This window comes from Cydia splendana, chromosome 27, assembly GCF_910591565.1.
Source record: "Cydia splendana chromosome 27, ilCydSple1.2, whole genome shotgun sequence".
NCBI lineage: Eukaryota > Metazoa > Arthropoda > Insecta > Lepidoptera > Tortricidae > Cydia > Cydia splendana.
Window position 1 is genome coordinate 4,598,163 of NC_085986.1, and position 72,089 is coordinate 4,670,251.

General features: G+C 35.8%; 1 protein-coding gene across 1 annotated transcript; it reads left to right on the top strand.

Moving 5' to 3' along the window:
- Nucleotides 1-15,000: 15,000 nt before the first annotated feature.
- LOC134803727 (extracellular serine/threonine protein kinase four-jointed) lies at nucleotides 15,001-52,254 on the top strand. Its single transcript, XM_063776541.1, has 2 exons — nucleotides 15,001-15,244; nucleotides 50,537-52,254. The coding sequence occupies exon 2, from the start codon at nucleotides 50,572-50,574 to the stop codon at nucleotides 52,183-52,185; it is 1,614 nt and encodes a 537-aa protein (XP_063632611.1). The 5' UTR covers nucleotides 15,001-15,244; nucleotides 50,537-50,571; the 3' UTR covers nucleotides 52,186-52,254.
- Nucleotides 52,255-72,089: the final 19,835 nt, after the last annotated feature.

Consider the following 72,089-nt stretch of genomic DNA (forward strand, 5'->3'; position numbering starts at 1 on the left):
CTGAAGTAGTGATTGCTTTGAGAAAGTAAAAATGCGTATAAATAAAATACATCCCGGTTCCCATTCATCTCTGTCAATATTAGAATATACAAAATTAACCACTCTCAAAAAATATACAAAAAAGTATAAAAAAAATATATAGGTAATATACTTGGTCAAGCAGATCTTGTCAGTAGAAAACGGCGGCAAATTTGAAAAATGTAGGCGCGAAGGGATATCGTCCCATAGAAAATTTGAATTTCGCGCCTTTTTTACTGACAAGATTAGCTTGACCGTCTATAAACAAAAACTATATATATATATTTTAAGGCTGGTTATACAATATAGGGTCATAAAGCTAGTTATACATCACAACTATTCTGTAACACAAAGTATATAACAGAACTATAATCTGGCACCCGCACACCTACTTTTTCAGTTGAAAAAGGCGCTGAATATTTTTTTCTATGGGAGGATTGGGAGGTCAATCTTTCACGCCTACATTTTTTTTATTTGCAGACGTTTTCTTTAGATTTAGACATAGTGCTCAGTACCTACTTATACATTATAATACTAAAATGTCCTTAAATTCATTATCATCATTGTCATCATGTTTAGTCTATTTAAGAGCTAAATACCAAAGTATCATAATAACGTCACTAAGTACACCTTATAAAACAAAGTCCTCCGCCGCGTGCCTGTAGTGTATGTATGTTCGCGATAAACTCAAAAACTACTGAACGGATTTTCATGTGGTTTTCACCTATCAATAGAGTGATTCTTGAGGATTCTTGCATAATTTGTTAAGGTTTTTTGTAACCCGTGCGAAGCCGGTGCGGGTCGCTAGTATACAATATAGTAAAATACCATATTGTTTTGAATAACAACCCTTATCTGTCATATGCGATGTCACTTCAATGGCGGCAACTCAAAGTAACTCATAAACCATCCACCATTTAAGGCTTAAACTCAAAATTCCTACTTATATTGTATTAGAATGTTATTCTAAAAACAACCTTAACACGTTCGATATAAGACTTGAATTATTATACCGTCAAATATATTTACGAGGTTTTGAAAGTAATCTTAACTATAATGTTTTTGTAAAAGCAACTTTAATATATACATGTAAGGTGTAATTTCAATTGGCATGGGATGCTTAGAAGCTAAAACGATAAAAAAGACTTTTTTGTTTACGGTGCGTCATTTTGACAATAGATTGAGTCATGAAATGGGTGCGTTTGGGTTGTTTTCATACAATTTTTTTGTAGAAATTACTTAATTTTGACGGGTCGGTATGCTTGTTGGTACTGCTTAGGAAGCCTTAGGGTCCGGTTTCAGATAAGGGCAAATATTTAAAGAGTGTTATCTAAGGATATTTATGACCATTTGAACAATAGGGTATTTGACTACTAGTCAAATCAGTTTCTATTTCGAACTGTCAAAACGATTTCGGTACTATGGAATTTATATGAAACACTAGCATGTGACGTCACAATCAAATTACCTACTCCTTATAGTTTTATACGGGTTTTAAAAGAAATTGTGTCTAAATAAAACTAACTGCTGTACACGTTTCTCTATTAATCTTCTGGTGCTTTATTTCATGCATGGTGTAAAATAATTTATTTTAAATAGTCAAATACCCTATAGGGAGTATTTAAGGTGTAGAGTCCTTAAGAGATACCTTTGTAGAGTTAGACCAAGATAAGTCTGCACTCTGCATCGATTTTGATAGCACATGCAGTGCAAGTGTTATTTTAAACGACAAACTTCTATGAAATTGCGACATGCGTGTGCTATCAAAATCGTTCATCATCATCATCAGGCTAATAGTAGTCCACTGCTGGACATAGCCCTCCCCTAAAGAGCGCCATAGCGCCCTGTCCTCAGCTTGCCGCATCCAGCATCTGCCTGCAGTCTTTCGCAGATCGTCATCCCACCTGGTCGGAGGGCGTCCTACACTACGTTTGCCGAGTCGCGGTCTCCACTCAAGAACACGTTTACCCCAGCGGTAGTCGGTTCTTCGTGCGATATGGCCAGCCCATTGCCACTTCAGCTTGCTAATTCTTTGAGCTATGTCGATAACTTTGGTTCTCTGTCGGATGTATTCGTTACGAATCCTATCCTTCAGAGAAACTCCGAGCATAGCTCTCTCCATAGCTCGCTGAGCGACTTTGAACTGGTGGACCAACCCTACCGTGAGTGTCCATGTCTCGGCTCCGTAGGTCATGACGGGTAGGACGCACTGATTGAAAACTTTTGTTTTCCAACATTGCGGTATGGATGACGAGAAGACTCGGCGAAGTTTCCCGAACGCTGCCCAGCCCAGCTGGATCCTCCTCTTGGCCTTCTTCTCGAAATTGTTTCTACCTAACTACAGAATCTGCCCAAGGTAATAAGTGTATTCGGAAACGATTTCGAGAAGGTGACCATGTACGACTATCGGTATTGGATCAATGTGGCCATTGATAATGACTTTGGTTTTATCCAAATTCATGCCAAGACCGATGCGTCGTGAGGCTGAAGCTAGGTCGTCCAGCAACCGGTTCAGCTCCTCCAGCGACTCCGCCATTAAGACTATGTCATCTGCAAATCGTAGGTGTGAGATGTAGTCGCCGTTTATGTTGATGCCCTTACCTTTCCAGTCCAGCGTCTTAAACACATCTTCCAACGCGCTTGTGAACAGTTTCGGGGATATAACATCCCCCTGCCTCACTCCTCTGCGCAATTGGATGGGTTTAGACTGCTGGCCCTGTACTTGGACACTCAAAGTGGCGGCTTCGTATAGACATCTCAGCACCTCGATATAACGATAGTCTATTTGGCATGACTGTAGGGATTCCAGAACAGCCCAGGTCTCGACAGAGTCAAAGGCATTCTCATAGTCCACAAAAGCTAGACACAGGGGCTGATTATATTCTTCGGACTTCTGTATAATCTGCCTCACTGTGTGAATGTGTTCTATGGTGCCATATCCTCCGCGAAACCCTGCCTGCTCTAGCGGCTGAAACTCGTCGAGTCTCCTGGCCAGACGATTCGTGACCACTCGTGAGAACAGCTTATAGACGTGGCTCAGGAGCGAGATGGGTCTGTAATTTATAAGGAGAGTTTTTAGAGGACAGACAGTAACAGTATAATTGATTACCCATAATATATAGAAGATCATAGTAGAAAAATGTTAGTTTAATTTGCTTTCTTTACTTTCCAAAAGGGCCCCAGATTCTTATGTGCCCAAGGGCCCCGGAATAGCTTAAGACGGCCCTGAGTTAAACTAGCACCATTTTTAGTGCCCGTAAGGCCGGTCCTGAGATATATACGTCAATGAGTCCAACTCTAAAAAGTTCAGAGGAGGAGCAAAGGCTTGGATGATTCTACTACTTATTGAAAAACAAAAAAAAACATTTAAAAATAACATAAAATAATAAAACTTTTTATAAACAGAAACTATCATAAACCAACAAGTATATTATTTGGACTTTAATTTCGCTGCCCCAATATTACAGGGTTCTATGTTACATTTTAAAGATAGTTAAAATTCGACTTAATGTCACTATGACAATGTCCAAATTTCAGTTCGATAAAAGTGAAACATAGAACCCTGTAATATTGGGGCAGCGATTTACTTGCACCTAATATTGACGTACCTACATTAGACATGAACGTGTCCCTCATTTTGCACTGCAATACGAGTACATAATTAAAAGTATGTATTGTGACCTTGCATACAAAATATATGAAAAAGTCACAAATCGTATAGCCACGTCAAATTAAGCCGAATATGGGCAATCAGCGAAAATAATTCGTGTAGTTTTGAAAATTGTTCTAGTTATACATTCTGGTGCCCAGATAAACATACTAAAAGTCCTAGTCCATAGTAAAAGTTGAGGGTAGGGGGTGTGCTAAGGGTGTGTGTGGGGGCGGGTTGAAGGTAACGGACGGGTAACTACAGAACCCTACACTGAGCATGGCCCGACATTTAATAAACTATAAAATTTTAAGGAGGTCCTTTCATTTAATTGTTTTTAAACACACTTATGACTCACGATACTTAGAACATATAACTATGTCCAAAATGTAAGTAATGTATATTTTTTTGTGTTTTTGACCGAACTGCGTCAGAGGTTGTTTTTTTGGCGGCTCCCGGGGTGGCGGCGGGCGGACGATAAATCAGGCCCACCGACACCAGATACGGGTTAAGGGGGAGACGGGGTTATATTTAAATTAAGGATAAATAAAAAAAAAACACCGAACATATTTTTTTGCAATATATAATCTTTTTATTGGATAGTTAATAGAACATTATCCAAAAAAAAAATCTAGTATGTAATTGTGAAGGTATAACGTATGTGTGAATATTATCAATACTTTAGCAATATTTTGTATTATTTACACTATTATACACTGCACATCTTTTCAATATATGTATAAAAAAAATTTGGGCATAATTGTACAGATGCATTGTTGCATTTAGTCCATGTATATACAGAATATCGTGAATCTATCCTGAAATCGTTAATAAAAAATAACGAAGGGGTTAAATATTCTTTTTTTTTGTATGTTTTTTTCTTTGCTTGTTTATTATTATTTGACATAAATATATCATATTTTTTAATTGTTTGCGCGTTGATGTCTTTTGTACTCCAGTTGAATTAATAAAATACTGGACTTTAAAAAACCGGGGTGAATGTGGATGGCGGGGTGAATAGGAATACAAACTGGGAAGTAAATTTATCTGATAATTTCTTAAAAACTACCCTCATTGTAGTATGTGATTGAAAATTATAATAGATTTGCATGATACAAAAATATAGTGTTATCTTCAGTAAATACCTAATTTATACTATTTTGATTAGGTATTCCATCTTGTGAGTATTGTGACTTTGTAAAAAACAAGTACCATAATAAAAAAATTGATATTACCATAACTTTCTTATTGATAAGCAGGAAAATACAATATTTCCAAGAGTATACAACATGTTTATCGACAACTTTTTGATATTGAGAAATATTTAAGATTTTTTTTAACGCATAAAATATATGCTATAAAAAATAAGAAAGAGAGAGCTGCGCCTTAAGGGTGGGATGTAGACATTCCGGGCGCGGAATGCGCGCACGGTAATGACCGCTTGTTCAACCCTATTGTTACATGTGTTTGCTTAGACGCGACAGCCCTAGCTTGTATTCATATAATATATACAAAATATACCTTATTGTGAACTAATAAGGTATACCAGTAGCCTGTTAATATTCCTGTTAGGATTTTTTTACGTGTTATTTTTTTTAATTTAAAACATTAGATGATTGTAAATTGATAATAACATCTATTAAAAGAAGAAAACTCATTTATTGTATAATAAGTGTTATAAAACTAAAATGAACTACAATTAAGATAACTAAAGCTAAAAAATTAAAAATACCTATCAAAATTTTGCGCCCGTGGTAGGGTGCCCATCATGGATTGCTATGGCGAATCTTTGCGTGAGAAAGCTGCCTGCGCGAGGGTCACCTGTGGCCTCCCTTAGGCGTTTGCTAAACGCCTTGTGGAGTCCCTGAGCCCCCCTACCCCACGGACCTAGTGTCACGACGATATGCCTATTTATAAATATAAAAAAAAAATACACAGCATTACAGTAAGTTTGTGTGATTACACTGTGAAATTCATAAAAAGTACAGGCACAGACCAAAATAATAACAGAGAACCACTAGTATAAAATACAAAATAATAACAAACTAAGGACCAGTTGCACCAAACCGTCTGTCACCGTTAAAGATTTCGCTAAATTTTATTGTATGGGAAGTTTCATAGACCTCTGCTGCGTAACGTTGATCAGTCTGCTAACTGTGGTTGGTGCAACTGGCCCTTAATAGATAACATTGATATGTATGGAAAATGTGGAACAAAGATAATGGGAACGGTAATGACCGCGTGTTCAACCCTATTGTTACATGTGTTTGCTTAGAAGTGACAGCCCTAGCTTGTAGGCAGCGGGTATTGTGACTAAGCGCCAGTTGCACCATTCCACTAACCCGGTGTTAACCGGTTAAATCTGGAGTTACCATGGTTACCAGTACAATTTGACACTGGGTTAGCGGTTAAACCGCATAACTCCGGGTTAGTAGGATGGTGCAAGTGCGCCTTAATATAATAGAGTCAGACCAAGCTAACGCGGCAGCGATTTTGATAGCACTGACTGTGCAAGTATTATTTTAAACGTCATAATTTCATTAAAAAAACCTTTATATGTCATACTGATCTAGAGTCGCACCAAGAAAAGTCTGCGGCGGATTTGATAGCCCACGCAGTGTAAGTGTTATTTATACGTCATAATTTCATAGAGGTTTGACGTTTAAAATGACACTTGCACTGCGTGGGCTATCAAAATCGCTGCAGACTTTTCACTGTCTGACCTTATCGATATTCGATAAAATTTAATTTCTCTCTCACTTTTTTTATGGCTTTCCCCTCTTGTGTGTATTGGCAGGAGGGATTTTGCCAATGACGACGTTTTAAGACCTCTCTCACTTTGACATTTGAATTTTCAATGTGACATTGACATGACAATTCCGCCCTTTGTAAGTAAGTATAGCTTTTTTTCACAATCCATAACTCCTGCGGGATTCGCGGGAACAATATAAGTTTTTTATCCTTTAGTATACCTGCATGTAATAAAATCTTTTTAGAGCAAGTGTGATGAAAATACCATTATTGTTAAGAGGTACGTTTTTTCGTTAAAAATACTATAGATGTTTCCATTTCACAGTCGATCATTTTTGTAAATACCTACTACGTTTGTCAGTATATATATGAGTGATAAAACTGATAATACAGTATTTTATCTTGTCGTTTTCTCGATCGAGTAGCATAGAGCTTTATTTTCGTATCGTTGTTTTTTTTATCGTCGACTGTCCAAGTACTGATGACGGAGTGTTATTCTACGTGCTGGTACAGTCAGGGACATTAGTTTTTAGTTTATTTATTTGATTTCATTGATATCTGATATTTAGTAGATTGTGTAACAAATTTATTAAACATAAAAAATATAAACTAAAATAAACCTAAGAATGAGTAAAACTAACTTAACAAATAAAATATTACCCCCCACTCTGATTGTCTCCTGGATCAAATGTGCCAAAAATGCCAATGAAATATAAATTTGATTTAAGTGTCACTTATAGTAAAAAATTAAAAATTTGCCCAATAATATGTTGGCAAAGGTGTTTACAACGGCATATTGTTGATTATTTTAATAAACGATTGTGTTTGTGTATTAAAAATTAAAGGAGAATATTTTGAAGGTAATACTTTTTATTTTAGTGAAATGATTATGGTTAATATTTTATCGCATTTTGCAAAATGTGTATTTTTTGCCATCGTATTTTTAGGCCACTCTGTAATTAATATTCTTACTCATTATTAATATTATTACTTATTAATGCTCTATAATTAATAAATTCATTCAATATTAAATCATATAAAAAATAAAAGTTTTGATATTTAGCAGAAATATTATTAGGTAATTGCAAACAATAAAAATGTACCTAATGTATTTTCATTATTATATTTACAATACATTACATTCGCTTTTTAGCCATAAGTCCTTCCGTTACCTATTCTGTTCTGTCATTGTTTTTATTGCCAACTTTACCTTTATATTACACAATGAAATATTTTATTATTTTTAAAAGATTACAAGTACCTTGCTGTTGTAATTTTTTTTCAACCACTAATGAACTCCATTCCTTATAACTGCAAGCCATACAAATTCATTCCTCAATTCCAAAAAGACCTAAATGTTCTTTTTAAACCAAATATATAAGCCCGTTTTACTAATTTAAAAAACAGCGGTATTTCTCAATTACCATCCTTTATATTTATAAAATCTTTTGTTAATATATTATTAATGGAAACGTCACGTCAGCCGCCATCTTGAATTTACGTTACAAAATGGCGGAAGTCCTTTGAATAATTATGACACTTACGCCATTTTGAAGCGGCCATTTTGTTGTAATTATGGCCGCATGATCGCGAATTTGAAGTAATGATTGATCGATGGAGAGTACAATGTTGATGAGGTTGAAATTTTTGAATTTTGGGTTCGCGTACTGAAATAGGGTATTTGACTGTATTTAAAATAAATTATTTTACACCATGCAAGAAATAAAGCACCAGAAGATTAATAGAGAAACGTAGACACTAGACAGCAGTTCTTTTTAGACACAATTTCTATTTTAAAACCCGCATAGAACTATAAAGAGTAGGTAATTTTATTGTGACGTCACATGCTAGTGTTTTATATAAATTCCATAGTAGAAAGTAGAAATATCGTTTTGGCAGTTCGAAAAAAGAAACTGATTTGACTAGTAGTCAAATACTCTATTATTTGGGAGATATTTATCATTATTAGTCTTTTAAAGCTTATGCCAAGCAATAGGTACTTACCTATTTATTGTATCAATGTAGCCTAATTATGTGGACGTATTGTGATCGCCTTCTTTCAACTAGATATTTAGAATTTCGTCAACATCCTTTTCCGCAAATTTGTGCTTTTATATTGAATTCATGTTTTTAAAGAAAATAAAATAAAGTACAGAGATATATTACGTTATAAAATACAGATCTAAAAAAAGTAACAAAGCGCAATAATTTAGATACTTTTTAATGACTTTTAGTTTATTTAATTAATTTTTTGTCAGAGAATACAAAATGAGAAAAGATAAGTTACTAAAACGGTGTACATAGATGTATTGTAAACTACACTTAAATAAATAAAAATTAAGTGGGCAGCATTTGCATTCGTTCGCCTTATAAAAAAAATTTAAAACAGATTAGGTATATCTACGTATATTTTTTTTTAATAAAATTAATTGCCGAACATTTTCTAACCTGACTGTACTTTATAGCTTGGGGTTGGGTACTTCAAAATCAAAGACGAGTGTACTAGTCACTTCACGTCGACTGACGACAGGCAACTTGTACTACGGTGGTGGCAAATAAGCGCCATGTCGCCTGATTGCAAGCGGACACCATAGCGTATGCGCTTTATCTTCCTCGTCGAAACCTCATGACTGACGGCTCGGCCACGACATCGAGCGACTTGCGACGGCGGGAGCGATAACCATAGGTTGGAGCGTGACACAGCGATCGGACCTTTCGCTCCAACCTATGGTTATCGCTCCCGCCGTCGCAAGTCGCTCGATGTCGTGGCCGAGCCGTGAGGGTCGTGACCGCCGTAAGTAGCTTTAACTTGGATTGCTCTCCCACCTGGCCGATCTTCTGCCTTCCGCATAGAGCCCTGGAACTTGACGCGTGTGACTGCCTCAATGGCATCAAACCAGCGTGTGGGTATTCTGCACCTGCCTCTTCTGCCCTCAACCTGGCCTTTCATCATCATCAACTTAAGAGTTATTCTCTTGTCGGTGGAGTATCTTCCAGCTTTCCCTATCCTGCGCCAGCTCTTTGACTTTTTGATACGACACGACCCCCACTTTTTCTTTCACTTGCTCCAAAAAGCTGCGTCTGGGTTTTCCTCTTCCCCGCTTGTGTCCTATCCGCCCCTCCAGGATAGTTTTAAAGAAGTGGTCGTGTCGTATTAAGTGTCCAATCATTTTTCCGCGTCTATTTGCGATGGTGTTCAGGATAGCTCTCCTTTCATTCACTCTTCTTAGCACCTCCTCATTCGTTATCTTGTCTTTCCAACTAATGCCTTCCATACGCCTCCAGCACCACATTTCAAATGCTTCCATTCTCTTTCTATCTCTTAGGTTCATTGTCCACGTTTCACTTCCATATAGGGCTATACTCCAGATGTACACCTTAATCAGTAGCTTCACCTGGCCTTTATAGGTACTTTATAAGAACGCTATATAGGTACTCTTGTATCAAATGCAAGTTCTTGACTAAGCATTATTCGTACACAACTGGATTGATGGCGATTTTTTATTGCGTTTTGGGTTAGCCGAATAATAAATGTTGTTCAGTATACACTACGATACAAGTGTGAAAAGTAGGAAATTCGCAACGAGTGGCGATACATTGAAATACGACCGAAGGGAGTGTTTTAAATCGACACGAGTTGCGTATTACCTTTTCGCACGTGTACTGCACAACGTTTTATAATAGATACATATGGCCCATTAAATTTTTGACATAGGCACGTATTGTCCTTTATCCCGCCCTAGGGCGGTAAAGTAGCACCATATGTACTGTAAATGAGCGTTTAAAAAAAATTTACATTTCATACAGTACAGTCTGCAGCAGATAAACCTGAGCGGGCAAGGTGTCCAAGAAAACATATACACTTCAATCGTCACAAAAATATGGACATCTAAGTTGTACTGTAAATTTATTTTAATGTTAGTATGTATGTATGTCTCACGCGACGGTTTAAATTCGATTTCATACCTATTCACCCCTCAGAGTGTGGCCAGACATAACGAAAATACTATACAGTGTGTATTTTTAATATTACCTCAAACCGTAACCAAACGTAGGTTTTAGTACTATAAACCGATATTGCAAGGTGATTTTACGTTAGTCTTAACCACTAAAGCGTAATGAAATTTTGAACACATAAAGCTTTAGTAGTCCCAAAATGTAAATTAGAAGTGAGTAAGAAAAATTGCTACTACATGGCTGTTCGTATTTATAATGCACTTCCTATGTCATGGACAGAGTTGCCAAACAACAAATTTTTCTCCAAGTTAAGATCCTTTCTCCTAACTGAATGTTTTTACAATATCAATGATTTTTTTCTCAAGATAGAACAATTCTAACGCTTGACATGTGAATGATACCTATCTTATGAATATTGACCTTAATAACAATGTAAATTATAATAATATTTAATTGACATAGTAATTAATAATATAGCTAGTAGGTAATGAATGCCTAATGAAACTGACTCTGCAGTTGACAAGTTAAATTCAGATTTAGGACGCATTGTAAAGTGGTGTATGTCAAATAATCTTGTTTTGAACGCAAATAAGTCAAAACTAATGATGTTTGGTTCAAGTAAGCGACTAAGTGACCTTGAGACTTACGTGCCACAGGTAGTTATCATGGGTGATATTTTAGAGCGCGTTTACGTCGCTCGTAACTTAGGCCTTATTATGGATGGTAAGCTGCGTTTTGAAGAGCACGTCACGGAACTATTGCGAAATTGTTTTTACAGACTCAGTGTTCTATATCGTTTCCGTGACTTTATCAGCGTTGACTTGCGAATAAATCTCTGTGATTCACTAATTTTATCGAAGTTGGGTTATGCCGACGTTGTCTACGGTGGTTGCTTGCTGGCGCGTACTTCTACTTTGGTACAGCGTATACAAAATGCTTGCGCTCGATATTGTTTTAATGTACCATGCCGTTCCCACATCACGCCATTTTTAAACAACAATAAACTATTAAATATGTCGGCCAGGCGAACGTTGCACTTTTCTTCGTTAATTTTTGGGGTTATGCATATCAAACAACCATCATATTTATTTAAGAAGTTACAATGCTCCAAGCGTGAAGTGCGGGGCGCTCAACGGCTTGTTGCCCCAAAACACAGTACGTCTGCTTTCCGTGGCAGCTTCCGTTACGCCGCCACGAAGTGTTGGAATAATGTACCACCACCTATTAGAAATTCTACGTCGATAGCAACTTTTAAAAGTAAAATTAAGAAGTATTTACTCGTTCTTTAAACTTCCAACACATGAGCTGATGTACTGTGCTAGATGTTATTATCATTAATTAATGCTTGTATTTCAGTAGTTATTAAGTTTGCTTTATGTTTACAGACACGTATTTTTACTGTCTAATTGTGCAAAGCACATACTATGTACGTATTTACTGTTTTTTGTCTGGCTAATATCATGCTATAGTTTAAACTCACCTTCTCCCACGTGTTAGCTTAGTTTTGTTTTTTAATTTTATTTTATTGTGTTTTTCCATTTTATTGTGTTTTTCTCTCTGGTTGCCCTGAAAACCAGCGCCATGGCTAAGTATATTAGCCATCGGCAAATGCTGAGTGGCATCCATTTTGGTGTTAGTATGTATTAGAATAAGATGTATTTTTAGGTTAAGTTTTATTTTGCACCAAATAAACTTTTTCTATTCTATTCTATTCTATTCTATTCTAATAAACAATAATGTTGCTTTATAATATTATGATTGTAGGGTTGAATAGTTTTTTTTTTATATTATATGTATTTTGTACCTTAGACATTTTTTAGTTTAATCTTAAGATTATTTGAACTGTACTATATGTATTTTAGGAATAAGGACATTGTATACCGTAAACCGGTTGATTGTGACACTCTCTAATCAAATAATATTGTAACATCTGTATACTGACATTGCACAATCTGACAATAAATGATAAATGAAATGAAATGAAAATTTATGGAGCAGCAATGTATTGCGTACACTTATTTGACACATGGAAGATAAGGGTCTAGTATTGTTTAGTTATTAATTATTATCGTTAAGTATTTCCTACATGAGACTGCTTGGCAGCCAAAACCGAATCCTTATTGCGTTTAAAAAAAAAATTATGTTAATAATATTAACTAGCCAAATTAAAGGCAAAGAATTCTTATCGGAAAACAATCATGACAATACTTACCATTTTATTACAACTTTGTCTTGCAACGAACAAATCACACAAAGTTTCATCTCATACTACAATTTTTTTTGAATTCTTGTGAATTTGCCATGAAACCAATGACTCTACTATTAAATTAGCATTACTTATTTTAAATTACTAAGCACTGTAAGGAAGATAGTAAATAATCAACAATCGGTCGACAAGTCAACGTCAATGCCAATCTTCAACCCGATACCTACCACGAAAATAGCTACTTGAATAAAAAGTTTGTTCAAGGAGTATTCACTTCATTCAAAATTAAAGTAAAGTATTAATACAAATGTCTCGTAAATCGGTGTCGATAACTTCCGCACACAATTGCAAGACCATTAATTCTCAGGAACTAGCCGAAATGATTTTAATTTATGGCGAACTGGACGAAGTGGGCGGCGAGCCATAGCTTTACAGGCAGCGATTTCCAGATCGTAGGGTACGTTTACAAACTTATACCAAACTCAGTGTCGGATATTATTGACAGCAGTTAAAAGTTCTGTTATCCGTTGTGACATCACGCCAGTAAGGCCAAGTAGCGATACATTGCTTGCTGAATTATTTTGTATGGAAAAAAAATAGTTCACGAGTTTTTTCTTGCAATATCGGTCCATAGCACTAACGCCTACGTCTGGTTAAAATTTGAGGTAATATTAAAAATACACGCTGTATAGAAATAATCCAAGTACCTATAACTTGACTTTTCAAATGTAGCCTTTAGACAACAAAGCAGGTTTTAAGTTGCAAAAGCTTTCACACCTCTCAGGGTTAGATAAAAAGCCGGATAGAGCTTAAGAGCACACAGGAGCTTATATTATAGGTACCTACCTACATTTAATTTTAATTTACATAATTTCAAATCTATAATACTTGAGAATTATTATCATATTTTGCTATAAGTGTTCAAAATTAACCTGCATTCGAAGTTACCCAAATGCACCATATTATAGAATTCTCTTCTTTTTCAGAAGTCGGTTAAAAATGCAGTCTGTCACCTGGTTTTAGCATATAACTTGATATAACCATAAAACGAATCGATTGACACCCCATTCATCTAGATCGTACGTAATAAAATAAGTACATAGGTAGGTACATATAAATATACGTACATACTTACAGCAATGCCATATTAACTAGAGATGCCACGAATATTCGGCAACTATTCGGTATTCGGCCTATTCGGCCACTTTCCCGAATATTCGAATAGTAGGCAACAATCGGCCGAATACCGAATATCTGTTGTACCTACCGAAAAAGAAAATTTACAAAAAAAAATAACCAAAAACCTAGGTAGGTATATTTAATATTTAATATTTAAAATGTATTCTTGGAAAGTAGCTATACGAAGACACGTTTTTGAGCATTTGTTTATTACAAAATATTTTATTTTTATCATGGGTCTGATTTGATTGACTCTAACTACATTAATTAATTCTGCTCAACATAAAAATATAAATCTTAGCAAACGTTGTGCTTTGTTAGCGAACTATTTTCATAATAATTGTGACATGCGGCATGTCATGCCGAATATTCGGTCGCCGAATATTCGGTATTCGGCCGAGCGAGGGGCCGAATATTCGGTATTCAGTATTCGGCCAAATTCACTATTCGGGGCATCTCTAATAATAACCATACGTCGGAGTTCACCGTAGTCCACTCCATATTTATCTAGGTATTTTTATTAGTACTGAACAAAAACAAAATTTTGGTGCTAATCACTGAGAAAAATACCTCAGTTGTATGGAAATAACCGAAAAAAATGTACCTACTCACAACTAAAGGATGACTCACGCTAGACCGAGCCGGGCCCTGGCCGAGTCGTCCGACTTGTCATTTTCTATGACGGCTGACCGGTGATCACGTGGTGCTTTCCATAGAAAACGAAGCGCGGGTAGCTCCAGCCCGGCCCTGGCCCGGTCCAGCGTGAGTCATCCTTAAGACTAATCTAAGATCTATCCAGCCGAGGCTGCAAAATACCAAAAACTTAAATATAAGTAAAAGTTCTCAGGAAGAAATCGCTTTTCAGCGATAAAACCGCCTGTTGTTTGTGGTGTTGTTGTTTTTTTTCATTCTATATTATTTTCTTCTACAGTAGGTACGCTACACCGATAAAAAACATGCTTATAAATCATGTCGCATATTGCACTACACCGGTTTGCCTATTCAATTATTCAATCAATTAAAAAGCATGATTAATCAATCAATTAATCGGAACATCTCAATTAATTAAATACGAGTAGATTCAGTTGAACAAACCACCCACAACCGTGGACCATATCCAAACACTATAATTTCATAGACTCGGTATCAATGAGCGCCGGGCCATAACTCACGGCCATAAAGATCTATACATCATATAGATCCTCGATCTTTCAAAGAAATCATTGGAAAAAAGTCCAACGAGACTTCCAATGCATGCCATTATACCTGTCCCGTTTTAACGGGAAAGAATCCGAGGGGGAGATAAGGAGGGATATATTTCTTATTCGAGTGGTTGTTCTGAGAAAAGTCAGTCTCGGACTGAGAGTCGAAGGCGACGGTCGTTAAAGTTGAACCAATTTTGTGGGTTTATTTTTCGATTGTTTTTTTTGTGAATATTTGTGACTTGAAGTGTCTGTGTTGTGTGTTCAGGAATTCCTTTTAAGGTTGGTACTTTATATTGATTGGTAGAAATATTGACGACATGTAATTTTTTGTATTTAAGAGGATTCTTTAGGTAATTTGTCATTTTGTCGTGATTATGTGTGTAATGGTATATTTCCGTTAGAAAAGGTAGGTAATGGAAAACAAGTTTTGAAACAATATCATAAGTTGATAACTAGGTTTTGTTGAACAAGGGATACTAACGCTTTTGGGGTTGCTAACCTTTGAGTAGAGAAAAACAAAAATGATGGAAAAAAAAAAAGTTAAAAAACTGCAGTCAAAATAGGTAAATAAATAAAGGTAATTTAAAAAAATGTTCATAATAATATATTTATGTTAATATTCAATTAATTAATTATGAATATGTTCATGGAATGCCGACAAGTATCTAGAGTTAAAAGATGAATAAAAGGTGAATATTTTTCTTACTTTACACGTTTTAACATAATGTCATTAAACATTAGAATAATTTAACTAAAATAAAACTTATTGTCTACTAAATATTCTCCTTTAGGTTAAAATGGTTTAATACACAAACCCAAAACAGTGTTAAAATTATCACCAATATAGCGCAGTAAAAAAAAATTACAACTTATTTTTTGGCCAACCAGTTAATACAAAAGTTAATAGTAACATCATGTAGCGACATATAAAATACATACACAGTAACATCTACATACATGTATAAACTCAACAGCTAATACCTGGGTAGGTGAACAATTACATGATTACATTAGGTACATTAAATGATTACTACAATACAAGTATGTATATGAAATGAAATGAAAAATATTTATTTCGAGCAACTATGGACTCATACCTAGATTTGTTAGTAGACTTACGTTCCTAATGTTAGTACCTAATTAACTATTACAATATATATACACTGCTGGAAACATGCATTTCGCAGCAGTGTCTCATATACGGGCAGTCAAGTCTGTCCGCTATCACACACAGGATAGGGTTGGGGCTGGCCCGCACCCGGCGCACCAGGGATGTGCATCGTTTGCGCATAGTCGCATAAAAGCAGTCCACGCGTGCTTCTGCGAACATCCCTGATGCGCTGCAGAAACGAGGCAGCCCCATCAATACCCGGAACGCGTTGTTGTATTGGATCCGGAGGGCCCCGTAGGCCCGCTGCGTATAGAACCTCCATAGGCTGCACGTATACAGGGAAGTACAGTACGTTTTAAATAAGGTAAGTTTTACCTAGTATAGTCTTTAGATTTAATATTACATTAGGTATACATATTCAAAGAATATTTTTTTTTGTATGAAAAAATCAGGTGACAAAACAAAATCTGAATTTATTCCTTTTATAAATTCCGGCGCTGAATTTCTGATAATTCCAGCCCATATGTCCGCCACCGCCATAGAAGGTTAAAGGATTTCAAAATCAGAATCAGAACTTTACTTTGGTATACCAAAGTAAAGTTCTGATTCTGATGGGATAAAGGGTACATGTACCTACATGCAAAATGGTAAAGGTAGGTACATAAAAATACATATTAAACAAAACAAGTCACAAACAGCAATCAAGCAAAAGTCGTCATGCACATTTACGTAATATTACCATGTCAAAATAAAACAATAACTAGAGTCCAACAAAGTGTGGCAATTTCATGATTAATATCATATTTCTATGACGTTTATAATGCCACTCCCTCTGTTCTATTCATGTCACTGCAAAGTTAGGTTAGACGGACCCTAACAAGCATTTAGTTGAAATAGTAAAAATAAAATAATATATTAGTCTAATGTCCTTTGCGTTTGGGCACAGGAATAGCATTCCACGCATACCGGAATATTACCTGAGGCCTGAGGGCCCACATGCCAGACGGGCTTATCGCTTCAATCAACGATGTCTTCCAGATAACCTTTTGGTAGCAAAAAATAAAGGAATTAGGGGGGTAATGTATTAACGACGCGTGTTATTTGTATGTATTCTAGTTTTAGCCGACTGGAGAAAGGAAAGGAATGTTTTAGGACCGATTGTTATTTTGTTGTTGCATTTTTTGATAAATTTGGTGATTAGATAAAGTTCCCTATTCTCTACAATATGAGCGTAATTTTATCGTATGTCCTGAATATCTTATATTTATATCTTCCGCTGAGTTACCAAAACTTATTACCGAAAAGGTTTTTACGTAACTCAACGGAAATTAATATGAATTTCGTATTGATTCCACCCAGAGCTCTTCAAACTAGCCAAATTTTATCCAAATCTAACGGGAAAAAAGTCGTACAACGGGAGTTAATCGCGTATTTAAATTTTAATACTTACCTCCGACGTTTCGAGGATGGCGTTGTCCCCGTGGTGTTGGAGAAGAAAAAAATTGTAAGTAAAAATCGTGAAAATTTAAAGCAGTGGAAAAAGAATCGGCAGCAAAATGTGTTAAAGTTTTAGCCGACTGGAAAGAGGGAGAGGAATATAATGTTTTAGGGAGTATGTATAGAGTTAGACCAAGAAAACTCTGCAGCGATTTTGATAGCCCACGCAGTGCAAGTGTTATTTATACGTCATTAAACTTCATGGAAGTTTGACGTTTAAAATAACACTTACACTGCGTGGGCTATCAACATCGCTGATGCAGACTTTTCTTGGTCTAAATTTATGTGTCTCTAGATTATTTTGACACGCTCCGAATTCCGTTTACAGTATTCTAGTTGTCACCAAATATTAACGTTTTAATCGTAAAAAAATCGTAGTAGTTTTCGATTCGACTAAAACGAAGTAAATACTTACATAATAGGTAGACAAGAAGACAGAAAAAACGGGGTAGGTAGCTATATAAATATTCTACATATTTCTGCTCATAGTCTAATAAAACATGGTCTTCCATTCCCAGAGTGACACGGGCCTACGTCACAACAACATGGCCGCTATATATAGCGCTATCGCATATTATCATATAGCGCTGTCGCATGATGACGTAGGCCCGTGTCAGTTAGGTGACCTAGAAAAGACGGGAATGGAGTACCAGGCGGAGTATATTATTATACCATGTTTCTGCTGTTGTCCGAAAAATAATGGAACAAACTTATGGAACACTCCTGGTAGGTACATAATAACTAATAACAAAAAAATAACGGGGTTACTAAATAATCATTCTGACTATTTTCATTCAGGTGAAAAAATCATTGAGGTGGCTTAAGTTTGTGCAGTGTAAAGTTTGTAAGACTGTACAGTCCAGACCGAAACTGCATTCCTTGTACAGTCATCTAGTTGAGCCGTTGCTCACATTCGCAGACGTTTCGTAACTGTAACTCGTACAATAATGCAATGATTCTAAATCGGCAAAGCACATTGATTTATATTTTACGATTGACATAATATTTTGTACTGGCATTGATATCTATTGCTTTGTTGCGTGTCAGTGGCGCCGCCCTGGCGGGTATGGGACAAATAAAGTAGCTATACTTGGCTATACCAAAGACATATGTAACTTCGTATAAGACGAATAAAGTCTAAGGAAAAAACGTGCCTCGGAATTCAAGTAAAAGTCATTCTCGAATAGATGGCGCACACACCTTTAGCCTATCCTCGGCTAGATGGCGTGACGACACCGTTTCATATTTAACAATTTTAACACATAGATATCAGTGAATGACCATGCATCAAAATGATATAAAAATAATAAAATCATTTATCCATATATATACATTTTTTGATAACTTTATACGTTTTCATTTTGAGTTTTAGTCGTGTGTCGATAGATGGCAGTAAATTTACAGTGACTACAAAATTTACAATGACAGGACCCCTCTATACTATCTATTCTTTTTGGCTATACCTAGTCTGTATCTTTAAACTGGAAATCGTAATTAAATTCCAAAAAAAGTAAGACAATGTTGCCACTGCAATAATTTGTTTGTAAAATAGTAAATTCCTTTTTATAAATGAACACGCTAAGATAATTTATTTATAGGTAATTTTACTCCTACGATTTACAACAGTACTTTTATTTACTTATTTTTACATAAATACAAGACGCGCTAGTAAAAAGTGGCAACATTGTCTTACTTTTTTTGGACTTTAATTACGATTTTCAGTTTAGGTACCTATTTAAATAAAAGTAAACAAACAATTTGTAAATTTTCGGGTAGTTATAACATTTACTGGTTAACCTACCAAATACAAAACCGTCTGACTCAGTTTTTGGTAAGAGTTTCTGGTATGAAACTACCACCTACACCTTTTGAAGGACACTTTTTGATACATGGAGATTGTATTCCTTACCTACCTCCATTATCCATAAGTAACGCAGTTGACATCCGAATGTCACCTTTATGTCACAGAATCGGATTCATGTTGTTACCACGCTCTGAATAAAGCCCCTGGGTGCATAGCCAACGTGCCGATCGTTAACGGTCGGTAGTTGGTCGGTAGCGTACGAAACGCAACTGTCACTGTCGCAATAATATTAAAGATTGATAGAGAGACACAGAACGTTTCGTTATCGTAACGTAAGCGATTGACATCTTGGCTAGGCACCCTGACTTATAGTTAAATATCAACGAGCTAAAAAAACAAGTACATAACTCGACTAATCGATAATCACGATTTCGGCGCGGTCAAAAGGCAAAGGTACGTAACGCAGAAAAAACGGAAATCGTGTCTTTCTTTTCGTGTCAGAGTGTCTTTTGTGTCACAAATGGTTTCGTGACCCGGTGACGCTTCGGCTCACGATATGACGCGATGTGACGCCTGGTCGGTGAGAAAATCAGATGACCTTTTGGTTTTTGGTGGGTGGCGAATAGACACGATTTTGGTGGTGACCGGAACTGATTATTTGTATTTTTACATGAATAGTGAAAAAATGTTTCTTCGAAAATGGGACAAATTAGTAAAACATCCATAAATAAATAAAATACATGAATAACATTGTAGTATAAAATATATAAAATGAATACTAGCATAAGTACATAAATATAATTTTTATGCCAATTCGTATTTAACCTAACTAGTCATATTGACAATAATATGTGAATTTTAGCAGCTTTTAACAAACGGTTTTTATATAGGATGTCCCAAACCGCGTTGACAAAAAAAAGTTTTTTTTTTCTTACACATCTTTTACAAAAAATTATAAAAATTAAAACTACAATCATTTATCTGAAAAAATCATATTATCATAAAATATTCACCCTTAGCTTTGATACACAAACGCTAACGTTTGCTAAAATTATCATCAATACGCCGCAGAAACAGTTGTTATAGTATCTACCTGTATTCATTGCCATCAAGGTGCGAAAATGCACAAAAATAAAATCCTAAAACTATAGATACCTTCTACAGCTCTGTCAAATTAAAAAAAAATCCTCAGTCACCCCGTTGACCACGAACGCTGTAAAGGGATCGGGATATATTTTAAATTCATAATACGCGATATAATCCGTCTAAATAGTTTTATTTCATGAATACTGAGGGAAGTAGTGTCATAAGGTGCAAATTTTGGTATCGGATTAATTCACTTAGCACAGATGTCATATACGTAAAGCTAAGCTATTTGAGCCCGGTAGACATCCGCCACCCCCTGGCAGGTAGGCAGGGGGGCAGTCAAAGTAATTTGTAATGGATCAACTCCTTTTTAACCACGTTAGAGGATGAATTTTTAAAAACGCTGAAATTACTTTTCTTGTATTCTAGTAATATGCACATATAAAAAGTTTCAAGCCCCACACTCGAAAAATTTTTTGATCTCCATACAAATTTTCAACCCCTATTTCGCCACCTTAGGGGATGAATTTTCAAAAACGCTGAAATTAGTTTTCTTGTATTTTAATACTTCATTCATTCAATTTCAAACTTATACATACATCTTTACACTTTTAACATCTTTTAACTTAGCTTATAATAAAACATGAACCCAATACAAACTTTCATCCCCTTTTTAACCCCCTTAGGGGTTGGATTTTTAAAATCTCTTCTTATCTCTTGTACACATTATAAATGTAACCTGGTGTGCAAATTTCAACTTTCTAGCATTTCTAGTTTCGGCTGATAATAGCAATAGTTGAATATAGCACACCGGTTTTGATTTATTCGTCAATATTTTTATTTTTTTCTATTAAACTGTACATCAAAGGTCTCAAAAATGAATTCCTCATGCCCGCTTTATCTGGAATTGATACCAAACTCGAGGTGGTAGGTAAATAGAAGCCGATATGCGGCGTGTAACTTTGGATGCCCCCCTGCCTACCCACCAGGGTGTGGCGGATGGCTACCGGGCTGGATTGGTTTAGCTTTACGTATACTACATCTGTGCCAAGTGAATTCATCCGATACCAAAATTTGCACGTCCCATACATTTGGTGACACTACTTCCGTCACTATGAATAAGACAATCTATCTATCTAAAAATTTCCCCTCCCATAGAAAATAGACCAGACAAAATGTATGAAACAGTCAAATTTTTTTTTTTCTGGATTTCGTGGTTGGTCTCATAGTAAAAGTTGCTCAGTGTAATCCAAAAACCTCCCTAGCAACGGGAATGCACTTATTTTTTGGCCACCCTGTATACATATATAAAAATATTGCCCTTGGTCACGGCATCACGCGTGAACGGGTGGAACATTTTCGCTATTTCTTTGTTTGTTGTTTTGTTTTGTCAGGAGAAGCTTCTTATGAAAGAAAAAATTAAAAAAGTGCAAATAAAGTTGCCGGGTCATCTAGTATTATATAGATTCCTTTTTCACACAAAACATTATAATCTTCATCATTCTGCAAAAATCACTCTAACCTTAACACTAAATTATCACGAGGCAAAGTGGTCGGGCCGGTTCATGCATTATTTAACTAAGATTTATATGTTTTAGACAAACTATTGATCGCAGATTTATGTTAAAACACTTTTTTTATATGAAATAACTAATGTAAGTAGGTAGGTATTAGTTTTAATTATACAGTCAAAATTAAAAGCGTAAAATCACTACACCATATAAAACAAAGTCATCCGCCGCGTCTGTCTGTTTATGTGTTTGTATGTTTGCGATAAACTCAAAAACTACTGAACGGATTTTCATGCGGTTTTCACCTATCAATAGCTATATAGACGTGATAACGACATACATTGATGAACACCGGTAGCATGCACGAAAAAGTGTCACGTTGTGGAAAGATCTCCATGGTAACGTTATGGACAGATCTCCATGGTAAGGTTACGTAATGTAATGGTAATGTTTTCTTATGACGTTATCACGCAAAATTATCGTCCGTAAACCGACTTTACAACCGACAACCATTTTTTTTTAGGAAGTTTTAGGTGCATACTTTGTTAGACCGTGCGAAGCCGGGACAGGTCGCTAGTACATAATAAAACTAATAAATTAGCAATACTCAGAGAAAATTCAACTTAAAGTAACTACAACTTTCTGTAAAAAAATTAAACTGTAGGCTGTACTCCCCATACTGACCAACATTTGTTCAGCTACTTTTAAAAATAACTTGTGGTTTGATTTTTATTACACTTTAAAGTTTATTCTAAGACGCAATGTATTGCGAATTTTGTTATGTTTAAGGCGTGACAAGCAACGTCAATCACAATAATATGGCGTGGCAATGGCGTCCATTGAAGATAATATTTATTTTGTATGAAAAATAGGGAGTCTAAATACTGCATAATTTTTAAAAGTTGTTGAACAAAAGTGTCACCGTTTGAGGAGTACAATCTATGTTTTAATTCTTTGCTCGTGTTACAGGCCACACCGTGTATAAAAAATCATGGGCATAAATGTCTTCATAAGTATCAAAACATATTACTTACCCATTGTGTAAAGTCTTAACTTAACAAACGGTTTTCTAACGACTCATACAAAATGTATGTATGTAAACAGAATATATGGCGCGGAAACAGACGCAGATAAATCTGACAGACGGACAAATTCAAACGTCTTGTATTTATTGCCTTAACCAGTTCCTATCTGTTAGAGACATATAATAAATAAAGACTGTTACGGCTCGGCCACGACATCGAGCGACTTGCGACGGCGGGAGGGATAACCATAGGTTGGAGCGAAAGGTCCGATCGCTGTGTCACGCTCCAACTTATGGTTATCGCTCCCGCCGTCGCAAGTCGCTCGATGTCGTGGCCGAGCCGTTAGGGCTCATTTAAATTAAACGGTGCGAGAACTCGCATGCGAGTTTCATTACATTGCGTATTTTGATCGGTCGGTTGAATTGGACGTAACCAACAGTCCGCAATGTAACTAATAGCATGCGAGTTCGCGCGCCGTCTAAATAAGCTCTTAGGATGACTTACGTTAACAGGGTCCGGACCTAGGCTTCTGGCATTTCGTTTACTATGACGGATCATCGGTGATCACGTGATGATTTATATATAAAAGTAAAGTGTCGAACGCTTGAACCCGTTCTAGTCATTTCAAACCGTCCCATGAAAAAAGAACTAGTGGCTCTGTGAGCTGTAGACCGCGTGAATCTCCATGGCTCCCCCATTATAAAAAATTATAATACATATCTAATTTACTCACAAAATTTCACGATAATCGGTTAAGAAATTAAACCTGTAGAGCAGAACAGTCGGACAGACAGAAATTTGAAAGTACTTTTGCATTTGTCCAAGCTGAAACGGAGACACTTCGCCCACTCAGTCATAATTAATCATAAAACAAATTTGGATACGCCACAAAAGCGTTTTGACACGTAATCTTTGCAAGTATATTGCACTCCTTTCTTATGCCATATTAAGGAAAAAAAACCGGGCAAGTGCGAGTCGGACTCGCGCACGAAGGGTTCCGTACCATAATGAAAAAAAAACGGAAAAAAAATGCAAAAAAAAAACGGTCACCCATCCAAGTACTGACCACGCCCGACGTTGCTTAACTTTGGTCAAAAATCACGTTTGTTGTATGGGAGCCCCATTTAAATCTTTATTTTATTCTGTTTTTAGTATTTGTTGTTATAGCGGCAACAGAAATACATCATCTGTGAAAATTTCAACTGTCTAGCTATCACGGTTCGTGAGATACAGCCTGGTGACAGACGGACGGACGGACGGACGGACGGACGGACAGCGAAGTCTTAGTAATAGGGTCCCGTTTTACCTTTTGGGTACGGAACCCTAAAAATGCTACACGAATGTTTGTTGAAATTCGAAAACACACCTCAAAATAATTAGGAAGCTTAGCACATGTATACTGATAATTATTAACGCTGTGATGTCTGTAAATTGTTAGTCTTTCTTTTTTACATGTCTGTGCTATCTACTAATAATATGATACGTTGGTATGAAACATGTCTGTTTTGAGCATAGCTCATTTTAGTGATTTATTCCTTAAATGAAGTAAGGTATGGCTCACTTAGCGCTTAGATATATTAAATATTTGCCTTTTTCTTTGTCAGGGATCATCTTACACAAATATTATCTGAACAACTCCGTATCGGATCTGATTATACTCTGTATCTTTAGGTACTTAAATAAAAGTAAACAAATAATTTGTACATTTTCGGGTAGTTATAACATTTATTGGTTAACCAACCAAATACAAAACCACCTGGATCTGTCACTGAACGACCTGACTGTAACCTACATTATTTGATTATGTAATGTTTTCATCTACCCTCAACTGGCTTAACGAGCCATTTGAGGGTAGATTTTGTTTACTTTTATTTAAATACCTAAAGATACAGAGTATAGGGTTAATATCAAATGCCAACTCATGGTAGCCGTGCTTACCTGTGTAATATGAGTCATCTTAATCTCTATAATCATACATAAAACAAGCCTGCATAATAACTTTTACACCAAAGACGCAACACGCCGGCGACAGAATTAAAACGGCCGTAAATGCAAATCGGTATTAATTTTACTGCGTGCTTATTAATTTTACCTCTTCATTTACCGACTGGAAAAAGACGATTGCCATCTTAATGTGTTTACTTTAATTTGTAAAACGGAATCGGACATTAAAACCTTGATGATATGAAATGCCGTTATATCATTCCGTTTTTAAGCCACGTGATCTTTATTTATTTAAAATTTGCGTTTAATTTAATTAAAACATTTAAATATGTATTAAATACAAGTATTATATTGAATATTGTAAGCAAATATTATCTATTGTTTTTTTATTACATTTTCACAACTTAAAATTAAAATACTTTTTTTTATTAAATAAATTAATATGTACCTAAATATACAGTACAAAAATTAAATTAACCTATAAATTAAGAAACCAATCATAAGAAATTATTATTTGTGTAATATACAGGTTGTTTTTAGCTAGCTTTTAGGCATACAATTGAAATTAAGCTCTCATTTTAAAACAACATGTTTTAATAACATGAAACTTGGCATAAATATTAATGTAACAAATATCTGTCTGGTACTAGTTTTCGTTGCAATAAATTGTTATATACAAAAAGAATAAAGGATTTTGGGAGGCTTTTTGGCGGCTGGTACGAGTAAATCTTAAATGAATTGGTATGGATTGAATTGGCATTGCTTATGTTTACCGCTAACTTATCAGGAAATTTATACATTTGTTTCCCAACTTGTAGTTTTTTTTTCAAAAATTCGACCACCTCACAAGTTTAATCTAAACATCCAGCAACGCAAAACTATTCTAACCTACCAAAACTATGCATTAAAAACCGAAACACATCCAAACAAGAAGGAATTAAAATTCCAAAACCGACTAAAACTGCCATCAATTAAAAAATAATAAAAGGCGTCTTCTCAGAAGGAATACTCCATGTAATACAAAGGGATTCCTGAGTCATTAGTTACTTTGTGTAGGTTTTTGCGAAAAGGAATTCGGAGTTTGAGATACGCAGTCTATGCGTCTTTTAGGAAGGACAGTCACCCGCAATAATATGTTACTCTTCGAAGGCTGAATATGTGACACGCTCATATGGCTCTACAAATAAGATCAAGTGAGATATTCTTGCGGCCTTCGTTGTGTAATATATTATGGCTACAAATATAATGACCACCAAAAAATACTTTGGTACCCTAAATAAAAAAATCATGCTTACCAAAAAAAATTACTGAACACCAAAAAAATAAGGCCTAAAAATACAAAAGTACCACCACTTTAATTACGACTGCACTTCAAATTGTATTCAAATACCAAATATATTGAATGATCACCAAAAATCATTAATGATCACCAAATCTTGAAGACCAAATTAATGCGATATTTTCACCTAAATAAACCACTATGATTACCAAAAAATGTATACATATTACCAAATAAAGTAAACTGATGCCAAAATTACTAGCCCCTCCCGCTCAACCCCCCGTAGCCCGCACCGCATACCTACCTAACCTAATCTACTTTTCTAGTAGCATTTCGTTATGCTACTAGAATAGTAAGTTAAACTGCTATCAGTTAAGTGGGTTAGGTTAGGTTAGCACTGCGACCCTTACAGAAACGAAATGGTACTAGAAAAGTAGGTTAGGTTAAGTTTCAACTGCTACCCATACAGATACGAAACGCTACTAGAAAAGTGGGTTAGGTTAGGTTTGAACTGCGACCCTCACAGAAAAGAAATGCTACTAGAAAAGTGGGTTAGGTTAGGTTTGAACTGCGACCCATACAGAAACGAAATGCTACTAGAAAAGTGGGTTAGGTTAGGTTTGAACTGCGACCCTTGCAGAAAAGAAATGCTACTAGAAAAGTGGGTTGGGTTAGGTTTGAACTGCGACCCTTACAGAAACAAAATGCTACTAGAAAAGTGGGTTAGGTTAGGTTAGAACTGCGACTGTTACAGAAATAAAATGCTACTAGAAAAAGGTGACGAAGTGGATTAATTAATTTAATAGGATAACGATATATTAAATGATTGCACATTTTTAATTAAAATGTGGTTACAATTTTGTGATCATTTACTATTTTTGCGTTTACAATGATTATTTTGGAGCCATTTGCTTTAATAGGATAGCAAGATTTAAAAATTTGGTTATCATTTTACATTAAAATGGAGTTCTAATTTTGGTTGTCATTTACTATTTTTGGGTTTACAATGATTATTTTGGTGTCATTTTCTTTAATAGGATAGCAAGATGTAAAAATTTGGTTATCATTTCACATTAAAATGGGGATTGAAATTTGGTAATCATTGACTATTTTTGGGTTAATAATGATTATTTTGGTGTCATTTCCTTTAAAAGGATAGTAAAATGTAATAAAATTGGTAATCATTTCACATTAAAATGGTGTTATAATTTTGGTGATCATTCATGATTTTAGGGTGGTAAAATAGATTTTTTTGGTATTAAATTTTACTAAATCTGGTGATCAGTTAAATAGCAGCCATATATTATTGCAGGTGACAGGAACCGTTTAAGTGCATATTCGGTATTGTGTTCTGATTCGGAAAAAGTAGAAGAAATATTCTTGTGACGCGAAATAATATTTTTTAAACAATACCTACACAGAACAATATTTTTTTACGTCAGAAATGTTTTTTTCAATTTTTTCCTAATCAGAACACGATACCGAATATGCCCTTAACGGTTCCCCACTATTTTTGTTACACCTTGTATGTACTTATTTATATTATATGTTTCGGTACTTTCGGTATACTACCTACGGCTGATAGAGATGTAATGCATAATTGTTTTCCTTTGTATTTTCTCGGAAACGTACGAACGTGTCTTCCTATTTCTGTCAGTCTCGGTACAAAAAGTATACTGATGTTGACTGAAGTAGCATGAAAAATACGATAGTTTCCGATAAAATACGATGGAAAACATTTATTATGCACCTGTAAGTTAACCATTAGTAAAGTTACAGGCAAGTTAATATAGTTACGCATGTCTCGATAGAGCCTCGACCGGTCCCGATAGGATCTGGGCCCGAAATTCCATGTTCGTACACTTGCTGAGGAGTCGAACGCTTGTTAGAACCAGTGTAAGAACGAATGAATGAACGAATGGTAAGTTAATATAGTCACAAGAATGAACGAATGATTGAACGAATGGTAAGTTAATATAGTTACGCATGTCGGTTCGATAGAGTAGGCTGGACCGGTCCCGATAGCATCTGGGCCCGAAATTCCACGTTCATACACTTGCTGAGAAGTCGAATGCTAGTTAGAACCAAGTGTAAGAATAAGAATGAATGATTGAACGAATGCTTAGTTAATATAGTTACGCATGTTGTCGGTCCGATAGAGGCTGGACCGGTCCCGATAGGATCTGGACCCGAAATTTCATGTTGCTACACTTGTACACAGAGATGAACGGTTGTTAGAACCAGTGTAAGAATGAATGATTGAATGAATGGCAAGTTAATATAGTTACGCATGTCGGGCGACTCAATTGTTCTGTAGGTTTTGGGAATCATAGCCAGGGAGGGATAGCAGACGCCGTATATTAATAAATATTATAGGACAAAACAAAAACCGATCTACAGGTCAATTCGAGTTCTAATTGCATAATCCATTTATTTCCGATGTCACTGACAGATCAATCATATCGGCAATTGATCGAATAACTAAAACTCGAATTGTCCTGCTAGTCCCACAGTAAGCTCTATAGGGCTTTATTTAACTCAAAAAACATTAATATTTCTGATAAACACACATATATGATATAACCCAAGCTGCATAGATCCATTGTTAGAGTACCTCGGTATTATTTATAGGGCTAGAGTGTCTTATTTGAAATTTTTGTAATATTTATTATTTTATTTTATTTAATAACATTATTTGATCATGTAATGTTTTCATCTACCCTCAATTTGCTTAAGGAGCCATTTGAGGGTAGATTTTGTTTACTTTTATTTAAATACCTAAAGATACAGACTATAGGATAGGAGGCCATTAAATAATATAGGATTGAGGATGAAAAATAGGACAAAGTGTAAAGGGAAAGTAGCACGCTGGCCTAATAAACAAAAATAAGGTTGACCTACTAAATGTTTTAGGAACTAATTAACCTTTTTTGGTAGCGCATAGGTCACATTCATCCATATATCATTTTGGCATTTCTAGGGAATAAATCAAATGTAACAGAGTCGATGTATATGCAGTATAATTATCTATGTGGCACCGACTTCAAACATATCATTTGCTAACGCAACGCAAATAAGAAAAAATATTATGTATTTATTTTATAATTTTAAGTAGGTTTTTCTTTTTATAAAGGTAGGTATACAATATTTTTTTTATTTTTCTGAAATCCACCTTCTTTAATTTTGGGTTTGATATCTAATGTTGGGTCACCGGTATAAAAATTCTTTCATTCAATTTGATAAGCAAATCAATAAAAAAAGCAAAGTTAAAGTGATTTATCGAAGGTCGACATTGTTCAGATGTTTTACAATGTATTTCAACTACTTACAATTTCCACGAATTATTAAAAAGAACATGGCTTGGATAAGGTTTTTTTAGTTTTTATGTGCATATACCAAGTAATTTTATTTGTAACCTTTACTTGACTTTAACGTTTTTTGGTGCAAATGACTTTGACATTTACGAAGTTTATGTTTAATATGCTATAAAAAATGCTCATTCAAAATGCGAAACGGTTGTTTTGGTTTTTGTAATATATAAGTGCAATTGCAATAAAAATAAAACACAAAACAAAACAAACAAAAACAAATAAAGTAAAACGAGAGATTATATTATAATGATTAATACAACATGTAGTTTTTTTTTTAATACATGTAGGTAGGTACTTAATTTTTTAAATCTTTATTTATTTATTTGACAATATTTTACGCTCAAATTTGCTCTCGCAAAAATAAAAAACTTAAGTACCTACTTTGCTAAGTTTGAAACAGTTAAAATTTTTAATATCTTTAGTTATTTATCATCAAGCAACGAATCTATATATAATTAAAATAAATTAGTTGATAATCAAATTAAAAACTAAACTAATCTAAATTAAAATATATTTCAATAAGGCCCCCGCGGCATGGTGCCAAAGATGCTGGCAGCATTCCCTCGCTGATTGGCAATACAAATGCGCTGCGAGAGAAAGCATAATATCGATGAGCTTTTGCATAGTTAATATCTTTAGCTAGTTTGAAAAAATGCATTTGTATAAGTTTACTTTTTTCTTTAATTCCATTGCGTAACAAAACAGTCATATATTTTTACAACCAAATAAAAATTGTAAATCATTTAAATCAATCTAAACCTAATTTCTAAATTCAGACATAAAATTTTATGACAGTATCTTTATTTATTATTTAAATGAGCATGCGGACGGTACCGGCGCGAGTATCACTGAAGTGCGCTGCGCTGCTGTCGGTACTCGCTTTTTGAAGGCTACTAATGTGTGTATATTTTTGTGTTTCACGCCCGGGCTACACTGAGTGATTTTAAGTTTGTTTAATTATTAATGGGAGTTGATTTATTTCTTAATACAATGATAAAATGTAGCCCATGGCATACATTCGTATAGATTAGTGTAATAGTAGTTTATGTGACTGCTACATAATGCCTAATTATGTACAGTTACATACACTACTTTATCTAAACACATACTTAAAACTAACTAAAAGATAAACTGTACGTCAAATGGCGGTGAATGAAAACTTTTTTCACGCATGTCACACATCCGTAGTTTTTTTTAATTCCTAGACAAAAGAATGAAGTCCCTATTCTCATGTCACTCGAGATCAAATATCGTGCTTTATATTTAAAAAACATACTAAATTGACGTTTCGTATCGATAACTGTTTTAATATCTATGGATACTAGAATAGAGACCTACTTGAGTTTTGACTGCTGTTCCAAATTTAAACTGTAGATGGTCAAGCAAATCTTGTCAGTAGAAAAAGGCGCGAAATTCAAATTTTCTATGAGACGCTATCCCTTCGCGCCTACATTTTTCAAATTTGCCGCCTTTTTCTACTGACAAGATCTGCTTGACCAAGTATAATAACCTACAAAAATCTATAACGTTATGTACATTAAAGTACAAATTTTCCTACTACCACAGATAAGAAAGTTCTCATAGTAAAATTGGTTGTAATAAAGCTTGTAATTTCCTACGGTTTCTGAACGCATTATAGAGCACTAATGACATGTGTGTAGATAAAATAATTTATATTGTAATTTCATATTATGAAAGAAAAACAAAGAAATAAATAAATAAATCTAAATCTACCTTATATGTGGTCCGCTAGTTTTTGAATTGAGCACGAAATATTTTTGTTATTACCACGTTGGTGAACATGCGTACGGCTCACCTGATACGAAGCGGCCTCCGCAGCCAATGGCCACATGAAACCATGAGTTCAAGTTCAACAAATAAATATACAGTTGTTTTAATAACAAAACTTCCGTGAGACACCGACATATTAAATATATTAAAAACGGGTCACTCGCGTATTTTAAGTCGAAAAACGCTTGACATTGTTCACTCCGTACCGAGGAGTGTCATCAGGAGGAAATATACAGTTGAACATTCTTCTGAAATTCTACGTGTTGACGTTGTCGAGTAAGTTTGCGGTGTTCCACTTACGAAAAATTTGCGTCAATCCTTGCAAATAACATAGTCTAATAAAACATGGTTTTCTCTTCCCAGAGTGACACAAGCCTACGTCACAATAACAGTGCCACTTTATATAGCGCTATAGCATATTATCATATAGCGCTGTCGCATGATGATGTAGGCTTGTGTCAGTCATGTAACCACGAAGACGGGAAGAGAGTACCAGGCGGAGTATATTATTATACCATGCAACGAACTAATCTCCGCCTTCTCTACAGACAACCAAGTAGGAATAGTAGGATGTATTTAGGATTCCTTATACTAGTGCAAATGTGCTACTGCTACTGTTCCATTGTAGACTATTGTGGTTATTCAGCCAACCGATCAAATAGGTATCGCAAAGTTAATAGAACTTTCATGTGAGATCTTGCACCAGGGTGGATTTCAAAATCCTGCGAAAACTTATGGTTCGGTCTTTATAAAAAAAACTAGTAGGTTGTGCGAGTTGCAACTTTTTTATATGTTTTTAAGAACTATTATCTTCATGTTCCTTCAATTACCATCTCCAATAACTTAATAGTTTTTTTTATATAAAATGTTTTATGTGTCTAAAATCATCACCGTCTACCGGAAAAATCTGAACCTTATTGTTTGCAGTGAAAATTATAGCATACCTATCGTACGATTGCGATTTTTCTTTTACTTATATCTTTTCCATGTTGTTGTTTAACACATGGGAAAATATGCAATAATTCCTTCACCGAGAAAGTACATTTAAAAATATTTAAAATTTTGTCACGAATATTCGTCAACACCGTCATGGTAATGTCAATGTGAGCTTATCTCCGTGTATGAACAACGAAATACCGCTAAAGGTCCTTGCCCTATTTTTCACTTTAATATAGAATGCCAAAAATGATTTCACTATAAAGTCACATCATTGAATCGTGAGAAATATTACGAACAAATTTGTAAAACGTAGTTTGTCACAACAGAGCATCATCACCGTTATGCTTTGGTTTAAAAAAGTTACAAATGATATATTAGAAATAATTATTGAAATGAATGGCAAACTACATGAAGTTTATTGTGTAGCATAGACATTAACTACTATTATTCGTATTCTAGAAATAAAAACAAGAAACTCTCAAATCGTCAATACCATACCCATCATCACCGGGAAAAAATGACGACCGGTGATGATTTCATGTGTATGGTGATGACGGTTCTCAGAAACTTTTCTAGTTATTTTGCTATAATTCATTATGAAATTAAGCTGTATGTTTGAAAAACGTTCTCTATGTCTTCTAACACTATATAATGTCTACCTTATAAATGTAGAAGAAGATATGACTATTTTTTTCACACTAGAGGATGGTTAGTTTTAAATAACATTTTGACTGAAGTAGGCAAAATTTAGGTCACTTAGAACTTAGAACATACAAATGTTTATTTTTTATTATCTAATAATGTAAATCGTGCAACTTAGAGTCTGTAATTGCATGTTAGTCGTGTTAAAACAAAGTATTTAAACAAGCAACATATATTAAGTTTTAAGCGACCATAGGCTACGGTACTGGCTCACTATCGTAATGGCCTTATGTTTTTTGATAATATTATATTAATTGATGTATATAATTACAGCAATTAATAATTATACCATTGGGTAGTCACCGGACCCAATACCTAACATTTTGTAACTTATGACATGCATTACAAGTAGGGGTCTTGCAACTTATAAAACACTGATTATATATTAATGTTTAGCTATTAAACAATATATATATGGATTTAAATCATTATAGCTATTTTTAAAGTTAATTTATAAAACAACAAAAATACAAACTTATGCAATGAATCAAATTATCAAAAAAAAAGTAATATATCATAAAAATTAAGCTCACTGGTAAGCCAGCAATTTTATAATATGATATAAATACCAAGTTATGCAGTAGATAAAAGAAGATGCGGGTTTAAACTGATAATAAGAGTACAATATTGTTAATATGATTTAACATTGAAAAAACCCAAAAAAATAAATGAATACATAAATTGCCTATTTCGGAATATAAATTATTTAAAATTATACAATAAAAATACTTATTCTATATTTATTTATATGAATAAAATGTATTTTTTATAATTTTCTAAAAATAATTTATGTAGCTAGTCTTATGTTCAAAAACATGTTATTTGTAATGTTTATTAAAGCTCTAAAGCCTTACAATTAAAAAAAGTTTTTGTTTTTTTAATACGTTTTGAATACATATATAAATTAGTTCCCAAATCGTCATTACCGTACATGCAGTGTCATTACCGTCTATAAAAGAGTCATTACCATACCATGATTGTCATCACCATCTTGCGTTTTTATTTTCCGAAAGCGATAACTTCAAATATAAGCCACAAATGATTGTATAAATACCATAAATATCCTCAATATACAGCCCCCTATTACTTTACCCAGCTAGAATCGTGTTAAATTAAACATTTAAAAAAAATATTTTTTTGTATGGTGAAATTGTTGGTGATGAAATCCACCCACCATCTACATGAGTGCTTAATGTCACATCTCCCACTGTGTCCCGACCATGTGCCCGCGCCACACTTATCTCCTCTGGGATCGCCCTTTTTTACAACACCGCCGCCCAAAATTTCCGAAACTGTTATATTTTCGCGAGAGCCCTTATTTAATCATATTTCAAGTTTAACTTTTCGGTATCGCACGGGAATCTGGTAATTTTATTACGCATTTCAACTGGAGCTCAAGCCGTTATTATATGTAATAAATAAATTAAATTACTTTCAAGTTTAAAATACTAAACGGATATTATAACAACGCGCACTCATTGATATAACTAAATAATCAAACAAAATTAGGTAAGTAACTCAGTAGATAAAATAATAGCATAAAAGATATCAACGCACTTTTTATTCATTAATAGTAGCGCGTGATTGGTCGAATTCATTACACTTCACTAAAGCGTTTCGTATGAAGTCATTATAGTTGAGTCCATTGTGAAAAATCTGCGATTACAGTTTGGTATACGAAGTAATTCAACCATTAAAGTCGACGAGTAGGATGTAGTGATAACCCAAGTAGCATTGCAAGCTGTATATAAGCTGTATTAAAGTTTATTTGTATACTATAAGCTGTACAGTTAGGCTGTACAAAGGCTGTATAAGCGCTTATACAGCCCTTATAAGTAAAAAAAGGGCCCAAATTATACAGCCTTTGGCGTTATTAGAGCTGTAGAGTAGCTGTATAAGCAATACATAAGCTGCATAATAGCTGCATTACAGCTATATTTCGGTGTAACAGGAAACCTTAACACTACAGATAATCTCTTATAAGTACGATATAAGAATATAAGTTTTAAATGATTTATAAGAAAGAATTACAAGAGAATAATAATCATTTCAGAAACTAAAATGTCTTAATCTTGTTCATTCGTAATATAGTAATGGCGACAATAAAGTGTTATAGTGGATGGTAAAAGTAAAAGTAAATATTATACAGGACTTGAATGGAATTTTACATTATTAGTAAGTGCGGATTATTATTTATTGTGAACCTGTGTATCTTTTCTGGCAAAATATTTACGCGCCTGCAAAATAACAAAGAGAAACCAAAAGGAAAATATCAAAAATCGGTAAAGTTACTGTTTGTTTTTAAGGTTAGAGTATCAAAAATATTTATAAATATTAATTCTAAGGCTAAACAATTTATTTTAGCTGGTAATCATAACACGGCGTTAGTCTGCTAAATATTTGCAAGTATTTCTTTAATTATATTTACAAATACGTTCTTTTTTTATTGTAAAATGGCGACAATTTTTAAACAGCCTACAGGATAGTTGGAGAGCATTATAATCTTAGTAGCTGTGCTGTGTAATAAATGGAGTGTCTTTTACAGCTTTTGTAATTAAAACAGCTTTATAATAGAATATTTGTATTCGTTTGGCTGTATTTCGGTTCTCCGTACATAAGTTATAATTCTCTTTAGAGATCCGTATAACAAATAAAAAACCTGTACTGTAAATGTCATTCATTAAAAACATTCGTAAAAACTAAAAAACTAAAACTAGTGCCTACGTCAAATCATGGGATTAGTTGTCAAGCGGACCCCAGGCTCTCATGAGCCGTGGCGAAATGCCGGGATAACGCGAGGAAGAAGAAGACTGTAACTGTCATATATTCCTTTAGTTTTATAATACACTTATTTTCAGAAATCATTACACTACTATACTTATACGAGTGTAAAATTACGCCAAAAGATTGTTATAAGCGACTCTATCAGTAATACAGAAAAAAGCTGTACTATAGCTGCCATTTATTCATTTGGTTTTATAATACTCTTACAGACAGAAGTTATACAACTACTATTCTTATAGGAGAGTAAGATTACGCTTTAAGAAATAGCTTTAAAACGGGGTTGACAGATACATTTGTACAGCTACAAGTGCCAAGTGATACTACAATACAGCCTGTATACAGCTTTTACGATAAAATTAGCTTGTAGTGTTTCACAACACTTAATGTTTTCAAACGGAGTTGACAGATACTTTTGTACAGCTAAAAGTGCCAAGTGTTACTACAATACAGCCTGTATACAGCTTTTACGATAGAATTAGCTTGTAGTCTCTCACAACACTTTTAGTTTTATAGTAGATTTTTTATATTCTGATAAAGCACCCCATGCTTCCGCAGAATCCTTTATAATGATTTTATACAGCTTGAGCTGTATAATGTCTGTAAAGTACCTTTTATACAGCTTAAATCTTTTCTGACACTCTTATACGTCCCTTAAATCACTCTAAGTTCTTAATTGGCTGCTATATTGATGTTGCCGACACTTCCATGCTACTTGGGAAAGGACGCGAGTGAGTGCAAGTTATCCGAGGACGATGTCGTGGACAGGGCGAAGTGGAGAAAGTTAAGCGGGATAGATAGCTAGGAAGAGCGAGAGATTAAAGTCGATAAATAGAAAAACATATTGCACAACGAGTTTTTATTACTTTTCTCACTGCCTAAATCAAAACTTACTTACTAACTTGGTTGGCGCGATGACCCAAAATGAGTCCTGACCTTCAACACAAGAGCACGCCACTTTGATCGGTCCAGAGCGGTATCACGCCAGCTTTCGCCGACGCCGAGCTCACGGAGATCTGCCTCCACTCTATCTGCCCAACGGTATTTAGGACGACCAACAGGACGGCGTCCAATTGTTCGACCCAAGTAGGCCCTTTTGGCTGCCCGATCTTCACCCATCCTTTCGAGATGGCCAAGCCAGCGGAGACGATGCCCTTTGATCTCACCTATTATATTCCGCTCGGCTATCAGATGTTCTATTTCGGCATTCCTTCGGATCTTCCAACTGCCATCGTCTCTCGAATCGGGTCCCAGAATCTTCCTTAACACCTTAAATCAAAACTATAACATTAAAAATGAAAGTGTCATAAACGCAACTGTAATCTGAATGTATACTCACTCTAACTGTATATCTGTCACCTTATGGTTATTTTAACATGTTTTTAGAGATAAATATGTAAATGGCTATATATGCCGAATCAAGCGAAATCGACTATGTTCTTTATAGGTACTTGCCAATATAATTTGAATCTTATCCTAAAGAGAATAACTTTGCTTTTTACGTACCTAATACCTACTTATGTAACTTGAACTAAATTTACTGCCAATGGTAGATTTGGAACGTAATATATTATAGTTTCTCTCTTAAAGTAGTTTTGCTATTTTGGCTTACTATAAAAACATTTTTAGTGTTCGTTTAAACTACAATGGCAAATGTGGAAGTGCCGTCATAAAATCATAATAAATGACGTTTACGGTGACATTCTATATTCTGTCGCTTGCCTGAAGCATAGATTTAAAAATAATTTAAATGTGCAAGAGGGAAACTATACCATAACGTTTATGAACATTTTATGAGTGCGAAAAAGGCAGACAACAAATAAAAAAACGTGACCGCTTTTGCTTTTTCATAGCGACCGCTAACGGCCGCTTGAATGCACCAAAACGTAACTCTAGCGGACTGGAAAATACGGAAAGCTATATTCAGAAGATACGGTGGGTGGTTAGGTTATATCTTGGAGTATATGTACAGTCGACGTCAAAGATATGTTTACACTTTTGCACCTCACCCCTTTGTAATAAGGCAAAAAGTGTAAACATATCTTTGACGTTGACTGTACAACAGCAAATAATTTACTCAATCATTATTTCAATTTCAGATTTCAAATTTTCAATACTCTCAATGACTCGTTGGACGTCATTCCGATTTTCATCCAACTTTTCTGTTTGACAGGCAATCTTTTACAGTGTAGATCGTATAGTGTAAGTTTCATTCGATAGCGAGACGTGACGTGCCGTAAAATGGGGTGAGTAGGGTCAAAACTGAAATTCAAACCTCGATAACATTTTATTTTTACATATGAAAACTGAATGGTGTATATAATAAGTGTTCCGGACGTTTGTATTTTAGTTTTTATTTTATTTTGGGTAGTTCCATTTCATAACTTTGACGATAAAGAGGAAAACCCACCTCACCCCGTAGTGCCTCGTATTTGGGGTGAGAGGGGTTTTCATACAAAGGTGATTTTGGAAGATTGTTGGATCTATTTTTTTTAATTATGCGTATATAGCTCCATTTTAAATTGGAATACATTATTTTCGTAGCAGTAGCCTTAAAATCCCTTCTCACCCCCCTCTCAAACCTTCTCTCCCCATTCATAACCCACCTCTCCCCGCGAAACCTACTCACCCCGTTTTACGGTACGCGTTTGCGTTAACTGTCATTTTGATGACATAAAACGCAAACGCGAACGCACGCCACGCTATCGTATGAAAACACTAGGGGTTCTGTGCAGGAACTACATTTTGTCATACTAACGGCCGTTGCCTCACACTAATGTAGGATTATTTAACCTCCTAAGTCCCGCTTGTCATTATTGTAGTTTTGAAATTTAAACCTTCTTGTATTCCATTTTAATTCAAAATTCGATTTGGATTAAATCCTTTATAAAGGCCCCAGGGACTCAGGATGATATTGAAAGTATTCATCCTATAAAAGCAACATGACCAGTATTAAGCCCTTATCTTACCGGCTAATCTTCAGTAGCGATATCTGCGCAATTTTGACAGGCACTGTCATTAATGTGGTCTTACAACCTGTCACGGCAACCTGTCAAACTTCTACCAACCTCTAAAAAGTTTGGTCGCGAGAAAATCAACTTTAAATTCAGTGTCTTAAGAGCTTAGATGACTGAAATAAAAGCTTAGTATTTAAATATTCGTGCTGCTTTGCAAAATGGGCTTTATTATTAGGGAATAAAGTTGATAATTGTTTATTTTTAGTGAAGCCTTTTGAATGTAATGAACAAAGTAAAAATTGTTTTAAAGTAAGCGAAAATGAACTCTAATTGAATGGATTTAGGACGCGTTATAGTGTGTTTTGTGATTTAAGTAAATCTGTCCAATATGATCGATTGATTTTAAGTTTTTTTTATTCTGTGCCATAATGTGTTATATGATTCATGGCCGGTTTTAATATTGCAGTATTCGGCAAATTAAATAAAAAATATCTCAACAGTAGAGTTAGATCAAGAAAAGTCTGCAGCGACTTTGAGTCACAGACAGCGAAACCAAGTGTTATTTATACGTCATAATTTCATAGAAGTTTGATGTTTAAAATAACACTTGCACTGCGTGGGCTATCAAAATCTCTGTAGCGTTTTTTTGGTCTAACTCTAGCAAACCTACAAATGTAGTGCATTTTCCATCGTATTTTCACGGAAACGTACGAACGTGTCTTGCTATTTCAGTCAGTCTCGCCACAAAAACTACTGAGGTTGACTGAATTAACATGACAAATACGAACGTTTCCGAGAAAATACGATGAAAAACAATTATGCACTACATCTATACGTGATAGCGAATTGTCATCTCGGCTATTTAATTGGCCCATGTGAAAAATACCTAACTAATTTGTGATTTGTTTTTGACGACCGGTCTGGCCTAGTGGGTAGTGAGTAGTGACGTAGTGACTCTGCCTGCGAAGCCGATGGTCCTGGGTTCGAATCCCAGTAAGCCCCATTTATTTGTGTGATAACACAGATATTTGTTCCTGAGTCATGGGTGTAATCTATGTATATAAGTATGTATTTATCTATACAAGTATGTATATCGTCGCCTAGCACCCATAGTACAAGCTTTGCTTAGTTTGGGGCTAGGTTGATTTGTGTAAGATAAGATGTTCCCTAATTTTAATATTTAATAGACCGGTTTTCAAATTGGTTTTAATATTAGTTTAGTTTTGATTAAACTCCGGCCACTCTAACTTTGCACAAACTTGGCAGTATGAATTCATACATAACCCTATAAGCTCCATACTTGACACAGAATGCCCTTGGCATGAAAACTTAGCGTAGTGTAGTGTGACTCTAATCACCACTTGCACCATTCCACTAGCCCGGGGACCCCGGGGTTAACCGGTTAAACCTGGAGTTACCATGGATACCAGTACAACACTAGATTGACGGCACATACTGGGTTAACGGTTTAACCGCTTAACCCCGGGTTAGTGGGATGGTTCTAGTGGGCCAAAATGTATCGTCATATTTAGGTTGGATCGTTGAGTGTTTACTTTTTTGACTGCCTCTTATAGGTTTATTATGAATACGTACAGTTAAGAGCGCTGGCGCGGTGCTATTGTTAGAATAACAATATGGACATAGAGCATCTTATTGGTCGTAGACGTTAAAATAGGTACAGTACCTATTAGAGCTACTGGGCATTCATTTCTTAATCTATTTGGGCAGTTTTTACCTGTGAAAACTTGTAATTGGCTAACTTATTACCCTAGCTGTAAGTTTTCCAAACAAATAAAATAAAATGAATAAATAAATAAAATTTGAACCAATTATTAATCGAGGCACATTTTTTATAGGAATTTATTTTTCACTACACCATCTCGCAAAGGCTCTCTTTATTCTTCAAAAACTGATGAGAAGTTGCGTTTTATCTATAAAAAAATAGCACAGTAATTTTATGCGAATTTTGAGTTTTTTCGTCTTATTGACTGGTGGAATTGATCATTACACGTAGACGAAGTCACGGGTAGAAGCTAGTCTATAGAATAAAGCTGTAGTGAACTTAACCCTTTAACGGTTAGAATAAAAAATATACTATTCAAGCTCTATGGTTTCCTTAAAGTCCTAAAAACTCGCACAAGAAAAAAATACAAAATGATGATGTTATGGGTTATGGGTGGTCATTTTTAACCCCCGGCGCAAAAAGGGGGGTGTTATCTTTGACGCCAATGTCTGGCATCGTAGCTCTCCAACGGATGGACCAATTTCGATGCGGTTTCTTTTACGTGAAAGAGAGATTCCTTGCGGTAGTTCTTAGCTATGTTTGATGGAAATCGAACCAGCAGTTTGAAGAGTATCAGTTAATTTCCAAAATTATGTAAGGCATTTTTAGCATAAAACTGATTTATTTGGCATATAGCGTACCGTGGGGAATTTTTTAAAATTTAAATTTGAATAGTTATTGCTGTACAAATATCTAATCGCCACTTGCAACATCACACTAACCCGGGGTTAACCGGTTAAACCGTTAACCCAGTGTCAAATTGTACTGGTAACCATGGTAACTCCAGGTTTAACCGGTTAACCCCGGATTAGTGAATGGTGCAATGAATGTGGCCCTATTGTTCCTTCCCACTAACCCGGGGTTAACCGGTTAAACCGTTAACCTAGCCTCAAATTGTACTGGTAACCACGGTAACTCCAGGTTGAACCGGTTAACCCCGGCTTAGTCGAATGGCGCAAGTGGCCCTAACTGTGTATAATAAGGCCCACTTGCACCGTCCCATTAACCCGGGGTTAAGCGGTTAAACCTAATAACCTAATGTCAAATTGTACTGGTAACCATGGTAACTCCGTTTAACCGGTGAAGGTGGTTTGTTTTCCATACAAAAAACAATTGAGTTGTATAAGTAATTACACACTATTATATTACTACATAAATATGTGCGCATCTGTCTACTTTCAAATGTTTATTTGCGCTAAATTGATAGTAAAACTTTGTTTTATACAGAAATCACGCAAAAAACGTTATTTTGGTAATGCATTGATAAAAAATAAAACGTTTTTTTTGTGAATAGTGCAATACAAGTGACCCTAAGTGTGTATTAAAGGGTTAAAAAGGTAACCGACAGCAGGTGTTATCTACATCCTACTCTATGCCCAACGATTTTATCATTAATCAAGCTGAATTAGGGGCCCGCGTCACGATGACTCGGATATTCTTGATTCGATCTTTTGTTGATTTTGCTCGACTCGAATCGACTCGAACCGATTGTGGCTAACTAGGTATCGGTTAGCTGGCAATATTTATGTGAAGTTACGAGTAATATATGTTGTAGGAAATCGGTTATTTACCTACGTAAATGTTGGTTGTCTACGTAAACGTAAAAGTGGTTAAACCGTTAACCCAGTGTCAAATTGTAGTGGTAAACATGGTAACGTCAGGTTTAACCGGTTAACCCCGGGTTAGTGGGATTAGCTATGGACCCTATTCGGATTTTGAAATAGACATCTAGACATCAATTAGATATCTTTTAGACATCACCAAGATATGATAACGATATGTTTAAGATCTAACCTGTCAAATTTGACATTTGCGCGATTCTGGAGATACCTACTCTTGAACGATTTCCACAGGATATGACTTAGAGATCCAATTCACATTTAATAGATATCTTACTCTATCTAACGTAAAAGTGTCATTGGGTGCCCGAATTGCGCTGCAAAAGAGAACTAGTTGATATCTAAACTATAAAGTATCTAGAGTGGATCTAGTACCTACGTGTCCTCTCTTGTGAATATCTTGAAGTTCGAAAACGGCAGTATGTCATTCGTCCATGTATTTTCGTAAGCATATGTGCACTAGCTGAACCCGTCTGAACATGTCCTAAAATGTCCTCTCCGGATCGATATACAATTTTGGGTCATTATTGTCTTTGGGTGATTTGGAATTCTTCTTTTTAGGGTTCCGTACCCAAAGGCTAAAAACGGGACCCTATTACTAAGACTCCGCTGTCCGTCAGTCTGTCTGTCCATCTATCCGTCTGTATGCCTGTCTGTCACCGGGCTGTAACTCATGAACCGTGATAGCCAGACAGTTGAAATTTGCACAGATGATGTATTTCTGTTGCCGCTATAACAACAAATACTAAAAACCGGGCAAGTGCGAGTCGGACTCGCGCACGAAGGGTTCCGTACCATAATGCAAAAAAAAAAAACAAAAAAAGCAAAAAAAAAAAAACGGTCACCCATCCAAATACTGACCACTCCCGACGTTGCTTAACTTTGGTCAAAAATCACGTTTGTTGTATGGGAGCCCCATTTAAATCTTTATTTTATTCTGTTTTTAGTATTTGTTGTTATAGCGGCAACAGAAATACATCATCTGTGAAAATTTCAACTGTCTAGCTATCACGGTTCGTGAGATACAGCCTGGTGACAGACGGACGGACGGACGGACGGACGGACGGACGGACAGCGAAGTCTTAGTAATAGGGTCCCGTTTTACCCTTTGGGTACGGAACCCTAAAAATAAAATACATGTTTAAGTTCCTATACAACAAACGTATTTTGATTACCGTTTTTTGCGTAATGGTACGGAACCCTTCGTGCGCGAGTCCGACTCGCACTTGGCCGGTTTTTTAGTACCTATATGAACAAAAATAAGAAAAGCGTTTAAAATCTATCATCTATTATCTTTATTACATCTTTTGTGTATGTCGAAATATTACGAAAATAGACAAAAAGCCCAAACCAATAGGGAACAGCCGTAATATATCGGCCCAGCGCCCACGCGTGGGTGGGACAATGGCGAGTGGGCCTTTATTAAGTTATGGCCACAGATATTATATTTAAAGGGATTTTAGGTTTCGGTGATATGGACAATGCTATCTTGATTCAAATAATTCTATAATTATATGCCGGATGTGAGACGACACCATACCGTAAAATTGAAATTGAAATTCAGGGGCGAATTTGGAATACCAGTTTTTAAGCCATTATGTATGTTTATAACCTGTATCTTTAGGTATTTAAATAAAAGTAAACAAAATCTAGCCTCAAATGGCTCCTTAAGCCAGTTGAGATTGCTATCAAAATCGTTGCAGACTTTTCTTGGTCTAACTCTTACCAAATCGCTATCTATATTTAGTTCCTAATAATTACTTAATGTTATTTTTAACGTCTAACGTCTATGAAATTATGACGTACAAATAACACTTACACTGCGTGTGCTATCAAAATCATTGCAGATTTTTCTTGGTCTAACTCTAGAGTACCTACCACTGTTTTTAAAGCCAGGCAATGTTGAAGTAGTTGACAGTATAACCCCAAATTTTCCTAAAGTCTAAATCAAAATGTTTCTTATTCTGCTGTCTAAACTATTGAGCGGATATCAATGAAAGATTTCATTGGTACCATTAAAGTGTTCACTTATTTTTACTGTAAGTACCTACCTGTGGGAAGTTTGATAGTGTTGGTTCTACTATTCCTAAGTTTGTATCAAAAAATGATTTTTATTATAAAATAGGTAGACAGAGTGCGATGGCAAAACCCAGTAAACTAGCAACACAAAGTTCCGTTATCAGATGTGCTCCGAGATTGTCGTATCGCGAAATCGGATCTTTCCGATTTCACGACCCATACATAGGCGAGCTCGTGGTTAATAGACCTCGCTTTGTTAGGCGCTTATTTGATACGCTCCGAAGGAATATGTCTCAACATCCTTACAGTGCCCGAGTGTTCTAAGTGTGCGCCAATAGGCCACATTGGGAACGTTTCGTGGTTTTATATTCAAATAAATAAATAAGCCTTTTATTATTTCACGACCCATACATAGACGAGCTCGTGGTTAATAGACTTCGCTTTGTTAGGCGCTTATTTTATTTGATACGCTTACAGTGCCCGAGTGTTCTAAGTGCGCGCCAATAGGTCACCACTAGGGCTTCCAATACCGGGATCCCGGGATCCCGAAATACCGGGATCCCGTCTGTTTAAACGCATTTTTAAACACCGGTATTTTTTAATGCAATACCGGGATCCCGGTATTTTCAAAAACAAGGAAAATGTGCCGATTATAACGTTTAAAATCCATTAAACTGATCAAATTCGGCTGTATCAAGAAGATTACTTGCCCATTTAATTAAAGAAGATCATTTTAATTGAAACAAGATCTGTGCATATGCGTTAGATAAGTATTTGGTGATAAATTCTGATGTTCAGGCGGCGTAGCATGGTCGCGTTTTTATCCCTTGTCACCATGCCTGTCACGTTCTAACAAGTATGTAAGTGCGAAAGGGACGCGCATAGTGATAGACGATAAAAATGGAACCGTGCTGAGCCCACAGGATATGATATTAATATAATTAGTTCTTAAAATTATATCAAAAAGTAGAAAGAAATGAATTGTAGTATGACAAACGAATTTTTGGTGGCAAAGTTGAATATATATTGGCTGGTTTATTATGTTGAACTAAAAATGTGACTGGTGAAGTCAACAAGGCGGATAAAATGATTGTCAACCTGGGGGTGAAATGATAATTATTGCAGATGGCGATTATTGTTTAATATCCTAAGCTAAGGACATACATATCTGGTGTAACAGTAAGCGTTTTTTTAATAAAACTCAAAAAATGTAGGTGATTCATAGTCAATACCGGGATCCCGGGATCCCGGTATTGATGAAGACAGTTTCGGTATTAATACCGGTATTGAAAGAAGTCCGGTATTTGGAAGCCCTAGTCACCACCACGCAGGGACCAATTCGTGGTTTTATATTTTTATTCTCAACTTTTCTTTAAGTGAGTTATTATTACTGAATAAATGATATATTTTATGATATTTACCCAAGGTTAACAATATACTAATACTACTCTTTGATATAGGTAGGTACAGAGATTCTGTCAAATCTGTCTTGTATTGTCTCTGACAATTTTGTCAACGTATGGCTGGCAGATCTCATCATCTGTAATACAGATCCGACGGATATATATCCGTATAAATATACATAATTATGTAGGTATATTTCTAGCTTTTGATTGTTTATAAATAGCAAATTATTTATATATTTTAATTTTTTTGGTTAATGTACCCAAATGAAATGTCATTTGTTTTTTTTACTATCATTTCCAAGTGTTCCAACCCATGACATGACATAATTGTTTTGCCCATCTACAAAAAGTATCGTATATTTTCATAAAATCGCCCATTTCTCTCTCCTCAGGAGGCCTCAATGCTGCATTAAGCGTCTAGTTAACATTCTGGGGTAACAATCAAATCACACCTATCGAATCTGATTTTTACGTTTTTTGTAGTTATAGGTTTGGCCGCGGCCGATTCGTCGCGTCTAGTAATGTTATTACGGGAGCCGTGAATTGATACGTTTCCATTTGATTGAACGTGTAACTGGCCTTTTTTTTGCGATCATTTTAGTGGAAAAAATTTGGTCGTCATTTTTGAGATTTTTCGTTGTAATTCTGGAAATGGTACCCTACATCTATCATAATTAAATAAATAAAAAAATCAATCAAAATACATAAATCAAACTACATTTTTTTTTTGGGACACACAATATTTTGACCACACTGTATGTTTGAAAAATTAAGGATTTTAGATTTCAGAAATTAAAAAAAAATAGTCGCAATATGGATCATACAGCAGAGGGTTTTTTGTTTAACTGGCTATGTTTTATCTGCCACGATTCGGGATTATTATTTTATGCAGATCTGATAAAAAAAAAGCGTAAGAAATCGTTGTCAAAAAATTCATATGTTAACGACTTTTGGTATCTTTTAGTCCTAATGGTCAAACAGCGAAAAATATCAAAGAAAATATAGTAAAGTCTTATGTAATAAGTTTTTGGCAAAAATTTCATTTTTGGTACAAGCTTTTTATCGCAGACTGTACTTTTCTTACGACAGACAACTAATACTCATCGAGACAATTCTAAAAACCCCTAACACAATTAGGTTGCGTTGTTTCATCACGGAGTTCCTATGGCCACCTCCTGTCTCCATCATCAGATCAGTTCGACAGTACCATATTATTGTATTGTCATCAGAACTACATACAGCTGCCAATTTTCATGACGCTACGATCCTTGGAAGATGGTTAAATTAGTTACCTTAGATTCCATTACATAGTTAGTTACATACAGGTCGACCTAATAAAAGCTTGGTAAAAACATTTTCAAACTATGTTGCGATACATTTTACGACATTATAACATTAGGGAATCCCTTAAGTTAACCTAACCCTTTTCCAAAATTACATTTGTAAGACCCGATTGAGAAATAACCAGTATTTGACAAACACAAGCTCACAAAAAAACCGGACAAGTGCGAGTCGGACTCGCGCACGAAGGGTTCCGTACCATTACGCAAAAAACGGCAAAAAATCACGTTTGCTGTATGGGAGCCCCACTTAAATATTTATTTTATTCTGTTAGTATTTGTTGTTATAGCGGCAACAGAAATACATCATCTGTGAATATTTCAACTGCCTAGCTATCAGGGTTCATGAGATACAGCCTGGTTACAGACAGATGGACAGACAGACAGCGGAGTCTTAGTAATAGGGTCCGGTTTTTACCCTTTGGGTACGGAACCCTAAAAACCAACGATCCGTAGCAAAATGTGTTTAACAAAATTCTTACAAGCCACAAATTACAAACTAAAATGTACTAAATCACTATTAAAATTCAAGCAAATATCAACCTAATCTGTTTAAGGTAGGGTCTAAAGTTGTTTGGACATAATGGTTGTTGTTTTGTTGTGTTCGGGCGAGGTAATAAAAAATGTTTGAAAAAAGACTTGTATGGTTTTGCCTCGGCGCACTCGTTAACCTTAGACGGATTTATATAGAGCGGTCATTGATTAGGTCGATTTGTTTTTATTTTACAAGCTTTTTTTTACAATCATTCATTTACATACAAGATATAAGTATATACAGTGGTACTACTGAAACTAATCTGAAACGAAATTATAACTAGCTTAAATCTAGAATAGATCCTTGAGGCATTGTACGAAGGATGCTGGCGGCATTTCCTCGCTGGTATCGCAATGCTGATACATTGTGCGAGGAAGCCGCCCAGCTCTTCGGTCACCAGTTACGTCAACCAGACGCTTCGCGATTTCTACGAGCAACTTGGGCGCACTGGGACCCCATGGACCTAGAGTTTCAAGCTTTTATTTAACTTTCAATGTATTTATGTAACTATCTATGCTTGTACGGGTCAAATCTTGCAAGTTAAATTTGACCCATTTACCAATTTGCATGCATATGTAAGTCGGGTGACAATGCAATATTAAGGTAGGTACCATCGAGCTGATCTGATGATGGAGACACGAGGTGGCCATAGGAACTCTGTGATCATGAATTTCATAGAAGTTTGACGTTTAAAATGCACTGCGTGTGCTATCTAAATCGTTGCAGACTTGTCTTGGTCTAACTCTAGCCATTTTCTAAGAAACATTGTTTTTATGTTCACCTCATGTACAATTTGCGCATATTGTAAAAATTTATCTTCTCTGTACAATCAGGTACGGCAGGTAATAACAAAAATAGTCTATCAACTCTATCATAAATCAACTCGCACTTGGCCATAAAAAAGGTGGTAATAACAGCACGAGCGTGGGCGTGAGACAATCAACGTAATTGAAATATAACTAACTGAATAAGTGGATAATACGGGGGTTGTGACCGCACTATATAATTACACGGCTTTTTTGTTCTCCTACTTGTTTTTTTGGGTTTATTAGTTTGTTTTTTGTGGTTGTTTTTGTAATACAATGAAATATGGGCACGACAGAGTTTTGTACACGGTTATTGTCGTAAAGAATGCAGTCTGCCTGTAGGGTGGATTTTTTATTGAATTTTATGATATATTTTTATTCAAGTTATATGTTTTTTTTTGACAAATTACACACTATGACATAATGTGGATTTAATGCCGTACAGTAATCATTACTTGATAACGTTAAACATACTTTAGTAAAGTAAAGTTAAAAAATGACACTAGATAAAGTTAAAGATTTTTTAATACAACCAGAATATCTCTTTAAGAGGACCATTTTTTTATTGTTTGGTTTTTTTATCGTTACATTTGGATAAAGTTTGGCTGGTTTGAAAAGTTCCTCATTCTGTTTAGAATCATAACTTAATATCCCGAAAAAACGTATCAAATTTTCCATTCACTTTCCCAATTCCGTTTTTGTAAGGCCTAAGATACACTTGTAAGTTTTACTTACGGAAGTAGGGACACAGCTATACTACAGAATGAAAGATGAATATCATTAGGTATCTCATTTTAACAAATAGCTTTGTCCCTACTTACGTAAGCGAACCTTACAATACAAGTGGCCTAACTCAGAGAAGTATATCTTTAGGACATACGGTGAAATTTCCCTCCCCTCCCTCTTGGCCCTCTTTTATAATTTTATTGACTTTCCTCTAGCTAGTCTATTGTACTCAGTGCTATATTCGTCTGCCGTTCTTCATCAATGATCATCTACTCAAAGGTTAACTGGAAGAAATCCCTTAAAGGGATAAGTTTGCCTTTGTACTGCCTATCCTGTGCCATAAATTTGTGTTTTGTGTTTTGTACAATAAAGAGTTTGTACATACAAATTACACGGATACAGTGAACTCTTCTATCCTCCAAATGCAATCGAAATCGAGCAAAAAATCAACAAAAAATGTTCATTCAATAGTGCTCAGTCCAACTCAAAACAAAAAACATTAACTCGGCTCGCGTCAGTTTTTTCTTAAAGATAATAGCACGAGCGGTGGGCGTTTACAGCATAATTGACTAACTGAATAATAGAATAAGTGGGGGTTGTAGCCGCACTATGTAATTATTGTTTTTGTGTGTAGGAAACGTGCGGTTGCGGTCTGAGGGGTATTTACCACCTCATTAGTGTAACATGACATAATAGACAATTTTATCAAAGTTTTTTTAAAGTTTGATGCTATACTTGGTCAAGCAGATCTTGTCAGTAGAAAAAGGCGGCAAATTTGAAAAATGTAGGCGCAAAGGGATAATTTCTCATAGAAAATTTGAATTTCGCGCCTTTTTCTACTGACAAGATTTGCTTGACCATCTATACATGTTTGGGTGTAGGCCGTTTGGGTTGTGACGTTTTTGTTTGAAGAAACGTCACTTTTGATACTGACATATCCGATCCATATCGTATCTACACCTCATATTTGACGTATATTAAAAATCCAATCAGGCTTTTTAAATCATAGAGTAACTTATATATACTGATTATAAATGTTTACGCAGAACCACGCAGAACGATGACTAATTTTCTTAATCGGACCTATTATATCAATTATGCTACGGCTATCAAAATGAATACCTTTTATACCTTATGCCTCTAGTAGAAAAACAGTTTATCTGTCTTAGTTTTTAATGCCTTTAAAGCCCTTTCTCCTCTAGCATCAGAAGTATTTGTCATTCAATGTCTAATGTAATTTTAAAATTCATATATCAATGTAGCCACAGTCATTGCTTATTCGGGATTTCAACCGAAAAATTGATTGTTTATTAATGTCAATTAAGTATATTATATGTTTTTTTAAGTATCACTTTTTTATAATTTATTGAATAAATAAATAAATTACAGTCTAAAAAGTTAATACGAGACCCATCGTACGCAAAACCTTGAGGAAGTTTGTGTGCCGCGGGACTATTATATAAGAAAACCGTTATCAAAGCCCTCAATATAAAAGCAATAAATGTGACATTTTCTTAACATTCATTTCTTTTGTTACAGATCATAATGCTGAAAACGGTGTAGAACTCAAAACCATGGGAGCAACATATGAAGACGAAGCAAAAGCAATCTGCGACGATAAAATGGCACATAGACTGCCAACCTTACAAGAAATCAGAACTAACGCAAGACAAAAGACAGATTTCAAAATCATCACAATGAAGAATAGTATACAATATAACAATTTCGGATATAAAGAAGAATTGACGAGAAGAATGAAGAAAGAATATAGATGTTACAATCTATGTTTCCTCAGTGTGTGTCTTAGTTTTATTCTAGGATTAACAATAGGGATAGTCCTGATGAAAACTTCCCAAAACATAACTAGAAGAGTTACTATAAACAGCAGTAAAGACTTAAGAACACTAAATTCATTTAAACATGAAACTAAGACTGATTTTGAAGTAAAAGTTGATGAAAACAAATATGACACTGTAACTGCTGGTCATAAGTATAATAAAGATGTTTACCCTAAAAGCTTAACAGAAGATATGAAAGAAATACTGAAAGACAACAAATCTCATCATAGACATGTGATAGCACATATTATTAATAGTACCAAGCCTTATGTTCCTAGTGACCAAACTGTGTTGTATAATAACGTGTATTGGGGGCCTGAAGTTGAAGATTCAATGCCACAAGGATATGGAGAGAATAGTGGAGAATTGTGGGAAGAATACGTCGGTGAAAGTGAAGTGGTACAGATGAAGCCTGGGTGTGGTCGTATGCAGAATCGACTAGTCATCTTCAAAGATGGATCTCAAGCCTGCGTCAGATACAGGCAAAACACGGATCAAATTCAAGGCGAAATCTTCAGTTTCTACGTAGCAAAGTTAATGAATTTAACCAATTTAGCGCCTTCGGTATTGAAAATCGTCGATTTGAAAGATAAACTTTGGGCTAACGTGGCGAATGAGATAGCAACAGCGCAGTGGAATAGTAACAGAGCTGTTGTTTTAACTCAATATATACCAAGCTTGGAATCCGCAACGATACCAGACATTTTCAAACCGGCCAACAGACATTTGAATAAACATGATGTACTGAAAATGTCTTTGAAAGAAAACGAAGCTCCAAAGGAAATTCTAATAGAAAAACTAAAGACGAAAACTGTGAAAGTGAAAAAAACTGACAATTTTGATCATATCGATGTGAAATTAAATAAGAAAACTATAGATACATTTGTAGAGCTAGCTCAATGGTCTGATCTCATAATTTTCGATTACCTAACAGCTAATTTAGACAGGATTGTTAATAATCTTTTTAATTACCAATGGAATATAAATATTATGGACGGTCCAGCTCACAATTTGGCCAGAAAAATGGACAGTGGGCTGCTTTTATTCTTAGACAATGAATCAGGACTATTACATGGTTATAGGCTTTTAAAGAAATATAATGTGTACCATAGTTTAATGTTGGACAATTTGTGTGTATTTAGGAGGACCACGATAGATGCTTTGAGGAGGTTGTACGAAATGAAAGCGATAGGGATTAAATTAAGTGATATGTTCCATAAGAAAAATAGTGCTGTTATAAGAGATATTCTACCGCCTTTACCAGAGAAGAATGCTAAGATTTTACACGAGAGAATAGGTAAAGTTTTGAGCCAAGTAGAAAAATGTGAGCTAACTTTCTCAAACAGATAGTGACTACGTGGATTTAGGAAACAATTGATAAAGTAAAGGACCCCACAGCAATCATAGGGAAAAAGTGGTTTCAGTCTAATCTCTCAAAATTTTAGTATGATCTAGATTTAAATCTCCTGATATTTTTTTTATTAGGACACAAATATCTCATAAGTGTATTGTCAGAAATAATCAAGCTTATATTTTTCTAATTCTATGAGATCTTTCCTAAAATCGATACATTAAATTGGTAAGCATTATAGTATGACCTGTATGACTTCATAACGTCAGTAACTGTCAGTATGTCATTGCTGTATTTCAACGATTTTAGGAAACACCTCATAGAAATATAAAAATATAAACCTGATTATTTCTGAAAGTATACTTCTGAGAGATTTGTACCCTTATAAAAAAACCGGAGACTTCAATCTACATCATACTTAAAATTTTGTGAGATTTTACTGAATCCACGTTTTCCTTATGTTTGCTGCGGGGTCCTTTTCAAAATTGTTTTCCAATATCCTCTTTGGACACAATGTATTGTAAAAACATAATCGTATTTTTGTAAGCATTTTTCGATACCAAATATAATTATTTATTGTATATTGTTGTAAAAATATTGTAAAATGTGCCAGTGAATTTACGCGTGATATTTATGTTAATAATTACTTAGGTAATTGTAATTTTGTAAATATGCTTTAAAATATATGCCATTAAAATATTTTTAAATATCATATCTGGTTTGTTTAAATTTTCCTGTGTGTATGAATTTTCTCAATTGATTTTTACGCCTAAGACCCTAATCTGTTAAACAAAAGCCATTTTTTCGTTTATGACGAACCCAAGCTTCCAACTTTGGCGCGTGGCAAAGCAACAATGCCGGTTAAAAAGCAACTGTATCGTGATAGTATTAAAGTTCAAATCTATGTAACAGCTCATTCGCGATAACATGTTAGTACCCTAACCACCCTAATGAAGGCGAGAGAATACACAGCGCTTGTATTTGAACTTTAGTACTATCGCGATACAGTTGCTTTTTGAACGGCATTGTTGCTTTGCCACGCGCCAAAGTTGGAGGCTTGCGCTCGTCATAAAAGAAACAAAAGCTTTTGTTTATCAGATTAGGGTCTTAGGCGTAAAAATCATTTGAGAAGATCCATACTATAACATCCCTTAGGGCCGAGCAACAGTACCGTCTTCACCATAAGGGCACACGGGGCCCGTGCCCAGGGCCCCCATCCTCAGGGGGTCCCGAAGGACATTCAGGACATTGTTAAATTTCAAGTGCAATCGGGCCTTGGTATTTGAAATGTAGTATACCAGCATATTTGATTACCCATAATAAATAGAAGATCATAGTAGTAAAATGTTAGTTTAATTCGTTTTCTTTACTTTCCAAAAGGGCCCCTAAATTCTTATGTGCCCAAGGGCCCCAATATAGTTGTAGACGGCCCTGCCGAGCAAAGATGACGATAATTATTGATAGGAAACGCCATAATGTATGAAAATTATCCCGTCAGTTTTGGTAGCATCCTGTTGAAGCTCCATGCTCCTGGTAAAGGATGACTCACGCTAGACCGGGCCGTGCCCGGGCAGAGGCGTCCGATATGTCATTTTCTATGACAGCTGATCGTTGAACACGTGATGCTTTCCATAGAAAATGAAGCGCCGGAAAATGATTTAACCTAAAATTAGTACTACAGAGGGCACGTCCCAATAAATTCACCTCCTTCCAAAGGCCTAAGGGATGACTCACGCTAGACTGGGCCGGAGCCGGGCCCGAGCTTCCGGCGCTTCGTTTTCTATGGAAAGCACCACAGGATCACCGATAAGCCGTCATAGAAAATTACATGTCGGAGGCCTCGGCCCGGTCTAGCGTGAGTCATCCCTATTGCTAGTTTATCACGGGGGTAAGAGAGAGAGGCAGTAGAGTGGACAGAACACGGGGCCTAAAGCAGAGACGCGTTCCACATCGATTTTCGTACATTGAACCGCCTGTTGCTATCTCAATTGCACGCGTATAATTAATTGATAAAGTCACACATATTAACAAAGTGCGGCCCGCGTCAACTTCGTTAACTACTATTTGGCCCTTGGCTGCTAAAAGGTTGCCGACCGCTGGTTTAGGGGATGGAGCCGCCCGGTAAAGGGGTCCAATAACAGTCCGCCGGACGGTATCGGCCTGTCAGTTGTTCGGAACTGTCAAAATTTTGTTCTAACTGACAGGCCGATACCGTCCGGCGGACTGGTAATCAGTGGACCCCTTAAGCAAAGAATTGCCTGGTGCGGGAGGCACCGCTCTTCCCTAGGTTAACAACAAATAACAAGGTAAGTATTTATTTAAAACATAAATACCTAAAAATATAATTTCTAAAACTAAAATAACAACAATGACCATTATTAACTTACACGTTAGATGCTTATAATTAGGTGTTAAATTTTAACAGACTTATTGTAAGTAACTTAAATAAAATAATAACTGTAAATATGTGTGTGTGTGTGTGTGTGTGTGTGTGTGTGTGTGTGTGTGTGTGTGTGTGTGTGTGTGTGTGTGTGTGTGTGTGTGTGTGTGTGTGTAGTGTAGACTATTCTGTCCGATTGTGATTTTTTTTGCTATATAGCTGTCCCGCCCATGATGCCGGTTGTCAATGTGACTGTGCGAGTTTGACAACAATATAATTATGCGCGTGCAATAGAGATAGCAACCGCCTGGGTTCAATGTGCGAAAATCTATGTGGAAAGCGTCTGTTCTTTAGGCAAGATGGCATTGTTGATAGAAAACGTCACTTTCCGTTTATTAATAGGGAATATTATGCAAAACTTTGCGTAGGGGGCGCCACTACCACTATCCATCACAATCTGGGGGTCTACCGCGAAACAAGAAAATCGAAATTTCTTTATCTAACAATCTAACCCCTCTATCACTCTTGCGATATATGCGAGCGATAACTAGATAACTAAATTTCGATTTTCGCGTTTCCCGGTAGGCCCTTGTTAACAAATGGTGGGATTTTATTGTCTGTGTAAACTTGTCAAAAAACAGTTTAAAGCACAGTATGTATAAGTTGCTCTATGGTTTACTAGCTAGCTTAGTGCTGCACTCTGACGGCAGAACATTGCAGTAATACCCCCTATTTTAGTAGAAACAGGGTTAACTCAGTAAATGAAGACATTGTTAACAAGAAACATTATAAACGCAGCGTATAAAAGGTTAAGCATTTACTTATACATTCCGCCAGGCAGGTGGCTCCATCGGAATCGGTGCAGCCGGAATGAAGACGGCCCTTTGTCCTGTCACGGAGGCGCTGTTTAAACACGAATTAGAATAAACGGACAGATATACTAACCATTGTTATTTATATTTTGAAGAACACAGGTAGTCATACATAATTAATGGTTAAGGAGAAGTTGGTATGAAGGCTAGAATTTAGTTATTTGTTTTACAAGGCAAAGGGAATGTAGCCAGCCTTATGGGCACCCTTCCGCAGGGGACAGATCTGGGGGCCGATTTTTGAATTCCAATCGCTCGATTTCGGCATTCAAAAATCCGTGGAAAATGGAGTAATGCAAATTTTTGAACTACGTGCGATAGAAATTCGGAATTGACCACTCGTTTTCAATTCTATTAGTAAAATTTAAATGCCTAGTAGTGGAGATATTATTGAACGAAATACACGAAATCGAGCGGTCGAAATTCAAAAATCGGCCCCCTGGGGGGGACCTAAGTGGGTAAGTTTTATTTATTTATTTATTTTATAAGTTGATCCTTGTGACATAATAATATATTAACTCGCAGAGGGTTGAAAAATCATCTACTTAGTATTCATTATTGCCTAAATATATGCCTGCTCTCTGAAGCGGAAAGTGTCGCATTCAACCTTTTTCGATTCGTTTCGAGTATTTAGTACTAGTACTATAGTAGTATGTATCAAAGTATTAGGGATCCGTACCTCAAAAGGAAAAAACGGAACCCTTATAGGATCACTCGTGCGTCTGTCTGTCTGTACGACCACCCCCCCTTTATCTCCAAAGCTACTGGGTCTAAAATTTTGAAAAAAAATACACAATATAGTTCTTTACCTATAGATGACAGGAAAACCTATTAGAAATGAGCAGTCAAGCGTGAGTAGGGCTTAATCAAGTAGGTACCTACTTGGTGTTTGATCCGCCCCTAAAGAACTGAACTGAAGAAGAAGTGGTTTTTTAAAGAAATTTCATTCACGTTCCACATAAAAAAATTCATTGTTAAAAGTTGAGTAATGTACGGAACCCTTGGAACACGAGTCCGACTCGCACTTGGCCGGTTTTTCTTTTTAGGGTTCCGTACCCAAAGGGTAAAACGGGACCCTATTACTAAGACTTCGCTGTCCGTCCGTCTGTCACCAGGCTGTATCTCACGAACCGTGATAGTATTTCTGTTGCCGCTATAACAACAAATACTAAAAACAGAATAAAATAAAGATTTAAATGGGGCTCCCATACAACAAACGTGATTTTTGACCAAAGTTAAGCAACGTCGGGAGTGGTCAGTATTTGGATGGGTGACCGTTTTTAGGGTTCCGTACCCAAAGGGTAAAACGGGACCCTATTACTAAGACTTCGCTGTCCGTCCGTCCGTCCGTCCGTCCGTCCGTCCGTCCGTCCGTCTGTCACCAGGCTGTATCTCACGAACCGTGATAGCTAGACAGTTGAAATTTTCACAGATGATGTATTTCTGTTGCCGCTATAACAACAAATACTAAAAACAGAATAAAATAAAGATTTAAATGGGGCTCCCATACAACAAACGTGATTTTTGACCAAAGTTAAGCAACGTCGGGAGTGGTCAGTACTTGGATGGGTGACCGTTTTTTTTTTGCTTTTTTTTCCGTTTTTTTTTGCATTATGGTACGGAACCCTTCGTGCGCGAGTCCGACTCGCACTTGCCCGGTTTTTTTTTTTTGCTTTTTTTTTGTTTTTTTTTTTGCATTATGGTACGGAACCCTTCGTGCGCGAGTCCGACTCGCACTTGCCCGGTTTTTTATAATAGTCTTACTTCCCCTTAAGCCAGTGTCGCCCCCGCTCCATTCACTCGTAATGTATGCCACACGCAGCATTCAGACGACAATTCTACAACTCACTCCAGGAATTTCATATTTGACTAAAGAGCTTCTAATTATCGCTACTTATTACACGACTAGCATTTAAATTATTTTTTTCTTCTTCTTGAATGTTGTCATTAATTAACTTGTTCATATATTATGTCATTAATTGTATAATCTTTTGTGATTAATTGTATAATCTTTAGGTTTAGTTTGTAATTGCCTTGTTAATTTATATAAGTGCATGTTACTTCACTCAGAGCAATAATTGTGTTACCCATAAGTGGAAACTGTTCTGGCAATTGTATTAACTCAATTCGTTTAACTATATGTGTAATTATATGCTTTTTGTTTCCCTATGCAAATAAATAAATAAATAAAAACTGTAGACAAAATAGACAAGTTTTTATTAGAGTTAGACCAAGAAAAGTCTGCAGCGATTTAGATAGCCCACGTAGTGTTATTTTAAACGTCAAACTTCTGTGAAAACATAACGTATAAATAACACTTGCACTGCGTGGGCTATCAAAATCGCTGCAGACTTTTCTTGGTCTAATTCTAAAGAGATTCTAATTATCGCTACTTATTACACGACTAGAATTTAAACACCCTCGACAAAATAGGCTAGATGACAATGACAAGTTTCTATTAATGTTATATCGTGATAATAGGGGGTATTACTGCAATGTTCTGCCGCCAGAATGCAGCACTATAGTTCGTTTATTAGCATTAGAAAGAAGGTAAGCGATCTAGACATGTCTTAATTTTAATTGAGAAACGCTTTTTAAAAATCATTAACTATTACATATCAAAGCAGAAGAATATAAATGATCGTATTAGATTAATAATTGTTACATATTTGACGTGACTTATTTTTAAACGTGTTTTTCAAGACACGTAAGATTGTTTACCTTATTTCTAATGTTAAAAAACGAACTATAAGCTATTATAGCTAATTGTTTTAACAAATCAAAAATTTTCTTGGAATGTTTTGCGTCTAGGACGGCTAGAAGCATTGCAAGTTAAAATAAAAGCTTGTAAAAATACGACTGTCCTGTATGTTTACCCAGACCCGTCAAAACACGGGTCTGAGAACCCTGTGAGTGCGACGTAAAAACATGTCATTTGGCGAGCATTCGGGTACGGCACCGATACGACGCACTTAACGACCACCGATTACAGTGACCCTGTGACAACACGCGGGTTCCGTGGAGACTTTTTCATCAACATTAACTTAAGAGTTAATCTCTTGTCGGTGGAGTATCTTCCAGATTTCCCTATGGCTGCTATTTAACTGATCACCAGATTTAGTAAAATTTAATACCAAAAAAATCTATTTTACCACCCTAAAATCATGAATGATCACCAAAATTATAACACCATTTTAATGTGAAATGATTACCAATTTTATTACATTTTACTATCCTTTTAAAGGAAATGACACCAAAATAATCATTATTAACCCAAAAATAGTCAATGATTACCAAATTTCAATCCCCATTTTAATGTGAAATGATAACCAAATTTTTACATCTTGCTATCCTATTAAAGAAAATGACACCAAAATAATCATTGTAAACCCAAAAATAGTAAATGACCACCAAAATTAGAACTCCATTTTAATGTAAAATGATAACCAAATTTTTAAATCTTGCTATCCTATTAAAGTAAATGGCTCCAAAATAATCATTGTAAACGCAAAAATAGTAAATGATCACAAAATTGTAACCACATTTTAATTAAAAATGTGCAATCATTTAATATATCGTTATCCTATTAAATTAATTAATCCACTTCGTCACCTTTTTCTAGTAGCATTTTATTTCTGTAACAGTCGCAGCTCTAACCTAACCCACTTTTCTAGTAGCATTTTGTTTCTGTAAGGGTCGCAGTTCAAACCTAACCTAACCCACTTTTCTAGTAGCATTTCTTTTCTGCAAGGGTCGCAGTTCAAACCTAACCTAACCCACTTTTCTAGTAGCATTTCGTTTCTGTATGGGTCGCAGTTCAAACCTAACCTAACCCACTTTTCTAGTAGCATTTCTTTTCTGTAAGGGTCGCAGTTCAAACCTAACCTAACCCACTTTTCTAGTAGCGTTTCGTATCTGTATGGGTAGCAGTTGAAACTTAACCTAACCTACTTTTCTAGTACCATTTCGTTTCTGTAAGGGTCGCAGTGCTAACCTAACCTAACCCACTTAACTGATAGCAGTTTAACTTACTTTTCTAGTAGCATAACGAAATGCTACTAGAAAAGTAGATTAGGTTAGGTAGGTATGCGGTGCGGGCTACGGGGGGTTGAGCGGGAGGGGCTAGTAATTTTGGCATCAGTTTACTTTATTTGGTAATATGTATAAATTTTTTGGTAATCATAGTGGTTTATTTAGGTGAAAATATCGCATTAAGTTGGTCTTCAAGATTTGGTGATCATTAATGATTTTTGGTGATCATTCAATATATTTGGTATTTGAATACAATTTGAAGTGCAGTCGTAATTAAAGTGGTGGTACTTTTGTATTTTTAGGCCTTATTTTTTTGGTGTTCAGTAATTTTTTTTGGTAAGCATGATTTTTTTATTTAGGGTACCAAAGTATTTTTTGGTGGTCATTATATTTGTAGCCTTTCCCTATCTTGCGCCAGCTCTTTGAGTTTTTGATACGCCACGACCCGTACTTTTTCTTTCACTTGTTTTAACCTTTTGAGCGCCACAGACGGCAATTGACGTCAACGCAAAATCGTGATAACGACGCCAAAAACGGCATTTGACGTCGATAGTTTTTTGATGAAAATTTACTAAAAAACACCCCACTTTTAGGTTGGCATTATTTATTCACAAAACTAAATTTTACCCCCGTGGCCGTGGCGTCAGTGGCACGGCAAATGGATGCGCCGTTTGGCGTTCAAAAGGTTAAAAAGCTGCATCTGGGTTTTCCTCTACCCCGCTTGCGTCCTATCCCTCCAGGATAGTTTTAAAGAAGTGGTCGTGTCGTATTAAGTGCCCAATAATTTTTCCGCGTCTATTTGCAATGGTGTTCAGTGTTCAGGATAGCTCTCCTTTCATTCCCTCTTAGCACCTCCTCATTCGTTATCCTGTCTCTCCAACTAATGCCTTCCATACGCTGGCACCACATTTCATGACATAGTTGATGGTAAGCAGTTATGTATGGACACCTGCGGTGGCAGTATGGTTGCATTCTTATCACCTGTCCTTATGCCTGTCACTTCTCACTTACATACTTGTTAGAACGCGGAACGTGACAGGCATGGTGACAGGCGATAAAAATGCGACCGTGGTCAGCCCGCTGCAACAGCAGAAGGGTTGCAAGTGCGTGGCCAGCCTTTAAGAGGTCCGCGGGAGACAATTCATTCCAAAGTTTATCTTAAGCCGCTGATAGATTTTAGACTAAGTTCCACAGTCCTCAATACTGAGGGTTTTCTATCTGCCTCGGGACCCCTGGTCGTCAAAGCTAGGACATTAATGGCGACCCGGTATAAAAACCGAATGAATCATACCACTATCGCCGCTTTAAGCCGCTGATAGCGTTGAGGTGCGCGAGCGCAAAGACTATTCGAACAGACCGGCAGAAATATTCATTTAAATTACAAGTGAAATATTTTTTCTATGTTCGCTAGTCGTTGCCATCACCCTAAGGGGACAAACGATTATTATCGGCTTGTCAACTTTAGCAGACGTTTATGAATAAAGGGGATAGTCTGTACTCGTATCTTTAAGGTGTTTAGATAAAAGTAAATAAAATCTACCCTCCAATGGCTCCTTAAGCCAGTTGAGGGTAGATGAAAACATTACATGATCAAATAATGTAGGTTAAAGTCAGGCCGTTAAGTGACTGATCCAGGCGGTTTTGTAATTGGTTGGTTAACCAATAAATGTTATGATATAACTACCCGAAAATTTACTAATTCCTAAACCTAAAGATACATTCCCTTATTCATAAACGCGCTACAAACCTCAATTAGCTAATAATCGTTTGTCCTTATCTGTCATTTTATAACTTATGTATTTGTAAGAAAGGGATAAAATATAATTTAACTAAATCAGGCCTGTAAAGTTTTATGAAAAAGGGGGACAGAGTATAAGTACGATGAAAGTAGTGTCGCGTCTACGGCCGCTCGCGCGCCGGTGGTCCGGCCACTGACGGGCGATAGCGGCCGCTACACTTACTGTCGTATGACGAGGGCTAAGTGACACGGTCATATACACAGCGTTGTGCGTTTTAAACGCCGCCTAATAGTGGCTAATAGCCTAAACTCTACAGTGTAAAATGTACAAGATTACCTGTCAAAAATGAGGCGTGAATGTACAAATGATTCTGAGTAAAAATTGATATATCAAAATAAAGAAAAATACAAGTACTTAGTAAGTATTTGTGCGTTATCCAAAAAAAAAAATATTTTCATTCATTCTATGTCTTCAAAATATTGACTTCTTGGGCTCATTTTACTCAGAATCATTTGTACATTCACGCCTCATACATGAAAAAATGTGTCCCAAAATTTTGTATGAAAAAATATTTTTCCAGTGCGTCACGTAGTTACGTTTATACAAAGAAAAAAAATTTCATACAAAAATGTGAAGATCTGGAAAGGAAATCTTGGGACACATTTTTTCATGTATGAGGCGTGAATGTACAAAATGATTCCGAGTAAAATGAGCCTAAGAAGTCAATATTTTGAAGACATGAATGAAATGTACATTTTTTTTAAACGCACATTTACAGTACATTATGATGCTACTTTACGGCCCTAGGGCGGGATTAAGGACAATACGTGCCCATGTAAAAAATTTAAAGGGCCATATGTACTGTAAAACGTTGTACAATACACGTGCGAAAAGGTAATTTCCAACTCGTGTCGATTTAAAACACTCCCTACAGTCGGGTTTCAAGTTCAACTTATCGCCACTTGATACGCATTTCCTAATTTTCGAACTTGTATCGTAATGTACTATTACAGGCACTCTTGGTAATCTTACTACAATAAGCTACTCGACCATATTGTGAATATGACAGAAAATAAGTTCAAAAATAAAAGATCCTACTTTAATAGAGAGAGGGTATAGAGGGGGGGGGGGGGGGGGTAGAGTGGACGAATAATAATGAATGGTATTTAACAGATAAACACATAGGTATGGTATTGGGATACCCTCCTCCAATTGAGGGGGGATTTAAATCTTCTCGAGGCAGAGGTGTACGGTTGGAGCCGGTATAGCTTTATTTGACGTTCATAAGCGCATTGTAATATGCCTACTTGAATAAACTATTTTTTATCTTATCTTTATCTTAGTTGGGTGCCTTAACTTTAGTTAAGTCTGACATGTCAATTATAATACATATCTGGGAAACCGAGCTTTGCTCGGAAATCATATAAATACTCAAAAATGCGCGTTTTCCCATAGATCGATTTTTCGCCCCCGAAAACCCCCATAGCAAATTTCATCGAAATCGTTAGAGCCGTTTCCGAGATCCCCGAAAAAAAAATATAAATAAATATCTTCTGCATTCGCAACCACGTTCGGTGTGTTACCTCTCGTCACACTTACGTACGAATTTACAAGTGCAACAGAGAGGCAACACGTCGAACGTGGTTCGCGGTAGGCCCTCAGGTCAAGAACAACAAATATGTTACCAAAAAGTCAACTTTGCCTTGCTAATAAACATATATTAACCGTATACATTTAACGGTGACATTTAACCAGAAACCTTACATACATGTAGCTACCTGACAAGGGACGTAGATATAAATCCATTTTTTCCACTAGGACGCCATTTAATTTTATCCTAACATCTGTCATCAGTCCCAAAATAATTTAAAATAGAGCAACTCCGAGACAGTTTCGAATTTCCAACATATAAAGCGAAGGTTTCTCGAGAAAAGACTTAATTCCATCCGTATCCATCTTTTGTCTGTTAAAACACCTTTTATTACGTTCGAAATTTGAATCTTTTGACAAACTTATTCATGCCGTTTGCCAACAATCACATATCCCTTATACCTTTAGACATAAGATTGACATTCATTTGTTTTTAAGTTAGCGAGATGTAATTATAAGTTTGCATTCTTTAGCATTTTGTATAGAATTTGGAACGCATTGAATTCTTTTGTCAGTGCTAATCCAAAGAGAATATGTTTTTTTTTATTTTATTTTGGCGCGCTTTTGTGGCCGTTTGCGCGGGCAAAACCTAATGTGGATTGGTTTTTGACGGCTCTTTAAAAGAAAACTGCTTAAGCGTGGAATCGAGGGCTTTGTACGAATTATGGAGAGTGTTACAGACATTATTATACTTATATTTATCGAAAGGGAAGTTATGGACCACTTTAAGCAATGAATTCGACCTCCGTAGATTAGTCGGTATACCTATAGTGTGTCATTGCCTAAGAAAAGTAGAATGTCTTGTAAGTAGTTGAGATTCTTTCACGATGGCGGTGCTATAGGTAGAATGATATTTTATAACTATAGATAGGTTATACTCATACATAAGGAGCACAAAGCATACTTCCATATTTATTTACCTACGAAGAAATCTGTTAAGTACCTAGGTATTTTTGATTAATTTTCGCATTCTATTCATCTAAATTTGTCATACCTACTCGTTGTTAAACATAAGCTTGTCTCTTTTTCGGTATGTGGGAGCTGGCTAGCTCGTGCACATTTCTCGCTTGCCTGTGCGCGACTAAAGGCAACTTGTACAATTTGTCACAAGGTGATTGCTTCAATTTTGGAGCGTGTACGAGTATAACCTATATATATAGGTATCTTAAGATATAAGATCATATAGGAGGCATAGGGGTTTGTCACTGTCTAAAGCTCAAAGAGCCACCAGTTAATAAATGATATAATTATATTCCATAATAGAGCAGAGAGACGGACAGGTGAAAAGCGCGTTGACACAGTCGACGGCACTTTTCCACCGAGTACGAGTCACTTTTCCATCTAGTTTGCTGGGAATGTGCATCATTAGCGAGCAGTTTCCTTTCAAGTTAAGTGGCCTTTTAAGGATGACTCACACTTAAGTAAGTAAACACACCATTTGTTTCCTATAAATTCTTAAGTCATAATACAGTATTGTTTGTCATATTATTATTAGTCCTAAAACTGACACCGTTAACTTTTCAGGATTTTCGTAAAGTTATCCTAATGATAGGTTAGGTTAGGTTAGGTTTGTGTTATGGCAATCCTGAAAAGTTACACGTTTCCAAATCAAAAAATTATGACTAACGAAAATGCGGACAAACAATTATGACTTAAAACTTTTTAGGAAACAATAGAGACCCTTCAGAAATATGATTACATATTTTTGAAGTGAAAACTTCTTTAACGGCGCTGGGCACTTTTTGAGGTGGGGAAAAAATGATAAACTCGAGACAGCGTAAGGCGATCACGTGACCGTAAGGTTTAGATGGCCACTCATTTAGATGGCATTTAAATCAATTAAGAAAAACTCAATGACATTACATGAAAAAGGTTCTAATCTTGTACGGGTTGAAATACGAGGATCTCACTTTATATCACTCAAATATAATTCAATAAAGCTACATCTTGATGAAATCGCTAATAAAAGTGAACTCTAGTACTGGTGAATAAAACTCAAAATATCATGACCAAATATGTTTAGATGCGAGGTCTGCAAGGTAACTTTACAATTTCTATTCGAATTTTAAACAATTAACGTTACAAATTTGATTTTCGAATTTTAAACTAGTTCACTGACCAGCAATTTCGGAACTAAAGTTTTTCAATAGAAAGGAGGATGGGTCAATAATACATAGTGCTGCAGACATTTTGGACTACTCATTGAGTTTTGACTTCTGTCGGCAACTCCCGGAGTGCAACCCGTTGTTTTTTTTATGTATTTTTAAGTTATGACACTTCTACGACACCTTCTCGCACCTGTAAATTGCAATTATAGTTTTGTGACCTATTTACATAGGAATGGTTACTTATCGCTAATTACTTCTGACATCGGGATGAAAGTGAGGCCATTGTTCGCTATTGACAAGCTAACTGGCACCTAGTATAAAGGATGACTCACGTTAGACCGGGCCGTGTCCGACCTGGAGCTTCAGTTTTCTATGGAAAGCATCACGTAATCGCCTGTCATGTCATAGAAAAGTAAGCGCGGAAGCTCCGGCTCGGACACGGCCCGGTCTAACGTGAGTCATCCTTAAAACAGTCCGGGTCCGGCGTCCGACACTTCGTTTTCTGTGACGGGTGATAAACCCCCTACTCGACGCTAGATGTCGACTACGAAATAACTCACGTTTTGGTAAGAAAACTGATGTATGTAGTTACCACTCTTTCCTTACTTACCTATATATAGGATACACATAAGTATACGTAAAAACAGTAAATGAAGATACATAATACGGAAAACAGACCATTGAAAAAAACTAAAACGTACTATTTAAAGGGCATCTTAAGTAGACCTATCTATTACAACCGGCCGCGATCCTAGTTAAGCACTAAGTAGTCGAGCCAGCTTTCAATATAGACATTAGCTAATTGTCCAGTGGCTAACTGGCTAATGATGATGATTTACTTATCGCCTTAGTTATATACTATGGCTCTATTTACTTATTTAGACTTGTGAAAGCAGTTAAACTCACAGATCTAGCTTTAACATTAAGTTCTGCCGGCGTAGCCAAGGTTACAATCGCTATCGCTTCGACAACGAAAAGCTTTATGTATCTCTATCACTCTTCCATATTAGTGCGACAGTGACAGTTGCGTTTCGATCGCTACGGAGCGTAAGCGATTGGCATGTTGGCTACGCGGCCTGGTCAACATTTCACTTATCCTATACTTATTTCAAACATGATGGGTACAGTGAAAGGTGTTACCTAACGACAAATCTCGCAAAATTGTACTGACATCTGACATCTTCCTGTTTGATAAGTTATACCTACCACAAAACATATACGGCACCGTTTAGCGCCATGTATTAGTTTGACCGGCAAACTCAGACACAGTATTTTCTTACTTTAGTATTTTTCCAACAGCCTGGGTATGGTGACAGCTGTCATTTCAATACAATTTTGTATGGAGATGACAGCTGTGACCGTACCCAAGCTAGAGAACTATGTAATTACTGAGTAAGAGTCACTTATTTAGATTAGGTTACTATTAATTTAGTAGAAATATTACGGAGCGAAACAGAGTAGGTAACACAGTCGAGTTAAAAAATATGGGACAATGGAATATTGTACAAAAGTATAAAAATAGGCGTCATCTGTACCTACTATAGTTTTTTTTTTATTATAAAAAAAGTAAGCGATCTTGACATGTCTTTTAATTGAAAAACACTTTATAAGAATCAGTAACTATAACACTTTAAACTCTCGCGTTTTGTACACATATTTAATTGCACAAACGGGTCTACCGCGATATAATTTCATTGTTTTTACCTTTAATTCCGACGTTTCAGCTGAGTTGCACCAGCTGAAAATTATATCGCGGTAGACCCGTTTGTGCAATTAAATCAGTAACTATTACTTATGAAAGCAGAAGAATATAAATGATCTTATTAGAATCATAATTGTTACATATTTGCCGTGACTCATTTTTAAAACGTGTTTTTCAATTAAAAGACACATCAAGGTTGTTTACCTTATTTCTAATGCTAAAAAACGAACTATAAAATGGCTGCAAGATATGCAACTTTCTAATACTGCACTATTTTGTCATCTTGTTAGCATTCAAATAAAACTATAACCATAATGTTGTAAATACAAAATGGTCATAACATAATACATCCAGGAACTAGTATATACAGTTATTTGCCTAATTCAGTACTTTAAATAGACACCTTTAAATTACAATAGAATTTGAATCTTAATTTAGCGTGGTAAAGTTGAAAATATAGTACTAGTTATATGTCTAGATTGTCTAGTTGCGAATCATAATGGATGGTCGTCGCTGGCGGTCGAAAAACGGATAAATTGTGGATGGTGTTATGCTGTACGTGAGTATGAGAGAAAGTAAACAAATTTAATGTATTGCAATAGAGATGCACCAGATATTCGGTTACTATCCGGTATCCGGCCTATCCGGCCACTATTTTAACATCCGGCCGGATACCCGATAGTACCATTGCTTGATTTCGGAGCAAACAAAATTGGAATAAGAAACAGTCACGGTTATAATCGTACTCGTTTATTATTTTAAAATAATTTAAACATTCCACTCACTTGCATGCGCACTTATTTCGAACCTAGTAATAAGTTCGCGCGAACGTTCACTACGAAACAGGTAAAAACCTGCATAATGCGCACATGAAAAACCGAAATGTAGGTAGGTATGGTTCCGCCGGCCGAATATACAACTAATCAATACAAACAACTATCAGCGCTCTCTCGGAAGGTTTCCACGGAAGACCAGCGTCGAGATCCTAAGGTGGCATCTTGACATTAAGCTGAGTGGTCTCCGCTCAGCTTAATGTTTTTTCAGTGACGCTTAATGATAAGTTGGTTCTCTATATCTCATGTAATACTTAACTTAAATTTAAGCGTTTTTGAATAAAATTTCTTCTATTCTATTCTATTTTCTATTTTAACTCTCGAGCTGAACCCATTATTCACTAGAAGCAATTTTATGTTTTTTGAATTTTAAAACTTCTTATTATTTAGTCAAAGTACAATATTTTGTTCATAAGACCTCACGGGGTCAATAGCTTATAATTTAATATATACCTATCGAACAGCAAGACAAACAAACAAACAAATTGTAATTGTTGGACGGGCAATTTACACATTCGCTATATTCTTACCTCCCCGGCCTAGCCATGGTGACAAATTGTCACCATCACGTCACTGACAATCGCTATCACTACGACAACGAAACGCTTTGTGTCTCTCTATCACTTCCATATTTGTGCGACAGTGATAGTTGCGTTTCGATCGCTACGGGGCGTAAGTGATTGGCATGTTGGCTACGCGGCCTGCCGGCGTATCAAACATCAAACATCAACATTTATTAAGCAAATAGGCCACAAGGGCACTTTTACACGTCATCATTGAATTTACATAATTACAAGCAAAAATAATAACATCAACAATTTTATAAAATAAAACTAACAATTCAATCTAACGTATTACAATTACTAAGAGATGTATATGGTCTCTTAATGTCTAATTACATAAAAAATACAGATACAAAACACAAAAAAAAAAATCTATAATATTTAGAGGTGTAAATGTCTCTAGGTGTCAGAACTATAAGATTATATAGTTTATCAAGTTATCCTTAGAGATGTATAGGGTCTCCAAGAGTCAATATCCTGTATAATTAATACATTCATTAAGAGAAAAGAAACATACGAGAGCAGAATGAGGCGTCTCACTGTAATTAATTAATAAAAATAAAGTTACTAAGTATAATAGCTTGTGTTAGCTTAAACAGACCAGTCTCCACAAACAGCACCCGTTCACGAGTATGACGCGTATCTCAGCCATCGCCTCCCTCAACCTTCATTCGGGAAAGTGGCGACCCGATCAACGACGCCACCGTAAGCAAAGACTTTTAAGCGAGCATGACATGTTCAAGCTACCGGCCTATAATAATATTAAAATAGTAATAACATGTAGCTGTAAGACACGGCATTTTGTGCTCGTATGTTACATAAAAAGACAGTATAGCTTCACATAATTACTAGCCTAAGTTGACTTAGAGATGTAAAGGTCTCTAAGTGTCAGAAACATTAAAAATATAGGTATGTACAATCAAAAATAAAAATAAAATATATAAATAAATACTTAGAGATGTATAAGGTCTCCAAGTGTCCAAAACTAAAATTAAATTAAACAATTAGCGTAGCCAAGGTGACAGGCGCTATCGCTTCGACAACGAAACATTTTGTGTCTCTCTATCACTCTTCCATATTAGTGCGACAGTGATTTGCGTTTCGATCGCTACGGAGCGTAGAGAGGCACACTGATTAACAGTCCGCCGGACGGTATCGGCCTGTCAGTTGTTCGGAACTGTCAATTGTTCTAACTGACAGGCCGATAGGTACCGTCCGGCGGACTGTTAATCAGTGGGCCCCTTAAGCGATTGGCATGTTGGCTAAGCGGCCTAGCTCTCTCTTGCATAACGCCACCCGTTCATTGATTTGGACAATAAATTATCCTTTAAGTCGTTCATTAGAATAATTTCGCAGTTAGACGGACATACATGCGGCAAGATATATGGCGTGTCCAAATATTTGGAGGAGAATGTCGGTGACTTTAGTGCGTGTAGATTAAGATTTTAATTATATTTATATTATTTTTACACGTTCTCATTAGAGATAGTGCATGAGATACTATAAATTTATCATTTTTACTGACGGGGTTGATTTTATAGTCTGTATCTTTAGGTATTTAAATAAAAGTAAACAAATAATTTGTACATTATCGAGTAGTTATAACATTTAATGCTTAACCAACCAAATACAAAACCGCCTGGATCAGTTACTGAACGACTTGACTTTAACCTACATTATTTGATCATGTAATGTTTTCATCTACCCTCAACTGGGATAACGAGGCATTTGTGGGTAGATTTTGTTTACTTTTATTTAAATACCTAAAGATACAGAGTAGGTATTGTTAAGAGAGAAAACACCATACATCATTAAATAAAGGATTTAATACATAAAACACGGAAAACAGGCGTAGCTTCAAGTAAATCACACTCTGACGCAGTAATGGCGGGCGATGGGAGATCCTCGTCTGACAGTCCGGGTCGCGCCAGTCCTAGTGTCACCATTGACACCTACCGTAGGGCTGCGTTCGAGCAAACCACATAATCGGTTATCAGTATAGAGGTAGAGAGGTACTAATAGGAAATTTATCAGTTTTACTGATTGGCCCGATTTTAGTAGTAGTAGTAGTACTTTATCCATCATTCTTTATATTTCGGCGATTTCAGAACCGGCTCTAACGATTTCGATGAAATTTGCTATATGGAGGTTTTCGGCGAAAAATCGATCTAGCTACGTGCATTTATGAGTTTTTTATGTTTTCCGAGCAAAGCTCGGTCTCCCAGATATTAGGTACATATACAGATGTAATGCATAATTATTTTCCATCGTATTTTCTCGGAAACGTTCGTATTTGTCGTGCTACTTCAGTCAACCTCAGTACTTTTTGTACCGAGACTGACTGAAATAGCAAGACACGTTCGTGCGTTTCCGTGAAAATACGAAGGAAAATAATTATGCATTACATCTGTAGAAGTACTTATATAGACAAATACATACCCACTTAGATACATATTAGATTACATACTTATATATAGACAAATACATACTTAGATATGTACATATATATTACATAACATCCATAACTCAGGAACAAATCATGATTATCGAAACAAACGGTCGTCGTGATTAATAATTTAAAAAATTCCAAATTCATAGTCAATTTACCAGCAGTGTCAAAAGGTGACTATTTGACCGATCTTTAATATTTCTAGATACGTAGAGGAGAGTCGGGGTATTACCATAAGGGATAAGTAAAGAATTAGTGGTAACTCCATACATCAGTTTTCTTACCAAATCGCGAGTTATTTCGTAGTCGACATCTAACGTCAAGTAGTGGAACTATCAGAACCTACTTGACACCAGATGTCACAAGTGTAAAAATCTACTACTAAAACAATTTACAACTAAGTAATATTATAAGCAGAAGGGGTTGAAAATAGACTTCCAGTTAATCCGGTTATAATATTAGCTGAAAATTGTTGAGCATTAAAGTTTTCGTTCGCCGAGACATCTATTGTCAACTAGCAGTACTGATAAATTCCGCTACTTGACGCTAGATGTCGACTACGAAATAACGCGCGTTTTGGTAAGAAACCTGATGTATGGAGTTACCACTCTTTCTTTACTTATATTACTCTATGGTACACTGGTTCTCGTATATATGATAATATATAAAAATAAAATATATACATACATATATAATACAAACATACAAATCTGTATTACGGACATGGGTAGCTATAGTTTGTCAAAGGACTGTCTCATTTCAAACATACACAGAGAGAATCATACTATCCTTGTCTTACACTAGTACTAGCACCCAAAAGAAAAGGACGAGTATAGATTTTTTGTTCTTATTTACTGACAAATTTGGTTTGACAACTATAACTAATAGCCTCAAACCCATAAATATTGTGCAATAGGCTAGATGATAGATAAAATAACTAACATCAATTTCAATATCTCTTATGTCAAAATATACAATACAAAATAAAAAAAACGAGTTGCACTCCGGGAGTGCCGGCAGAAGTGAAAACTCAATGACATTGTAACAGTTTTTCGATCAGGTCACGTGTCCGTCTTACGAAGCGTCTTACGTTACGTCTTACGCTGTCGCGAGTTTAATATTTTTTCCCCATCACAAAAAGTGCACAGCGCCACTAAAGAAGTTTTCATTTCAAAAATACATAACAAAAGTTCGGAATTACCTGACTCTCCCCTATATCTCCAGAGGGTCAAATTAGCACCAAATGCCAATAGGCACAACCCACTACCGTGTCCAAATTTACTAATACAGACAAATGGGTCTTCATAATTATATTAGCAGACTAGTTAAAAATAAAGACTGCCATCATGAAACTCTATTAGAGTTAGACCAAGAAAAGTCTGCAGCGATATTGATAGCCCGCGCAGGGCAAGTGTTATTTTAAACGTTAAACTTCTGTAAAATTATGACGTACAAATAACACTTGCACTGCGTGGGCTATCGAAATCGCTGCAGACTTTTGTAGGTCTAACTTTATCAATGTTGCAATTCTTTGAAAATAATGGTGGGAAAAATTATCTGACGTAGGGAACTTAGGGT

What these genes read in the sequence shown, in the direction of transcription:
- LOC134803727 (XM_063776541.1), top strand. Translation starts at nt 50,572, where the DNA reads ATGGGAGCAACATATGAAGACGAAGCAAAAGCAATCTGCGACGATAAA.